Below are 72089 nucleotides of genomic sequence, written 5' to 3'. Positions count from 1 at the left end.
AGGGCATCACAGACCTGTTATTGCTCAATCTCGTGCGGCTCGAAGCCGCCGGTCCCTCTAAGAAGAATTTTAATACGCCGCCAGTGAGTTGTCCGACCGAAATCGGACACACCTAAATGACGACGCCTATTTAGCAGGCTAGAGTCTCGTTCGTTACCGGAATTAACCAGACAAATCGCTCCACCAACTAAGAACGGCCATGCACCACCACCCACCGAATCAAGAAAGAGCTGTTAATCTGTCAATCCTTCCGGTGTCCGGGCCTGGTGAGATTTCCCGTGTTGAGTCAAATTAAGCCGCAGGCTCCACTCCTGGTGGTGCCCTTCCGTCAATTCCTTTAAGTTTCAGCTTTGCAACCATACTCCCCCCGGAGTCCAAAATCTTTGGTTTCCCGGAAGCTGCCCGCCGAGCCATTGTAGTAACGTCGGCGGATCGCTAGATGACATATTTACGGTTAGAACTAGGGCGGTATCTAATCGCCTTCGAACCTCTAACTTTCGTTCTTGATTGATGAAAACACCTTTGGCAAATGCTTTCGCTGATGTTCGTCTTGCGACGATCCAAGAATTTCACCTCTAACGTCGCAATACGAATGCCCCCAGTTATCCCTATTAATCATTACCTCGGAGTTCTGAAAACCAACAAAATAGAACCGAGATCATATTCTATTATTCCATGCACGAAATATTCAAGCGGCATTTTGAGCCCGCTTTGAGCACTCTAATTTGTTCAAAGTAAAATTGTCGGCCCACCTCGACACTCACCGAAGAGCACCGCGATAGGATTTTGATATTGAACCGGCGTTTTACCGCCGGCTCACCGACGATATGCTCCGCAGACGTGCCGGTATCACCGCGGATGCGGTGCACCGGCAGCGCGGCGCACAAATGCAACTACGAGCTTTTTAACCGCAACAATTTTAGTATACGCTATTGGAGCTGGAATTACCGCGGCTGCTGGCACCAGACTTGCCCTCCAATTGTTCCTCGTTAAAGTATTTAAAGTGTACTCATTCCGATTACGAGGCCTCGAAAGAGTCCCGTATCGTTATTTTTCGTCACTACCTCCCCGTGCCGGGAGTGGGTAATTTGCGCGCCTGCTGCCTTCCTTGGATGTGGTAGCCGTTTCTCAGGCTCCCTCTCCGGAATCGAACCCTGATTCCCCGTTACCCGTGACAACCATGGTAGTCGCAGAAACTACCATCGAAAGTTGATAAGGCAGACATTTGAAAGATGCGTCGCCGGTACTGGACCATGCGATCGGCAAAAGTTATCCAGATTCATCAAAATTAACGACTTCGGACGAGACGCCCTCCGTCGATTGGTTTTGATCTAATAAAAGCACTCATCCCATCACTGGTCAGAGTTCTGATTGCATGTATTAGCTCTAGAATTACCACAGTTATCCAAGTAACTGAGTAAGATCTAAGGAACCAAAACTGATATATTGAGCCATTCGCGGTATCGCCTTAATACGGCTTGCACTGAGACATGCATGGCTTAATCTTTGAGACAAGCATATAACTACTGGCAGGATCAACCAGGGAGCTAACAGACGATTGTCGAATGAAAATCAATTCATCGAACGTATCGCACGTAACTCTCGACGAAGCGCCTCGCGACGTAGCGAAGCGCCTCGCGAGACGTCACACCGTAGAGACGATCGCGTTAGACGCGTATCTCGCAAACGGTTGACTGGCATAAAATGAAAGCGTGTCCAAACGTTATACAAGTTTCCGTCTCGCCGACGCGTGATACGTTCGGCGGGACGACGACATGTGAAACGAGGACGACGACGACGACGCAGCGGTCGCTCGGTTCGAATGTTCGCTACGAGATCTTATTCTCTGCTCAGTTAAATGAGAGATACACGATCGCACACTGAGTGTACGTAATATATTCTGACGACGAAATTGATTCGTCAAAACAAGCGGACCGTCGCCCGGTGTCAGAGTGATCGTACCAGATCGTCTTTTTGTGTAAATTTTTCATCGGTGACGAAAATCTTTAAGAGTTCCATGAACGATCGATTAAGTCGAACGATTGACGACATTAAAACGGCCAAAACACTGAATCTCTCAAAACGACCAATCGTATTCGTACGCGGATTTCGGATTTGACTCCGGAATGAGCGACGTCTACGTGGTACGTAGAGATCTTACGTGTGTCCGTCGATCGGCACAGTTTTCGAAGCACGTATAAAGTTCATTATACGTGTACGTGGCGTTGACGAATCGAGTCGTCGGACGCGCCTCAAAGGAAGTTCTCTACCGTTTCTAGTTTCGGTAGAGTTTCGAGAGACGCGCCACCCGACCGGACCGTCACCACACGGACATGCGCCGCGACGAAATTGACGTTCAGTTCGATCCTCCGTCGCTCGAATGAGTTTGTTTGTTTGTATCTATGTATCTCTATGCATCTATGCATCTATGCATCTATGCATCTATGCATCTATGCACTTATCTATGTATCATCTATGTATCGTCTACGTACGTATGTGTGTATGTATGTATGTATGTATGTATGTATGTATGTATGTATGTATGTATGTATGTATGTATGTATGTATGTATGTATGTATGTATGTACGTATGTATATTTACCTTCTTTTAATATCGTAATGTTTTTTAACTACATGCCGATTCCTTATCAACTGTTTGCACACTTCCCTACCGCTTCACTATTTTTTCTACGCCTAGTTGCCAGCCATTAGTATGCCCGATAGTCGTCTGGAAGAAATCGCTCGCTCTTAGCGATAAGACCGCCGAGACCTTTGTACATCTTTATTTCCATGCATCGCTAACGCCCCAAGAGCACGCCGACACTCTCGACATCTTGCCGAAGCAATTTGCCGCCCTCTCCCCTATGTACACCGCATGCTGCGCGAAGGACAGACTCGTGTCAATCACCACCCCCAGTACCGTGGTCGACGCGACGCTCCTGATCGAGTTACTCCCGAATCTGATGGTGGGCGGACGCTGGAGTTTACCCCTGATAGTCATCGTGGATGACTTGGCAGGAGAAAACTCCAGTCGGTTTCTCGCGCCCCACTCACCGACGAGCTTCAGTGCCGCCTGGGACTTTTCCTCCAGGCCCGCCCGGGCACCGGACTCGACCAGGATCGTCACATCGTCGGCATATGCCACAATACTAACCCCCCCGGGGAGCGGCAGCTTGAGCAAATCGTCCATGAGCACGTTCCAGAGCGTGGGTCCCAACACTGATCCCTGCGGACAGCCCATAGTGGCCGCCTTCCACACTACCGAGCGGCCCACGAACATACCTACTCTTCGATCGACGAAGTAGTCCGTCAACATCCTGTAGATATTAGGCGGACAACCCCCACGCTTCGACTTCAGCAATATCATGGGCCACCAGGCATTATCAAAAGCCTCAGAGATATCAAGAAATATCGCCTGCACATACTTCGACGAGCTCTCACGAGCCACGCCAAGGATGCTCCTCAGCGCGGAGACCGTCGACCGCCCTCGCGTGAATCCGTGCTGGCAGTCCGATAGACCTTTTGTCATTTGCGGTGCGCATCTTATCATTAAGCGTTCTAAAATCTTACCAAAAATCGGCAGCAGCGTGACGGGCCGGTACGCTTTCGGGTCGGCAAGAGGCTTGCCGTTACCCTTTGGTAAGACAACCAACTTGCCATCCTTCCACGTGCCCGGAAAAGAGCCCTCTTGGACACATCGCCTAAACACCTCTGCTGTTTCGACCGGCGCGGCTGCCCAAACGTGTTTAATAATACGAGCCGTAATCCCATCGATACCCGGGGCGGTGTCGGGAAGCTCCCTGACTACTCTTCCCACAATCTCGACGGTCGGAGGAGGGGCATCTCCACCTGAAGGCTTCAGAGCCGCCATGACGCGTACCTGACGGTGGTACGTAGAATCCCGCCCCGTGTCGTCGTCTGGGCACAATGCCTTTAAGAGATTCGTCATGGCCTCCCTGACGCTCCCAGCATAACCTTCGGCATATTTTGTGCCATTTACTACGTTATGGGGAGGACGGATCCTCCCACTCGCGGCTCGGTAGGCTTGTCCCCATGGGTCCAAGTTTCCGGAATTTGCGATTTTCTTAAAATGCACGAGTTGCGCCTCCTCCATAGCTACCCTATAGCTACGCCTACTCGTATGGAATCTTTGCCTGGCAGGCTCCTCGTCGGGACTCTCGCGTTTGCGAGCAGACTGCCAGGCCCTACGCAGGCGGTAAGTCTCGCGACGCATCCGGTCGAGGTCCGGAGTCCACCACTCGAACCCCCGCTCGCGGTTACCCTCCCGTTTCAGCCCCAGTGTCTGCAACGCAGTGTTCTTTACCAATTTGGTGAACTGAGCAGCGATTCGCGTTGCAGGCCGGTTCCACTTAATCCCCGTTCCTACTCTGAGGCGGATCTGATCCTCGAAGTGTGCCCAGTCCACCCCGCGATCCCGAAACCTCATTGGTTCATCCGGCGACCCTGCGCCCGAGTCGACCCCATTGTCAGTCTTCTTGGCCACCACGAATGTGATCAGGCGATGATCGCTGTCAATACGGTTCACGTGCACTCTCCACCCCGTTACCGGGGTGCCTTTCGTCAGAGTGAGGTCGATGTTGGATGAGCCCGTTGGCCCAGCGAACGTTGCCGGCTGGTTCTCAACGTTCGCCAAACGGAGTCCATGTGCCAGGATAAACGCTTCCATCGATTCTCGACGGTGCGTGACGTCTGGTCCGCGTCCGGTGTACTGCCTTCTCTCGCAGTACCACATCGGAGAGTGCGCGTTTGAGTCTACCCCTATTATGACACGTTTCCCTCTCAGGCTGACTAGTACCATCTCCAGGTGTCGTAGATGTACGTCTATGTCGTCCGAGTACTGGAAGTAACAAGATATTAAATACACGCCATCTGCATCCAGTTGTAGGTGGCACACCATACAGTGCATGTTGGATAGTTGCCTCAGTACCGCGCATGCGACATCCTTCCTCCGCAGGTATACCCCCGCCTTTGCGTTATTATCGCACTGTATGATGTGGGGGCTAGGATAATGTTCCTGGACCAGAACGACGTCCAGCCCCATTTCCTCGGCGACTAGGGGTAGCTCAGTGGTGGCCGTCCTAGCTCCCGCCAAGTTGACCTGTCCGACGGTGATGTGTGGTTGTGCCATTAATAGGCCGTGCGTTCCGCCAGTCTTACTTCGGCATGTCGGCGAGCAGGGCAGTCCGTACTGGCCGTCTTGTGCTCGCTTGCCTCTTTGCTGCGGCCGAATTTGTGGCACGTGGCACACCTCGTAGTTGCTGATTTGCAGTCATCCGCCTTGTGTCCCGTTTCCCCGCACTTACCACACGTCGGGGCTTCCGCCTTACAAGAGCCCTCGCCATGGCCATAAAGCTGGCACCGCCGGCAGCAGATCGCTGTTGTGAAATCGTCCACGGTTACGACCTCCCACCCTATGTAAACTCTGCCTTTGTCAAGAAGAGCCTTTCGCAGCTTAGGGTCGCACGCCATAACCACTGTGGTTCTTTCGCCTCCGTATCTATTTTTGTAGAAAGCCAGCTTGCAGCTGCCGCGCATCTTTTCTAGAGTCCATTCGTCATTTCCTTTGAAATTTTGCTCGTGGAGAGCCTTCAGTATGGCCGCAAAATCATCGGCCTTACCTCCACGTTTCGAAGAGCCACCAGTGGCTGGCGCTTCCTCGGCTCCGTTGCCCTTAACGTCGGTGGGATTGCCGATTTTAGCCTCTCTAGGTCCTCCCGGGTTCTCGTCTGAATGAGGACCCCGGCTCCAGCAAGCCTTCTAACTTTGTCCACTTTGATGTTGAGAGCGGCGGGAGCTACGGAGGTCTTCAATATGGTCTTCGTTTGCTCAGCTGTTTTCGTTACGTCTTTATCGGTGGGGTACACCGCGACCACCGGTCCCGATTGCTGCTTCAGCTTCTCGGCATAGGATGACTGCCTCCCAGCTGATGCGGCACTGGCGGCTGCAGCATGACCAGCCTTCGATTCGGCGCTTGCTGATCTGGCCTTCTCCTCCTGCAGGCATGACTCCAGATCGACTGCTCGAGCTTTCGCGATGTCAATAGCCTTTTCTCCCTCCGATATGGCTATGGCCATATGCGCAACGACTTCCATAATTTTTGCTAGATTCTGTGTCACGCTAGCGCTGTCTGCTTTGTTAAGCCTTGCGATCGGAGACTTGATAATGTCCCCGATATGCTTCGCAGCACTGCTAGCTAGCGCCAGCAGTTCACGCGGCGTGATGTGGGCCAAGCTGCTGTCGGGGGCGTCACGCCTTCCGTCCTCGTCGTCTGTAGAACACGGTGTGCGGAAATCCGCAGTCCCCGGCGTCCCCGGGTCCACAGCGCTGACGTCCACTTCACCGGGAAGAGTGAGAGTCGTTTTAATTGCCGAACACTGCTTCCCCTGTCGTCTTCGCAGCTTCTTCTGCGCCCCCATCTCTTCCGGAGACAATAGCCTTTTGGACGGGCCTGGCAGGGTGGTCGCGGGAGTACCCTTCGGCGGCGACAGCGCCTGCATAACTTCGTCGTAAACCCTTCTCGCGGTCGCGCTGGCTATTGCCTGAGTCACCTCTGAGTCTTCCTCCGCACTCGTGTGATATGTTTTCGGAGTCGGCGGCGTTCGCAGCAACGAGACACGCGGGCGAAAAGGTGGCGGCGTTCTACTGGGAGCCCCCCCCCCCTCGTCGGAGTCTGTCATGTTCCAGACACTCACCTACTGCTATGCTAAAATAAACTATACTAAAACTACAATACTACCAACTAAAATGTAACTAATAAATATATGGCTACACCCAGATAGATATCTATATGGCTATGGCCAGATGTAGCCAGTTAACTTAAAAAAATACTAATGTAATATAAAGCAATTTAAAATAACATAAATAATACAGATTAATATACTAGTAAGGCAAATAATATAAATTGGACGTGACAGATGACAAGAGTCAAATGTCAGTCTACCCCCTTGTGGTTGCACGCAATTGCCGGAGAAAATAAATCCACGGAGATCCCGGAAATCCGTTGATATTTCCAGCAATTTTCACTGTATCCACGCGTCCTTAATACCACACTCACCAATTCCAGAGTATTTCGGGAATACTCTGGAAAATGTCACTAACTAAGCTAAACTAACCTATGTGTCCACGCACTGTAATATACTGTCAAGTTTATGGGTCCTTTATCCCTTTATTTCCCGGCGATCCCTGGGCGGATTTGAGCGTTTTCAACGACAATCGACGCTCCAGGATCTATCGCACACGGCAATCACAATATTTTCGTAACACACACGAGAAAAACCACAAAACGGATTTTTAACACGGAGCACTACAAAAAACGATGTTGCACGGTTGACGGCTGTCACCGAAGTAGTAGATAGGGACAAGTCCCACCTCCAACCCATGGCCCTATCAACCGGTCGTGGTTATACGGGCCCAAACATGGGAGTGCGCACCCTACTGTCTCGGGTTCTCTCCCTTCAGGTGCGCACGCTTCCATTCCCGACAAGTTATTTTACTCTCGACTTCTTGTCCCTTAGTCCTTCTCCCCTTTCTGGGGCGGACGACACAGATACGCCTTCGGTGTTCGCCGACAGTGCGCACTGCTATCTGCGATGGGCTTCGTTACCTATCGTGGTTTCCGCTGACGTTGCCTCCGTTCTTCTCGAGGTCGTTCCTGATTTTATGCCATCGCCGCGCGAAATCCCGCAGCCTACCAAAGTTCGCCGCCGAAGCCACGAGATCGCGGTAGTAAACCGGACCCACCTCTTGCACCACGATGCCGTCCAGCAGATGGGCACGCTCTTCCCTATACAGAGGACATTCCCAGAGTGCGTGGTGTACGTCTTCCTCTGCGGCTTCGCCGCAGTAGCATGACCCCACAGCGGACAACTTCATTCTGTGAAGCCTCCCCCTAAAACACCCATGGCCCGTCAAGATTTGGGACGTTTCATAGTCAGGCTCGATCCAAGTCGCCTTGAAACGAGCCTTCACATCCGGGAAAAACCGATACAACTCCCTCCCGTGGGTCGACGTGTCCCAACGCTCCTGCCATGCGGCAAGAGCGGACTCAGCCTCTGTGAGTTTGGCACGCCGTAGCTCCTCCTTGGTAGCCGCGGACTCGCGTAGAGCGCCTAGTCTGCCCGCCCGGATCACCTCGAGGTCGGCCGGCAGCACACCGGCCAGAACCGCCAGTCCGTCAGTGCTCGTCGAGCGATACGCCTTGGTTAGAAGAACCAAGGCGGGTCTCTGGGTGCGCAAAAGCGCGCTCCGCACAACGTGAAGGGACGCACGCTCATACCAACATGCTGCAGCATACGTTACGGTCGACACGAAAGTACCCTTGTACAGTACCTTAAGGGCACTGTACCGAACCCCCCAGGAGCATGCCGACACTCTCGACATCTTGCCGAAGCAATTTGCCGCCCTCTCCCCTATGTCCACCGCATGCTGCGCGAAGGACAGACTTGCGTCCACCACCACCCCCAGTACCTTGGTCGACGTGACGCTCCTGATCGAGTTACTCCCGAATCTGATGGTGGGCGGACGCTGGAGCTTACCCCTGATGGTCATCGTGGATGACTTGGCAGGGGAAAACTCCAGTCGATTTCTCGCGCCCTACTCACCGACGAGCTTTAGTGCCGCACTGGATTTTTCCTCCAGGCCCGCCCGGGCACCGGACTCGACCAGGATCGTCACATCGTCGGCATATGCCACGATACTGACCCCCCCAGGGAATGGCAGCTTAAGCAAATCGTCCATCAACACATTCCAAAGCGTAGGTCCCAGCACCGATCCCTGCGGACAGCCCATAGTGGCCTCCTTCCACACTACCGAGCGGCCCACGAACATACCTACTCTTCGATCGACGAAGTAGTCCGCCAGCATCCTGTAGATGTTAGGCGGGCAACCCCCCCGCTTCGATTTCAGCAGTATCATGGGCCACCAGGCATTATCAAAGGCCCCAGAAATATCCAAAAATATCGCCTGTACATATTTCGACGAGCTCCCACGAGCCACGCCAAGGATGCTCCTCAGCGCGGAGACCGTCGACCGCCCTCGCGTGAATCCGTGCTGGCAGTCCGACAGACCTTTCGTCATTTGCGGTGCGCATCTTATCATTATTCGTTCCAAAATCTTACCAAAGATCGGCAACAGCGTGACGGGCCGGTACGCTTTTGGGTCGGCAAGAGGCTTGCCATTACCTTTCGGTAAGACAACCAACCTGCCGTCCTTCCACGTACCCGGAAAAGAGCCCTCCTGGACACATCGCCTAAACACTTCTGCCGTTTCACCCGGCGCGGCTGCCCAAACGTGCTTTATTATGCGAGCGGTAATCCCGTCGATACCCGGTGCGGTGTTGGGAAGCTCCCTGACTACTGACCCCACCATCTCGACAGTCGGAGGAGGGGCATCTTCACCTGTAGGCGTCAGAGCCGCCATGACGCGCACCTGACGGTGATACGGAGTATCACGCCCCGCGTCGTCGTCCGGGCACAGCGCCCTCAGTAAATTCGTCATGGCTTCCCCGACGCCCCCAGCATAACCTTCGGCAAACTTCGTGCCATTTACTACGTTATGGGGAGGACGAATCCTCCCACTCGCGGCTCGGTAAGCTTGTCCCCATGGGTCCAAGTTTCCGGAATTGGCGATATTCTTAAAATGCAAAAGTTGCGCCTCCTCCATTGCCACCCTATACCTACGCCTACATGAGTGGAATCTCTGCCTGGCAGCCTCCTCATCGGGGCTCTCGCGTTTACGAGCAGCCTGCCAGACCCTACGCAGGCGGTAAGACTCCCGACGCAGCCGATCGAGGTCCGGAGTCCACCACTCATAGCCCCGCTCAAAAGTACCCTCCCTTTTTAGACCTAGAGTCTGCAGCGGAGTGCTCTTCACCAATCTGGTGAATTGAGCAGCGATTCTCGTTGCAGACCGATTCCACTTCATAGACGTACCCACTCTGAGCCGGATCTGGTCCTCAAAATGAGCCCAATCCACCCCACGATCCCGAAACCTCATTGGTTTACCCGGCGACTCAGCGCCCTAGTCGACCCCGTTGTCAGTCTTCTTCTTGGCCACCACAAATGTTATCAGTCGATGGTCGCTGTCTATCTTATTCTCGTGCACTCTCCACCCCGTTACCGGGGTGCCTTTCATCAGAGTAAGGTCGATGTTGGATGAGCCCGCTGGCCCAGCGAACGTTGCCGGCTGGTTCTCCACGTTCGCCAAACGGAGTCCATGTGCCAGGATAAACGCCTCCATCGATTCCCGACGGTGCGTGACGTCTGGTCCGCGTCCTGTGTACTGCCTCCTCTCGCAGTACCACATCGGAGAGTGCGCGTTTGAGTCTACCCCTATAATTATGCGTTGGCCTCTCAGGCTCGCTAGCACCGTTTCTAGATGTCGCAAGTGCAGGTCAATGTCTTCTGCGTATTGAAAGTACGCCGATATGATGTACACTCCGTCCGTATCTATTTGGAGGTGACACACCATGCAGTGGCTGTTCGATAGATGCCTGAGTGCTGCGCATGCTATGTCCCTCCTGCGCAGGTATACCCCAGCCTTGGCGTGAGTTTCTTGCTGTATGATGTGGGGGCTAGGATAATGTTCCTGGACCAGAACGACGTCCAGCCCCATTTCCTCGGCGACTAGGGGTAGCTCAGTGGTGGCCGTCCTAGCTCCCGCCAAGTTGACCTGTCCGACGGTGATGTGTGGTGGTGCCATTAATAGGCCGTGCGTTCCGCCAGTCTTACTTCGGCATGTCGGCGAGCAGGGCAGTCCGCACTGGCCGTCTTGTGCTCGCTTGCTTCCTTGCTGCGGCCGAATTTGTGGCACGTGGCACATCTCGTAGTTGCTGATTTGCAATCATCCGCCTTGTGTCCCGTTTCTCCGCACTTACCACACGTCGGGGCTTCCGCCTTACAAGAGCCCTCGCCATGGCCATAGAGCTGGCACCGCCGGCAGCAGATCGCTGTTGTGAAGTCGTCCACGGTTACGACCTCCCACCCTATGTAAACTCTGCCTTTGTCGAGAAGAGCCTTTCGCAGCTTGGGGTCGCACGCCATAACCACTGTGGTCCTTTCACCTCCAAATCTGCTTTTACGGAAGGCCAGCTTGCAGCTTTCTTCCAACTTTTGCAAGGGCCAATTTGGATCATCCTTGAAGTTCTGCTCTTTTAGTGCCTTTAGGATAGCTGCGAAGTCCTCAGCTCTCCCTTCTACGTTCTTTAGGGCCACCAATGGCTGGCGTTTCCTTGGCTCTGATGCCTTCAATGTAGGTGGGATGGCCGACTTTAATCTCTCCAAATCCTCTCTCGTCTTAGTCTGGACTAGTATTCCAGCTCCAGCTAGCCTTCTAACTTTGTCGACCTTTATATTGAGAGCGGCGGGAGCCACGGAGGACTTTAGTGCACTCTTAGTGTCTTCAGCTGTCTTCAGCTCAGCTCCTTTGTCTGTCGGATACAGTGCGACCACAGGTCCCGATTGCGCCTTAAATTTTTCTGCATAAGACACCTTCCCAGCTGTTATCTGCCCTGATGCCGCAATGGCTGTGACCGCTCGCTCGGCCTTGACTTCCGCGTTTGCCGACCTTGCCTTCTCCTCTTCCAAACAAGATTGCAGGACGGCTGCTCGGGTCTTCGTCACGTCTACCTGTTTCTCCGATTCTGCCAGCGCTATTGCCAGATGCGACACAACTTCCATTATGGTGGCGAGGTCCTGGGTTACGCTGGCACTGTCTGCTTTATTTAACTTGGCAATCGGAGACTTTATGACGTCTCCGATGTGCCTTGCAGCACTGCTGGCTAGCGACAGCAGTGCCCGCGGGGAGCTGTGTGCCAGGTCACCGGCTGGAGCATCGCGCCTGCTGTCTTCTTCGTCGGTCGAGCAAGGGGTGCGGAAGTCCGCAGTCATCGGCGTCCCCGGTTCCGCAGCGCTGAAGTCCGCGTTTGCGTCGCCGGGAAGAGCAAGGGTCGTCCTCGCCGCTGAACACTGTCTCGCCTGCCGTCTGCGCTGCTTTTTCTGAGCCCCCATCTCTTCAGGCGACAGAAGATGCTTCGACCTTGTCGGCTGGATGGTCGCGGAGGTATCCCTGGGCGGCGACAGCACCTGCATGACGTCGTCGTAGACCTTCCGCGCTGTCGCGCTGGCGATTGCCTGATTTAAATTTACGTCGTCTTCCCCACTCGTATGATACACACGAGGGGTCGGCGGCGTACGCAGCAGGGACCTACGCGGTTGGAAGGCCTGCGCCGTTCCACCAGGGGGAGGACCCCCCTCGTCGGAGTCCGTCATCTGCGCTTAAAGTGTCACTAATCTGAAAGTACTACTCTAATACTACTCTATACTACACTAATCTAAATATTAAAATTACTAATAACTATCAGTAAACTAACGACAACTATAATTAATTTAAAAATAACTAAACAAACTAAGAGAAATTAAAATAAGCCAAAAAAGAAAAAGAAAAATTAAAATAAAATAAAACAAACTATAAAAGATAAAAGTAAAATAAAAATAAAAATGAGCCAATTCGCACGAGTCCAGCACGACAATGACAACTGTCAATGTCGGATGTCAAATGACAAATGTCAGTAGCCGTCAGATGTCAAATGTCATATGACAGATGGCAGCTGACAGCAGTAGTTGGCACAATTTCTAAAAATACCCCCCTGTGGTAGCCAGCACGTGCGACGAAAACTAAATCCACGTGGATCGCGGGAATCCGAAGATTTTCCACCGATTTTCCACTGAATTCACGCGTCCCTATGTGCCATCCACACTATTTTAAGAGTATTTCGTGAATACTCCCAAAAAATGTCCACTACACTAAACTAATCTACACTAAATATATTGTCAACACTTGTGGGTCCTTATCCCTTTATTTCCCGGCGATCCCTGGGCGGATTTGATCGTTTCCAACGACAATCGACGCTCCAGGATCTATCGCACACGGTAATAACAGTATTTTCGCAGCACACACGAGAAAAACCACAAAACGGATTTTTAATCACGGAGCACTACAGAAACGATTTTGCACGTTTGACGGCTGTCACCGAAGTAGATAGGGACAGCGGGAATCTCGTTAATCCATTCATGCGCGTCACTAATTAGATGACGAGGCATTTGGCTATTCCGCCGCCTGCCTTCGCCTCCCAATTTCGTGTTGAGCGTCTCATAAAGAGATATTTCGGCCACGGGAGTGACCAGCTGTTCCCCACTCCCGTATCTAGAGACAAAGCCCAGGTGGCATTGCACAGGTTGGATGTTAGTTGCGGTACGCAGGTGGTTTGGCGGGGAATCTGTGTAGCAACGACCTGTTGACTGTCGTTCGAGTCCGGTACCACATAGGTCCTGTGTAAACCTATCACGTTACCACAGGACCCCGGTCGCTCAGTCCGACGCTTCCGCCGCGACGGCGGTCATCTGATTGAACCTGGTCCAGTTCATGTGCGAGCCTCTCAATACCATGCCAGGTATAATCTCGAATACTGCCCTATTGAGCCCGAGGAGCTTCTGCATCTCGTTAAGGGACGCTCCACTCCACACACCTCGCCAAGAAATCGTGCAAGAAGTAGATCGGACGCTCTTCGTACAAGGCAGCTCTAGTTTTTCAGCGACCAACTGGACTAGCTCTTCGTGCTTCCCATATTTGCGGCGCTTTTCACGGTGAGCATCGTCCAGCGGCCTCTGACCGGAGACAACCTGCGCGTCGACAATCACTCCCACACCATCTCTTGACGCGATAATGTCGGGCTTCCGACACCCTATAGAGGTCGTGAAGCGAGGTTCCAGTAACACCTTCCACCCTTTCCCGGTCATCGCCTCGGCGATAAACCTTGTGACGCAGTCGTGACGCTTGACGCGGCCGCCGTGCGTTCTGTGACACTGTTGGATGACGTGAGCCGTTGTCTCCCTGACCATGCAACCGGCACGGCAGCTCAACTCCGACTCGCGACCATCCCTACGACCCCTCGAGGCCCTGACTCGGGAGGGAAGGGCGTTTATATGACAGTGCACGAACTGCACGTAGTCCCGGCCGCTGTACTCCATGCATCGCTCCCTGATCCACTTAGTGGAGGCCGGATTCCGAGACGACTCACGAAGTTCGTGGCCGTCCGTCGACGCGTGAAGCATCTCACGCCAATACTGCGACACAGATGTTAAATTGGACACCGGGTGGTCCCTGGTGAACTTTCGGACTTGCTTCCGGGCCCAGCTCAGCTTTTCCCGAATTCTTTCGGACTTCGCGGCGGCCTTCGCAGCAGCCCATCGTGACGAGGCAAGGCCCCCGTATCTCCGTAAAATGAGTTCCGGGGTGACCGCCTGCAGCGACGGGATCGCTAGGCCACCGTCCTTAGCTTCCGCATGGAAGTACCCCTTCGGCACGTCAATCGGCAGCCTCAGCCACTTCCTCACAGCGCCCCGGACTTCGATGTCGAGCATTCTGAGTCCAATTGATGATCCAATGATTAAGAGAGTCATAGTTACTCCCGCCGTTTACCCGCGCTTGCTTGAATTTCTTCACGTTGACATTCAGAGCACTGGGCAGAAACCACATTGCGTCAACACCCGCGAGGGCCATCGCAATGCTTTGTTTTAATTAGACAGTCGGATTCCCCTTGTCCGTGCCAGTTCTGAGCTGACCGTTGAACGGCGGTCGTACAGAACCGCGCCGATCGCGCACGAGACGAAACCGACGCGGCCTTACGGCTAGGAAGATCCGCGGAAGGCCGGAACGCGGGTCCGGATTCCGCCCGAACGCCCCCCGAGAGAGACGAACGAGCATCGACCAGGCCCGGCACCGGCCGCATCCGCTTCCCGTCCAAACCCGACACGCCCCGGTCCTCAGAGCCAATCCTTATTCCGAAGTTACGGATCCAATTTGCCGACTTCCCTTACCTACATTATTCTATCGACTAGAGGCTCTTCACCTTGGAGACCTGCTGCGGATATGGGTACGAACCGGCGCGACATCTCCACGTACATCCCTCACCTGAATTTTCAAGGTCCGCAGAGAGTATCCGGACACCGCCGCAAATGCGGTGCTCTTCGCGTTCCGAACCATATCTCCCTTCTATAGGATTCCATGGAACTCGAACGCTCAGGCAGAAAAGAAAACTCTTCCCGGACCCCTCGGCGGCGTAATAGTATATATACAGTAGTACTCTTTGAGTTCGCCGTTATAATTTCGGAATATACTCGTATTATAATGTTCGAATTAAGGGTACGTAAACGCTTGAAGTAGGTACTCCGATGTTCATACCTACTTTTATTTATTTTTGTCCGATCGCACAGCGTTGCCACGCGCTGTTGCCGCTCTTATCTAATATCTATCCCCCACGCAGCTCATTGTCAATGTGGTGCGTGATTTTCAGCGCGTCGAGTGAAGTTTTTTGCACGAAACGGCAACGTCGTGGAGGTATCGATAAAAAAATATCGTTAATTCGTGACGTCAGAGGTACCGTTATCAGTGTTAGTTTAAAAAAAAATGGGCAATTATAAAGCGGTAATTGGAAAGCTATTTACACAAATACGGTATTAATGTTTATCATTTTAAATACGTTAGTTTGCTTGAACATTTCATGAAGATTATTTTATTTCCTTTACACAATGCAAATTAAATGAATACCATAGGAGATAATATAACAAAATCAAAATAATGCGCAACATAATTGTGTTTGCTCGCAAACGAAAAAAAAACCGACTTCAACTACATCGACGAGTAATACAACGTAGATCGACGAAAAAATAGTCAAGTAACAACGCGTTATCAAAGATTACTCAAAAAGTAGTAATCAGATCTCAATAAAATTTATATGTGACCACATGACAAACATCAGCTTTCGATTAAATTAAAAATTATTAAAATCGGTACACCCAGTAAAAAGTTATTGCGGATTTTCAAGAAGTTTCCTCGATTTCTCTGGGATCCCATCATCAGATCCTGGTTTCCTTATTATGGTATTAAACTAGGAAAATCTTCTTTACAACAAAAAAAAGAATTATTAAAATCGGTACATCCAGTATACAGTTATGCGGTATAATACAACGTAGGTCGACGAAAAAAGCGTCAAGTAAAAACGCATTATTAGATATAACTCGAAAAGTAGTTGTTAGATCTCAAATAAATTTAAATGGGACCAATTGGCACACACCACCTTATGATTAACAGAAAATTTGTCGAAATCGCTCCACCCAGGTTCTGATGTAACATACTTAAAAAAACAGTCGAATTGAGAACCTCCTCCTTTTTTGGAAGTCGGTTAATAAACTATAACTAAAAAAGAATTAGCTGACTTGAACATAATACTAAAAACAAAACAATAATAAATATAAAAACATTAAATTCATTTCTCATAACATATTATATACAAAGTAACTTTTGCGAATTCGCTCCACGAACAAGAAAAAAGGTCTAGTGTGTCAGCCACCAAGTTCAGCGTTCTGGCTGAACGAGCAAGGAGGCCGTTGCGCACTAGCTCGGTTCTGCCGTGAGGTACTGCAAATAAGCTCGGTCGCTGTCTTCGTTGTAGATACCTATCGGGTACGCTCAAACCTATCCACTGCAGTACCCCTAAATTATTGACAACACCGCGGAATAATTTTAAAATATAAGTTGCCAGAGCCAGTTCTTTCCTAGTCTCCAACTTGTTGTATCCAACCATGCCCAATACAAACAATGTTGGATACATCAAGGGATACAAGGGATACACGCCATAAAGCCTATGGTAAAGAAACCTGGTGAATTTATTTTGAATACGTTACAGCATGAGACTGTATGTGACTTCATGTGGAGACCATACTACCGCATTATACTCAGGCTGACTTCTTATTAGGGCATCATACAGTAGAGATTGCTTATTTTAATATATGTACCGTGTATAAATCAATATGCATTTAGTAAAAAGCTGTTACTTTAATATTACAAACAGACACTCCAATTTTCTTTATTTATGTAGATAACTTTTGTACCCTATTGGTCTGCACCCACTGATTTTGTCCAATATCGGAATAGCATATTTTTTGCATAGGTGCTTGTGTTACCGATTTCTTCTTCTCTTGGATGTCATGCAAAACTTCCCTTAAATCTTCCTCTGTGTATGTTCTTTTTTCCTTCTTCTTTCTTATCTGCAAAGAGTTCATCTTAAACAGAAAAAAAAATAAGAAAGAAATTACTTATTTCATTCAAAGTAGAATAGGTAATAAACTTGTAGTTATTAGTTTTATGTATTAAACTTATAGAATTAATTTAAAAAATGGACGCGATTTAGTTTTATTATTAATCCCTTTAGGTAAAGTTTGCGTCCATTGCGGACGCAAAGTGGAAGTTCTATAAATTCGGTGTAGTAGTTCGCGTCCACCTTATTTTAACTGTTAACTAGGTGGGTAGGTAACTAGATTGTACAATCGCGGAGTGTAATTTATGGGGCTGGGGGGAAAGAGGGGGTTGGAGGGGAGGGGAGGAGGGTGGGTTTTCACCCCTCCGGCAAACTATTTTTGTGTAAACCCCGTTGTTACAGAGATATCGTGGTTAAAGTTTTAAGGTTAAATTTTTAAATCGGTCAGTAATTTATGGGGTTAAGGGGTTAAAATTCGAAAAATACCCAAAACCGAATCGGAGCACCCCACTGTCCACGTGGTCTTGGTCTGTCCTACCCCTAGAGTGTTTTTTTGTGCCGCGGAGGCGCGGAGGGAGGGCAGCCCTCGCCCGCCGTGCGAAAGCGACTGAGGCTGGTCGCCTTCGGCTGCGGAACGGAGCATGAGTGAGCGTGCTTTCGCACGCAAGGGCGGAAGGGCTGCACTTCCCGCAGCGCCGGAGCCAAGCGTTCCTCTAACTTTCGAAATTCTTCTTCTAACCTCAAACTCTTTTACCCAGGATTGCTTGGACGCACGCAACTTTTGTCTATGCGTGCGTGCCTCTTATACATTGAGGTATTGCCGGTAATTACTTTTGGACTTATTGGTGTCTTAGTATACTTAATTTCGAGACTTTTCAAAGTGAGATCCGTAAAATGGACGCGAATTACTGAGTTCCTATGGCTACCTTCCAGCTCCATCATCAGACCCTGGATACTATCTAGCACCAAAGTACTCGTCAAGGCGAGTCAAACGAGCTCATACTCGATGAGGTTATGACGTTTAATTACTGAGTTCCTATGATTATCTTCCAGCTCCATCATCAGACCCTGGTTACCATTGAGAGACAAAGTACTCGTCGAGACTGTTCAAACGAGTCCAAACTCGATGAGGTTGTGCCGTTTCATTGCGAAGTACCTATAGCCACCTTCCAACTCCATCATCAGATCAGCACCATGACATCATAATATTGCATTGTCGCGTGATTTACACATGTATGCAAAATTTCAGCTCAATCGGTATACCGGGAAATGGATCAAATTTAATTTGCAAAATCGCCGCACGTGTAACTAAATAAAAGATTGTAATAAATAATAATATTTTTAAAACTTGGTTGTTATGGGGCGTTCAGTGATAACGATCAATTGTGCAATTTTGTAAATTAATGTTGAAATAAGACAAGTTCTGACATCTATATTGCTTTTTTGGTACTATTTTTATATACAAATTTGAATGTCCTTCATAGATACATTAGATACATGAGAACTTTGAGACATGACCTCATTTTCTACAAATGTCCTCGAACTATATCTTCGACATAAATCGTGTCTCAATACTATACTCTGGACACATATATATATATATATATATATATACTAATACCGCATGTACCAATACCGATTTACCGCCCCAGTCAAACTCCCCGCCTGGCAGTGTCCTCGAACCGGATCACGCGGGAGTTGTTAGGCGACGAGCGTCGCCGCTACGTCGCCACTCTGCACACTTGGAACGAAACACCGCTTCCGCCCAACCGAGTAAGTAATGAAACAATGAAAGTAGTGGTTTTTCAGCGACGACCGCGAGCGATCTCCCACTTATGCTACACCTCTCATGTCTCCTTATAATGCCAGACTAGAGTCAAGCTCAACAGGGTCTTCTTTCCCCGCTGATTCTCCCAAGCCCGTTCCCTTGGCTGTTGTTTCGCTAGATAGTAGATAGGGACAAGTCCCACCTCCAACCCATGGCCCTATCAACCGGTCGTGGTTATACGGGCCCAAACATGGGAGTGCGCACCCTACTGTCTCGGGTTCTCTCCCTTCAGGTGCGCACGCTTCCATTCCCGACAAGTTATTTTATTCTCGACTTCTTGTCCCTTAGTCCTTCTCCCCTTTCTGGGGCGGACGACACAGGTACGCCTTCGGTGTCCGCCGACAGTGCGCACTGCTATCTGCGATGGGCTTCCTGTCATGGTTTCCGCTGACGCTGCCTCCGTTCTTCTCGAGGTCGTTCCTGATCTTATGCCATCGCCGCGCGAAATCCCGCAGCCTACCAAAGTTCACCGCCGAAGCCACGAGATCGCGGTAGTAGACCGGACCCACCTCGTGGACTTCGATACTGTCCAGCAGCTCCCTACGCTCATCCCCGTACAGACGACATTCCCAGAGTGCGTGGTGTACGTCTTCCTCTGCGGCATCGCCGCAGTAGCATGACCCCACAGCGGACAATTTCATTCTATGAAGCCTCCCCCTAAAACACCCATGGCCTGTCAAGATTTGGGACGTTTCATAGTCAGGCTCGATCCAAGTCGCCTTGAAACGAGATAATGATAATGTCTCCGATATGCTTCGCAGCGTTGCTAGCTAGCGCCAGTAATTCACGCGGCGTGCTGTGGGCCATGCTGCTGTCAGGGGCGTCACGCCTTCCATCCTCATCGTCGGTAGAGCACGGTGTGCGGAAATCCGCAGTCCCCAGCGTCGCCGGGTCCACAGCGCTGACGTCCACTTCACCGGGAAGAGCAAGATTTGTTTTGATCGCCTAGCACTGCCTCCCCTGTCGTCTGCGCAGCCTCTTCTGCACCCCCATCTCTTCCGGAAATAATAACCTTTTGGATGGGCCTCCTGGCTGGGTGGTCGCGGGAGTACCCTTCGGCGGCGACAGCGCCTGCATCACCTCGTCGTACACTCTTCTCGCGGTCGCACTAGCTATTGCCTGAGTCACCTCCGACTCTTCCTCCCCACTCGTGTAATATCTCGGAGTCGGCGGCGTTCGCAGCAATGAGCTAAGCGGGCGAAAAGGTGGCGGCGTTCTGCTGGGAGGGGGGGACCCCCCTCGTCGGAGTCCGTCATGTTCCGGGCATTCACCTACTGCTATGCTACAAAAAAACTATGCTAAACTACAATAACTACTAAAACTAAAATGAAGCTAATAAATATATGCCAGATGTGGGCAATTAAATTAAAGATACTAATATATTATGAAGCAATTTACAATAACATTAATTAACACTAGAATAACAAAAATAAAACAGATTAATATACTAGTATATTAAGGCAAGTAAAATAAATAGGACGTGACAGATGACAAGAGTCAAATGTCAGTCTACCCCCTTGTGGTTGCACGCACGTGCCGGAGAAAATAAATCCACGGAGATCGCGGAAATCCGTTGATATTTCCAGCAGTTTTCACAATATCCACGCGTCCCTAATACCGCACACACTGATTCAAGAGTATTTCGGGAATACTCTTGAAAATGTCACTAACTAAGCTAAACTATACTAAACTAACCTATGTGTCCACGCACTGTATACTGACAAGTTTATGGGTCCTTTACCCCTTTATTTCCCGGCGATCCCTATCGCACACGGCAAGCACAGTATTTTAATAAAACACTCGAGAAAAACCACAACACGGATTTTTAAACACGGAGCGATACAAAAAACAATGTTGCACGGATGACGGCTGTCACCGAAGTAGTAGATAGGGACAAACCCACCTACCTTCCCATGCTCCTACCCACCTCTCAGTATACGGAGCGAAACGCGGGAGATGTACGGGGTACGTCTGCGTTAGCGCTCTCTTCCCCCGTACAGTTCTTGACTCCCTACAAATCAGCAGCACCCTCTTACGAAGGTACTATGATACGTCCCTGGCGTCACTCTCCCCTTTCTGGGGCTGACGACAACACGACACGTTAGTGACGGCACAACAGTCCAAGTGTGTCAAAATTGCAGCTACTGCGTCATCTCAGTCCTTCGTTTGTGCCAACTGTGCGCGAACATCCGAAGATGGCTGAAGTTGTTTTCCGTGGCAGTTAGGTCCTCGTGGGAGACTGGGCCTATCCTCGTCCGCTCGATTCCGTCTAGCATCGCATTCCGCTCTTCCTTATACAAGTCGCACTCCTACAGAATGTGGTCACGGGTCTCGCTTTCGTGCTCGCAGTAACAGTACGGCGTGTCACACAATGCCATACCGTGTAAGCGAGCCTTGAATCATCCGTGGCCGGTGAGGATCTGCGAGATCACGTAGTCTGGTTCGACCCAGCGACGCGCCAGCCGCGAAGCGATGTCCGGGAAGAAGCTGTACAACTCCCTCCCGTTCTCGCTCGCAGCCCAGCGCGCCTGCCAAACGGAGACGACATCGCTGAGAATCGCATTCTTCTTCGTCTTGCGCTCGCTGCCCGTGAGCCCCTCGCACTCCTCCTGCACGCGCCCCGCTCAAACGACCTCCAGGTCGGCCGGCAGAACACCCGCGAGCACTGGAAGTGCTGCGGTGCTGCACGACCTGTAGGCCTTCGTCAAAAGCACCAAAGCTAGTCTCTGGCTCCGCAAAACCGCGCTCTGCACAACGTATAAATGAGAGCGCCGGTACCATATGGTTGCAGCGTATGTCAGGATAGCGACATAGGTCCCGTGATACAGAAATCTAAGCGCCCGGTACTTCACGCCCCAAGATGAGGCAGAGACACGTGAGACCTTCCCGAAAGAGCTGGCGGCCTTCTCGCCCATCAAAGACGCATGCGACGCATAGGACCTCGCATCGTCAATAAACGCGCCGAGTACTTTAGCTGTGGTGACGCTCGCGACAGTGGCGCCGTCGAGCTTTACGGTCGGTGCGCGTTTGAATCTACCCTTAATCGTCATGGTCTGGGACTTGGCCGACGAGAACGACAGCCGATTACGAGTCCCCCATTCCGAGATCGATTGCAAAACGGTGGAGCATTTTTGCTCGATGGAAGCGCGGGATGACGCCTCGATCGCAAGTGTCACGTCGTCTGCGTACGCCACGATGGTGACACCATCCGGCTTCGGCAGCCTCAGGAGATCGTCCAGGAGGAGGTTCCATAACGTGGGGCCCAAAACCGATCCTTGAGGACATCCCATGGTGGAAGTTTTCCACAAGGTCCGAGAGCCGACCGACATGCCTATACGTCGGCCGCTGAAGTAGCTCACCAGAATCCGATAGATATTCGGCGAGACCCCAGCGGCCTTCGCTTTCAGCAAGATCATCGGCCACCAGGCGTTGTCGAACGCACCAGAGATGTCCAGAAAGACCAGTTGGACGTACTTGTGCGCAGAGTTATCGACGCGCTCAAACACTGTTCGAAGGGCGGTCACGGTGGAGCGCCCCTTAACGAAACCATGTTGGTCGTCAGAAATGCCGCGGTACAGGCAGGGAGCGCACGCGATGATAATTCGCTCGAGAATTTTGCCCAGGATAGGCAGCAATGTGATGGGCCTGTAAGCCTTCGGATCTGTCAGCGGCTTGTCGTTTCCCTTCGGCAGGACTATCAATGCACCTATCTTCCAGATATCCGGAAAGACCCTCTCAGAGATGCAGGCCGAGTACATCAGCAACATCTCGCCGGAGGAAGCCTTCCAGGCGTTCTTGATGATCCTACGGGTGATTCCATCCAATCCGGGACTTGTATTAGGTAGGTTCGTGGTGATGAGTTCCACAGTGGCTCGACCAGGCGCATCCGAATCCCTACCGGACGGTGGGAAAGCGGCGGCCACACGCACCTTTCGGTGGTACTCGTCGTCGGTGGCTGTAGCGTCGTCGGGGCATAGGGAGTAGAGAAGTTCATGCATGGCGGTTCCAGTGTCGTTGGCGTATCCCTCAACGAGCTTCCCTCCGTGAAGCACGTTCCTGGGGAGGGGGGCGTCCTACCGGTCGCTGCGCGGTACGCGAGCCCCCAGGGGTCGTTGTTTCCCGTTTCGGCAACTTGTCTAAAGTGCGTGATTTCCGCTTCCTTCATGGCCCGCTTGTATTCACGTCGGGTCTCCTGTAACGCTTCCCTCAGCACGTCGTCACCTTTAGAATTATTCCGTCGAGAATTCTGCCAGGATCTACGCGTTCTGTTCACCGCGCGGCGAAGTCGATCCAGTTCAGGCGTCCACCATTCGTAGCCCCCGTACTCCCTATCCCTGCGATATCCTAGACATCCAGTGGCTGTTCGTGTGAGTATTTCGCTGTATTTATTGGCGAGGTCATTCGCTGCCAGTCTTGAGTCCAGCTTACCCATTCGGGCGCTCAGCGTGGATCGAAAGTAGGCCCAGTTTACCCCTCGTTCGCGGAAGGCGATCCGAACGTTTGGTTCCCGATCCGACTGTCTCGCTGTCCCGCTGCCGCACATCTGGTAGGTTATCAGCTGATGATCGCTTACACTGGCACCCTCGTGCACCCGCCACTCCTTGATCGCGACTCCCCTAATCCAGAGTGTCAAGTCCACATTGGAAGATCCGTTGGGTCCACAGAACGTAGGTGGCTCGCCCTGCACGTTGTGAACGAGCAGGCCTCTGCTGAGTATGAAGCTCTCCATCTGGGTCTTCCTATGTTCGGTATCTAGTCCTCTTCCCAAGTATTGACGTCGCTCACAGAACCAGAGTGGCGAGTGCGCGTTGCTATCCATACCGATCAGTACCGGGCTTTCTGCTAGGCGGTCCATTACGTAACTCAGGTGTTCAAGATGACGGACGATGTCGTGGCCGTACTGGAAGTACGCTGAGATAATGTAGATGCCGAGTCCATGGTAATCAGCGTGCGCAACGGTGCAGTGTTCTGTGCTCAGGTTGTGCAGCAGCGTGAGAGCGATCCTGTCGTTGAACACCATGATCCCCGATTTCGGAGCAGATCCACACTGAAGCAGACCAGTCAAGCCGGAGTTAGCGAGTTCTTGTACGAGAACCAAGTCGAGGTCCTCCGATCCTTGGAGATTAAGCTGCCCTATTGACAAACCTAAACTTGTCCTATCCATACTGGGTCATGTTGACCGACTGCTGTTCAGCGTATATACGCGCCGGGCATGTCGAGGCATTCGTGGCGTGGCTGCTGGCCTCTTTGCGCTTGAAGCGCTTACAGGTCGCGCAGCACTCTGAAGCGGACTGACACTCGGTCTTCTTGTGGCCAGTATCGCCGCACCTGCCGCATACCATCTCCGGGGCACGGCAGAACTTTTCTGGGTGCCCGTATTGATGGCACCGGTTGCAACAGGTGACTCGCAAGTAGCCGATTACCTTGTCCCGCAGGGGTGGAGAGCACTCCAGGACAACTGTAGTGCGCTCCCCCCGACGGCCCTTTTTAAAGGCTACTCGGCAGTTCGCCTTCACCTTATCCATGAGCCATTCTGGGTCATCCGCTAGATTGGTGGTCTGTAACTCCTCAAGCAGACCGTCCGTCGAGGGATCGACCCTCAGGTTGCGTATAGCGACCAGAGGGCGACGACCGCGCGGCTCAGTCACCCGGAGGGTGGGAGGAGCCGCCGCCTTCAGCTTCTCGGCCGCTGCAGGCGTAGCAGCTCTGACCACAGTGCCGGAATTCCCGATGCGTCGAACGCTCTGTACGGGAATCCCCATGCGGTCAGGCTGTATTGCTTTCTGCAGCTCGGCCTTGGTGCCTTCGGAAGTTTTAATTTCATCCGTGTTTGGATAAAACAGGACAGCCTGTCCTTGGGTTGCCGGGATATGCACCGGAGGCTGTCCCTGCGGACGCTTCAGCAAAGATGCGTAGGTGACCGCAGGTTTAGGCGTTCCGGTGGGAGGAGAGGGGAGGGTGTGGGAACTGGCAGCGTTTTGTAATTCCAGCCGCGCACACTTCAGCTTCGTGGCGGTGACCTGATGCTCGGTCTCCACGAGCCGAATCTCGATGGCCGCTACCGCCGCGAGCACGTTCTGCCCAGCTTGGCCGATGGCGTCCCTATCGCTGGCATTGAGCTTATACTTGTTATGCGATGCCATACTGTTGGCAATCTCAAGTATCCGCCGCAGCTCGGTGTGCACCTCGTCCAACAGCTGGACCTTGGACAGGCTCGCTAACCCCGACCCAGGTTCGGTGGGTAATGCGGCAGCGGGAGCGGGAGCGGGAGCGGGAGCAGGGGCAGCAGGAATCGTGACTGGGGAGGGGGGAGCAGTGGAGGCAGGAGGGTGGCATGACGCAGGCGTCAACGTGGATGTGCTGGCAGGGGGGATCGGGGAAGTGGCGGGTCCGGGAGATGCTGTTGCGGCCGGGGAAGGGGCGGACAAGATACCCGCCACGGGCGGGACACCCACTTGGTGTGACGGGCCGGCACGGCGTTCGTCACACCGTCGCGTGGGCTCCTGCTCCTCCTCGGGCGAGGTAATCTGCCTCTTGCTGGCCCTCCCCCGGTATAAGCCGAACGTCGTGTCCACTATGGACGCAATCGGAGAACTGAACTCCTGAGGAGGAGTTCTCGCTAACGAGGCCCGGGGCATGACCCCGCTTCCCGGCCGATGGCCATCAACTCCTCTAACTCCTGAGACTTTCGTCTCACGTCCGCCTCAAACATTTCGCGGAGACGCTCGGTCTCCTCGTCGTCCGCCATGCCTGGACCGGCCTAGCGCGTACGTACGCTAACTATGGGCACTTCGTTTAATATAAGCTTACAAAGAAAATACTAATAAAACACAAAAATAAAAGGGAAAAATAATGGTCCCCACACTAGGATAAATGTTTAATAATAATGTTTCCATACCAAAACCGCGGCAATATCTAGTCTACATGTTCTGTGCATTGTTTGTCTTCCTTTCACTATGTTTTAAACAGTCGACGCCATATTAATGTCTTTATAATATCAATTTAGTTATTGATATTAATGACTAGTTACTGTTTGAAACAAACACTTTAAGCATTGTGTAATTAACAAAAGTGGTCACTTGTACCAGTGTTTCAACTGTGTATTTCGTACAATCGCTTTCTACTTCTATAACTTCTGTACATGATCCGTTTAATTTCAAGATAAAAAATAGTATAAACTCGTTTACTCGTGTTCTGTTACAATTTGTTACTATATTAATTGTATGCGTGACTGCCAGCTGAGACTGCTAGCGCAACAGTCAGTTGCAGTGACCTGCCACACACCAAAGGTTTCGGCGAAATAACAATCGCGTTTGTGAAACCATGAGCTACAGATTCTTCTAATTTCTCTTGATTTTATTTTTCGGAAGCCTCACTACGACGCGGTTGATGAGCCGACTACGTGCGAATCGTCGTTCCTCGCGAAGGATCCAGTATCTCTGTAACATTTCAAACATTTTCTCGTTTATAGGGTTACATATTCAACGAATATTGCTGGGTATGCGAACGGACGGATAGTCGTACGAAGATCCCTAGTTAAATGTACCGTTGCTACTCTTCGGGTGAGAGACGTCTAAAGTAATTATGTTCCGGATACCCGTATCCGTATCCGCGGATATCCGCGGGAAAAATGAGGTCCGTATCCGTATCCGCCACTTTTTTCGCGGATCTTATACGGATCTTTTATTAAATTTCAAATTCAATTGACAGTATAAAATGCTGCATAATAACTTAGATCATATGATTAAGTAGTATAATTAAAAAATATTTGGCACATTTTGTTGCAAACATATATTCTTGTAAGTTATCATACTAATAGTAACTCAAGTGTACTAAATCAGCTATCATATGATATCACTATTATACATAAAAAGCTATGACATTACTTTTATAAATATAAGAAAATGAAAAACAAATAACTTTTTAACCGATTTCCAAAAAAGAAGGAGGTTCTCAATTCGATGGTATTTTTTTTAATGTATGTTACATCAGAACTTTTGACCGTGTGGACCGATTTCGACAAATTTTTATTTAATCGAAAGGTGGTGTGTGTTAATTGGTCCCATTTAAATTTATTTGAGATCTAACAACTACTTTTCGAGCTATATCTAATAATGCGTTTTACTTGACGCTTTTTTCGTCGACCTACGTTGTATTATACCGCATAACTTTCTACTGGATGTGCCGATTCTGATAATTCTTTTTTTGTTGAAAATGAGATATCCCTAGTTTGGTACCATGATAAGGAAACCAGGATCTAATCATGGGATCCCAAAGAAATCGAGGGAAACTCTCGAAAATCCGCAATAACTTTTTACTGGGTGTATCGATTTTGATAATTTTTAATTTAGTCGAAAGCTGATGTTTATCATGTGGTCACGTATAAATTTTATGGAGATCTGATAACTACTTTTTGAGTAATCTTTGATAACGCGTAGTTACTTGACTATTTTTTCGTCGATCTACGTTATATTACTCGTCGATGTAATTGAAGTCGGTTTTTTTTTGTATACGCAGATTATATATGTACAATGTATAGAGTATGTGTTAGTATATATAATGTGTATGTATAATATATATTTTACAACTATCTGGTTTTGAATGATTAATAAATAAAAGTAAGATATATATGAATATAGTAACTAATTTACCTGTGTACTGCTAGCTATTTCTGAGCAAATAAAAACGAATTAACTATCTCGCTTACACCCGTATGTTTTTTTGTAATCGTTTTTGTGACCATACCGTCGATGAAAGTATTATTTAATTAATAAAGGAGAAGCTATTTTTATTGTTTAACAAAAATTGTTTAAGCTAAGTATAAATGTGTTTTTGTAACTATAAATGTTATAGCAATATATGTTTGATATAAAATGTGTGAGACTGTTACTTGCGGACAAGCCCAAGGGCTTTTGCAAGTAAATGTAATGTAATGCATACTTTTCTTAATGTTACAAATAAAAAAAGCCTTTTGTTAAACTTTATCTAATTTAACTTTAATAACCAATTTCTGTAAAGTTGCATATAGTCGATCATTTTTCGAAAAATAAGGTCATAAAGAAGTTTCACTTCTTATGTGTGTACACTAGTACACGCACACATTTTTTATTATTATTATTTCACTGAATGTCACTCCGCCCGCCCAATACATAATAGATACATATATTATAATAACTACTTATATAGATAATATAGTAAATTTACTTATACTTACATATATAAATATAAGCTGGTGGAGGAATACGCCCCAGCAGGGAGATCAAACGGCCGGGGGTTAGGGCTGTAGGCTGAGAAACCGGCGGACAATCCTAGCCGACTCAAGTAACACCGCCTTCTGCATCCTGGCTGCGAGCGAACCGTCCCGGATCCCCAGTTGCCTCAGATGGTGAGCGAGGCTAACCGGGATCAAACCGTTGGCAGATATTACGATAGGGATTATTTCAGCGGACCCCACACCCCACATGTCGACAATCTCGTGTGCCAGATCCAGATATTTACGTTTTTTCTCAGTCTCGGCTTTCACGAGGTTCTCGTCATGCGGGACGGTGATGTCCACTAAAAATACCCTCGACCGTGCCCTGTCCATCAGCACGATATCAGGCTTGTTCGCCAGTATCGTCCTGTCTGTGGCGATAGGCAGGTCCCAGTAGAGCCGGACTCCGTCGCGTTCGAGTACTGGCACCGGTGAGTATTGGTAATACGGCATCCTCTGTTCCAGGAGACCGTACATAAGAGCAAGCTCTTGGTGGAGAATCTTGGCCACTTGGTTGTGTCTGTGCAAGTACTCAGTATTAGCAAGCACGGAACAACCCGAAAGCACATGCCTGAGTGACTCACCGGGATGACGACAGGCTCGACAGAAGTCGGGAGTGCCATCCTTCAGGACGTGCTTTCGATAGTTGTTCGTCTTGACCACCTGATCTTGTATTGCACAGACAAAACCTTCGGTTTCCCCAAAGAGGTCGCCGAATCGCAGCCACTGCACGGAGGCCTTACTGTCCACGTGTGGTGCGTGAAGCGCCTTGTAGAACCGTCCATGCAGTTCCTTCTCCATCCATACGGTCTCCCGGTCAGAGGTGCTCAGTACGACCGGTTTCTGCCAGTTCTCTTTGGCCAAGGCTAGGGGGGTTAGTCCTTTGTCACACATTGAAACGTCACCATGCAAAGCGCTGTCCCGTCTCGTTTCAAAGTAGGCCCTGAGGCTGCACACCTCGCGGTTATGCATAGTCTTAGCGCTTAACATGCCTCGACCACCACACTTCCGCGGGATGTACAGTCTCATGACCGACGACTTAGGGTGGTGCATGCGATGGTGCGTCATAGTTGTGCGGACTCTTCTGTCCAGGGCGTCAAGTTCGGTCTGAGTCCATCTGAGTATGCCAAAGGTGTACAAGAGAGTGGGCATGACCCAAGCGTTATAGGCTCGGACCTTGTTGGCTCCAGACAAGTAGCTCCGAAGAACTTTTGTCAGCCGTCCAAAAAAGATTTCACAAACTGCCTGTTTCATGTCCACTTCCTTCACCCCTATACATTGTGACATACCCAGATACCGGTAAGATTCAGCTTCGGAAAGGGTCTTGTATGATGTTAATTCGAGACTAAGCTGCGACGATTGAGTCACCTGACCCCTGTCCACATGCACGACCGCACACTTATCTACTCCAAGCTGCATCCTGATGGAACTGCTGAACTCCGTAGTGATTTTCAGCAGTTCCTGCAGGCGTGCAGCGTTAGGTGCCAGCAATTTGAGGTCGTCCATGTAGAGAAGGTGGGAGACTTTAGTACCTCCTCTCCGAAACTGAAAGCCTGTCCCCGAACGCTCCAGCAGGGTGCTTAGAGGGTTCAAGGACAAGCAGAACCATAGTGGACTCAGGCAATCACCCTGGAAAATACCCCTCCGTATCCTGATTGGGTCATCCGCACCCGTCAGTCGCTCGCCCTGGAGACATAGGATCGTGCTCCATTGCCCCATACATACTCCGAGGAAGTCTCGAACTGCCTGGTCAACCTTGTACAGCTCGAGGACCCTCAGGAGCCATGAATGAGGTACCGAGTCGAAAGCCTTTTTGTAGTCGATCCAGGCGGCCGAAAAGTTCCGACGGTTGCGTCTGACAAGCTGGCCCGCCACAGAGTCGGTGAGAAGGAGCTCCTTTGTACCGCGACCGCCTCCACGACATCCGTTCTGAGCTGCAGACAAGATATTAAACTCACCAATATGTCGTGAGATCTTACAGCTCAGAACGGACGTCAGTGTCTTGTAGATGGAGGTCAGACACGTTATGGGGCGGTAGTTGGTGGGATCTGCGGTGTTGGTGGACTTAGGAGCTAAGTGAGTGATCCCGGTAGTGAAAAGGTTCGGGAGTGTCTTCCGATCTATTGCCTCATGGTATTGTCGAGCCAAGGTCGCATGGCAGACCGAGAGCCCTTTCAGCCAGTAGTGATGCAGACCGTCGGCCCCCGGACTTTTCCAGTTCGGAGCCCGCCGGACCGCACCACTGACGTCCTCCGTAGAGATGGCGATTGGGTTCATCGGTTCGATTTTAGCACATGCGTCCTGAACCGCCGCAATCCAAGGGCCCTCCTCGTGCTCCACCTCCCCTGACCATATGTTGTGCCAGAAGGCGACGAGGTCAACCGTACTCGGTTTTAGGGAAGCAGAGCTCGATATCGGGTTCTCCAGCTTTCTATAGAACCTTTTCTGATCACTCACGAAGAGGCGATTTTGTCGAAAGCGCTCAACTTTCTCAGAGTACCTGCGAATGCGCTTTCCCCATGCCGCGATTCTCTGCTTCAGGCCGTCGATGCGCTCCGTTAGTTTATCGGCTATGTCAGGCTGATCGAGGCTGATGCCTAGCCCGTTGAAGGCCATTCTAACAGAGCGCACAATCCTTGGCCTTGTGTTGCCCGACCTGAAAGCTAGCAGCCTACCAATGAGGGCCCTGGCCAGGTTGATACGGCGTTCTATTCTCCTCTTCCAGGCTGGTACGTCGCTATTCTTATGAGTAGCGCGTCCAGACTCCTGGGTCTTGGCTCCGACAAGGCGGTGCACCGCTAGAGCGGCGCCGAAGAGAATAGAACCCGTATCCTCCAAGCTGAGGCTGCCTTCCAAATAGGGCGGCAACAGTCTGTTGGCTGCCTCAATGGCATTCCGCGTCGCGGCATTGAGGGGGAGACGAGAGAGTCGCGGTCTCATTTCCAGAGGAGCGCCTCGAGTCTCGGAAATCGCCTCTTGCAAGATCCCTCTCATCTGTTCTACTTTTTGGGCGACTGCTCCCTCAGTGATCACCTCCACAGGCGCTTCGCTACGAACGCCTTCTTGTTGCGTTGACACTTCGTTGCGCACCGTGGACACGGGTTATTATTATTATTATTATTAGTATTAGTATTATATTTTCATATAGTAAGTAAAAATCATAGGTATCAGTAAAAAGGTATAAAAAATAAGCTATTATACAAATAACAGTCAAGTAATTACGCGTTATCAAACATTACTTAAAAATTGTGTTTAATCGCAAACGAAAAAACTGACTTCAATTACATCGACAAATAATACAACGTAAGTAGACGAAAAAAATCAACATACACACTAGTTGTCACTAAGATTTTCGAGGATTTTCCTAGATTTCGGCTAGGCTTTAGATTAAGAGCTGTCATTTTGAAGTTATAAATAGGTGTCGCAATGAGACACAAATTTAATAAGGGACGTGGTATAGCCTTACATAAATGATTCTGCCACTGAAAGGATTGTTGGTCTACTCCCCTGGCAACCGTGGAACAAGGGCGAGGGTCTTTGCGTGGCAAGCGGGTGGAGTCAGCAGTTGTGTTGTCCTCGAATTAAATATAAGCGACGTCGATACTCCTGGCTTGTATTATTAATGCAGAGCAATAGGTCCCTGCAATTTTTAAGTTTCCCGCCTTAGTCCACTATCCATTATCATCGTCCGGAGGCCCTTCCACGATACCCCAAGAGGAGCGTCCGCCACCTACCGTGGTAGCGGAATTGTCGTGGAAGGGCGACAGAACTTAAATTACAGTTTAAGAAAGAAATAAAAACAATTATAACAAACTTATTAAATCTAATTACAAAACAAATATTTTTTTATACGACGGTATGAAAGCTTTGAAGGTAGGCAAATAAAAATATATATATTAACTGCTTAAATTATAAACCATTAAGTCAAATAATCTAAAGGATAATTATTATTTAAAGCTCACACAAGCTGAACAGAATGTTTATAATATATATAATAATGTAGTAATAAAAAGGTTTTAAAGCGAACAGTTGTGATATTTAAACTTACCCTAAGACGAGGATTTCTGCAGTGTATTTCCAATTGATTATTATACTGATTATATTATTATTGAATTAGGAATCATTATTAATTATTAATTATGGAATTATTATTTAATTTTATTAACGTGTTTACAAAAGAAATAGGTAAATCAATATTCTCGTAATTCAAAATTCATTACGTATTAGCAACAGCCTCGCATTCTAACGCCGAATGAGAATGACCAATCCTATGGCGCCTCGGCAACGCTCAAGAGAACCCGTTATCTACACTAATATTATAAAGCTGAAGAGTTTGTTTGTTTGTTTGTTTGAACGCGCTAATCTCAGAATCTACTGGTCCGATTTGAAAAATTCTTTCAGTGTTAGATAGCCCATTTATCTATTTATATATAGAAAGGTTATAGGCTATATATCATTACGCTAAAACTAAATGAAGCGGAGCAACAATGAAGACTGTTTCAAAATCGGGGTTCTTTTTTCCTTTTGAGAGCTTCCGCTGCGTGCGCTGTGAAAACAGTTAAAGTTTCGCAAAAATCATGTACAACAGAATTGATCCTCTTTAAAAGTTCTGAAAAAAAGTCCCCGACATATATCTATCTTTTAAGGTTGGCTCACTGTAACCTTTTTTAACCGACTTCCAAAAAAGGAGGAGGTTCTCAATTCGACTGTATTTTTTTTTTATGTATGTTACATCAGAACTTTTGACCGGGTAGACCGATTTCGACAAATTTTGTTTTATTCGAAAGGTGGTGTGTGCCAATTGGTACCATTTAAATTTATTTGAGATCTAACAACTACTTTTCGAGTTATATCTAATAATGCGTTTTTACTTGACGCTTTTTTCGTTGACCTACGTTGTATTATACCGCATAACTTTCTACTGGATATACCGATTTTGATAATTCTTTTTTTGTTGGAAAGGGGATATCCCTAATTGGGTACCATGATAAGGAAACCAGGATCTGATGATGGGATCCCAGAGAAATAAGAGAAACTTTTTACTGGGTATACCGATTTTGATAATTTTTAATTTCATCGAAAGCTGATGTTTATCATGTGGTCACATATAAATTTGATCGAGATCTGATAACTACTTTTTGAGTAATCTTTGATAATGCTTGACTATTTTTTCGTCGATCTACGTTGTATTACTTGTTGATGTAATTGAAGTCGGTTTTTTTTTTCGTTTGCGAGCAAACACAATTATTATGCTAACCAAGTTTGTTCTAAACTAATGCATTATTTGCGAAGATGTTTTTATAAACATGATATTAATCCTTATCTTAATAAATACGTTATTCATCATAAGTATTTAATTTAAAACAAAATAGCCTTTCACATAATTCGATTTCAATGAGTATCTCAGGAGATATAGCAGTTTTAAAATAACATCGCAGCAAAATAATGATTAAGTATTGCGCGAGCCTCTGTTCCACGCGGACGAAGTCGCGTGCAGGATCAAATTATATATATCGAAAACAAGTCGAACGTTCGCTTTAACTTTTCTTTCTAAATTAGTTTATTAAATATTTAAATGATTTGTTTTTTTTTAAATACGCTTTAAAATAATCTCAATACACAAATTATATTTATTACTATATATATTTTTATGTATGGATGAAAATCAATAATCTGATTTTTTTATTGTAAATAAACACGAAGTCATCATAGGTTAAGGTTATAAGTTTTTTTTTTTGTAACGAAATTATGTCGATAAGCGGTCAAATTTTGAGCTTAGATAATTCGACGGTTCTTAATCTAAAGCCTTACCTAAATTTCTCTGGGATTTCATCACCAGATCCTGGTTTCCATAGCATGGTACCACACTCGAGATATCTCCTTTCCAAAAAAAATTAAATTGTTAAAATCAGTTCGTAAATGACGAAGTAATCCCCGAATATACATACGTAAGAAAAAATTTATATATACGGTCGAATTGAGCAACCTCCTCCTTTTACAATTCGGTTAAAAAGTAGTAATCAGATCTCAATCAAATTTAAATAAGACTACGTGACAAGCATTAGCTTTTGCGTAAATAAAGAATTACCAAAATCGATAAACCCAGTGTAAAGTTATGCGGCTTAATACAACGTAGGTCGACGAAAAATAACTCTAAAATTACTTGTCACATCTCGATTAAATTTAAATGGGACCACATGACACGCCACCTTTTAATTAAAATAATTAATTTTTAATTTAAATTAAAATAAATAATTAAAATAAAGTTATTGAAATCGATCCACCCAGCCAAAAGATCTGAGGTAACATAGGTACTTAAAATATAGTCGAATTAAGAATCTTTTCTATTTTTGGAAGGCGGTTAAAAAGATAGTTTATCTATTTTCGTAACCTTTTTTATTAATATTCAGCGCTATTAATCGTAACGTGATGCAATACTTATAAAAGAATTTTTCAATTCGAACACGCAATTTCTGAGATTGACGCTTTTAAGCCAACAAACAAACTCTTCAGCTTTTTAATATCTGTAAAATTATACTATACCTGTATTCCGATGTAACTGAACTTGTGTTTAGCAGATAATAAGTTCCTTAAATTGCATCGATGTCTGAACTCGCCATGAGGATTTTTGTGCCATATGTACCCTCATGTATAAAATAATTATTTATCTTCACGAGTGTAATGACAGACCTGTAATAAATGCGTATTAAAATACGTTGCACAGTTTCATATAATATTATGTAAACTAATTAACATATTAAATTATTTGAAATATAAAGAGTAAAAAAAACTTACGAAATATTTGTAATTGGTAGGTATTCTTAAATGACCGTCGTTACACTTTGATGAAAAATTTAATTTTTAACGACGCAATGAGTAAAATACATTTTAAGAGATTTAATTACGCATTAGCTATTTTAAGAATGAATAAAATGCCCATTTAATTAGTTATTGAACCTTAACTATTGAAACGATGATCAGAGAACTTTTTATTCTAAGCTGTTGAAAGGTTTGATTTTGACGTAGACGCTGTGCTGCCAGTTCTAAAAAAATTTTACTCCAAATTCTTTTCTTATTGAAAAGAATGACAAAAATGTTTTATAAAGAATGCATATATCTTTAGGGTTTACTACTTAACAGTCGATTTTCATATAAGGCCCCCGGTATGAAAAAAATATGAGGAGTAAAATCAACTGCACGAATGACCTCGTTACGTTATAGATGGCATTATTTGATTCCTTTATTTACCGTTTGATATGGTATTAATCTTTTTCTTAGACTAGTAAACCTTTTTTTGTCTATTTATACAGTAGATCTGAGGGAGTAAACTTCAGTGCTGCGTCGGACCTGACACATACACTTTTTTTTCGTCAGCCTACGTTGTATAAAGTATACCTTATAAGTTTTTACTGATTGCACCGATTTTGATCTTTGTTGTATAAATCAAAAGCTAAATAGCTGCCATTTGGTTCCATTTAAATATGATCCAGATATAAAGAGTACTTTTTGAGTAACTTTGATGACGCGTATTTACATGACGGTGCGAGAACGTGCCCGCGGTCATATCCATAGATATAGTAAAAAAAAGTAGATAATGCGCGGCCTTTGTTGTTAGTGAAGCCACAAAACTCGGACCCTTCAAGTAAATACACGCGCTCACGCACACATATGCATCAAACTACGCTCATTTTCGTTAGTATGTCACGAGGCTTCATACAGTAACTTTGCTTATAAAATGCCGTCTTGTGTGATTAAATGGTGCAAAAACAATACCAAAGTAAACAAAAAATCTGAAGGAATATCGTTTCACACGTAAGTACATATAAAACTTTAAATTTATTGTTATTCCAAAATAATATTGAGGTTATTCGGAACTTATAATTTCAATGTCACGAAATGACGTTCCACGGGAGTGTTGCCAGTAGTTCTTTTTTTTCAATACCCCAAAATGTGGGTAAGTAAATTGTACGCAATCAGAAAAATAATGAAGTAAAAAGTAGACAGTTATTGTTTTTTTTTTCTCGTGTTATTTTATGTTACATAAATTGAAAATAAAAAAATCAAAATATATTTATGAATTATTAACGCGTTTGTTTTATGTTTTAACTTTTTACAATTTTTGAGTAAACTAGGTACCCATATTTTACTATCAAATTTCATGGTTTTAGGTTTCCAACGAATATTTTAATAAGAGGTGAATGGGTAGCGGCTGTAAGACTGAGAAAATGACCACGATTATGCTGGCCATGCGCATAAAGTCAATTTAATACGATTAGTGATTGAAAAATATTTGAACATAAGACTACATCATATTAGTAAAATGCAAACAATGACGATGACTCTGAGTTCTAAGCGACAAAAATTTAAAAAACTTATACAACATAAAGGATTCTAGGTTTAAGAAAAATAGTTAAAAAAACCGACTGCAAACTGAAAAGAGATAAACAGAGGGGATAGGAAGTGTCCATTCATACGATTATCTTACGAATATATTTTTTTATTATTCTATCGATTTTTTGTTTTATTTTTAGTAAATTTATTTAAAACTATAAACAGGTTTTTATTTTCACATACCCATTTTACCTATATTAAATTAATTGTTTAATAAAAATTTTAGGGACTTTTTTTAAAAGGTGTCAACACTTCACTCACTCACACATCTTTAAAAAAGTGGCTTCAGTTTTCTGTTCTAGGTGCGTTATCTACCTTTTTTTACTTGATCTATGGTCATATCAAATACTTTGTCACGACGCAGATGCCATCTATCAAAAATAATAAGTACTTTTTGAGTGATTTTTGATGACGACTATTTATGAGAAGTTGCATATTTTGTCAATTGTTCAACGCCATCTATCAGATATACATTAAAACTACTCCGGTGTATAGCGATCAAATAATGTATCGATCAATTAATGCCACATCTACTATAACGGAGGGAGCTGTATTATCCACAATACTACTGCTGCAGTTTATACTTTATAAATAATTTTGATGATTCTTGCTTAAATTGAAACCTTAACTTGATACTTGTCTTGTGGTCGAATTTAAATTTGATTAAAATCTGATGACTACTTTTCAATTTTAAGTAATCTTTGATAACTCGACAATTTCTTCGTCTAACCTACGTTGTGTTACTTGTCGATGTAATTGAAGTCGGTTGTTTTTGTCGTTTGCGAGCAAACACAATTATGTTATCATAGAATTTTTATTTGCCATAATTATTTAAATCATTTCAAATTTACCTAGATAAAAAAAAGATAATTATAGTGAAGCAATTTTGATAAAACATACGGGAATGTTTGCTCAGAAAAGCCTTTTTAAACCGACTTCCAATAATTTTTAACAAAAAAAAAACCGACTTCAAAAAGGAAACTAAAAAGTGAAAAATAAATTTACTTAGTACAAAGTAATTCGTATTTTGATTTAGTTAATCAGAAATGATTAAATAAATATTTTATAATTTTGAAGTCGGTGCCAAGTAAAACAATAACTACTCTAGTATCTACTCATAATTTGTATTCAGTTTTCTTTCATAATTTGTTTCATTGACTATTAGGTTGAATACTGTTATTATTCTGTTGTTGTTTTGACATATCTAATAATATTTTTTGTACTTGTTTGTTGTGTATGTTGTTGTTTGTATTTGTTTTTGTAGCCAGGTTGTTGTAGTATTTACCATTATCAAACCTGGTCCTGCGACACAGACGATCACACAGCAGGTAATTGCTATAAATCGTTAAAGAGTCGACTAACTTTTGTCTCCATCATCAGACAATAATGGCACTTATAACTCATACAGTTGAAAAGTTCTCATCAATAAAAACGAATTAAGTTCAAACAGTAGGTAATTGCTATAAATTGTTAAAGAGTTCCCTCGACTATCTTTCTTCTCTACCATCAGATCGACTCCAGACCTTTATTAAATAGTAGTGCTTTATAGTACTTAATGAAAACATGATGAAATTTACTAGTCACCCTTACGATTTTTGAAAGTTTCCCTCGATTTTTCTGGGATCCCATCATCAGATCCTGGTTTCCTTATCATGGTACCAAACTATGAATATCTCCTTTCCAATAAAAAAAGAATTATCAAAATCGGTTCATAAACGAAGAAGTTATCTCCGAACATACATAAAAAAAAAAAAATATATATATATATATATATATATATATATATATATATATATATATATATATATATATACGGTCGAATTGAGTAACCTCCTCCTTTTTTTGAAGTCGGTTAAAAAAGAGGAGGTTCTCAATTCGAAAATATTCTGTTTTTATATATGTTACTTCAGCACTTTTGACTGGAAGGACCGATTTCGATAAAAACTACTACTTTACTAAATCAATTTGGAGACAAATATTTTCTAAATCTATATGACTTCGTTCTCATGGAACTCTTGCGTTGTCAAGTGTTTCTGAGTAAGCAAAACGTTGTACAACGCGGTCTCATCTCGTTGGTCCGAGAAGTTATTAATTAATGCATTTCTTACACCCTGCAGGGTTTCAGGTATGCTGTTTGAATTGATTGTGCGAGCAGCATGTCCGGTAATTTTATTAAGGATATAAGGCTAAATTACTAAGCTCAAAACCTGGCAAAAGTCCTACTGACTGCGCCAATTACGATGGGTGCAGCCGGAGGAGGATATTTAAAATTAATTTATTAAACGGATTTCAGAAAGAAAGAAACTATAACTAAATTGCAGTAATGACAATTGATCGTGATTTTCATCGGATATCTCGGCTAGTGCCAAAATAAACTATAAAATCTACCCATAACTTATAAAATTGTATAAAATTTTTAAAAGTTTACCACACCTCGTCTTGACAATCTTAATATTGACTTTAATCGCCAATATCCATTGAACTACATTACAAACAGTATGTTAAGTAGAACAAGGTTTTATAAGACTGGACATTAATCTCACTAACCACATAAGAAGATCTCTTTATGAAAACAAACAGTACGATGTTACGGCTTTTGATAAAACGGTAATGAATATCAACATTAGTCATTGATAACGATAAGAAGAATTGATAATTTCGTACGATTTCCACCATTTTAATAAATGAAGTTAGATTACGTGCATCTGAAACAGTTTTATTTTAATATTTTTTTATAAAATTTTACTCTAAGTACTTTTTAAAATGCGTGAAATAGTTCATGTTCAGGCAGGACAGTGTGGAAACCAGATTGGATCAAGGGTAGGCCTTGTATTATTGTACTAGCTCCTCATGTGTACCCTAAAATATTTGGATAAAATCTATACCTATTTAGAAGCAGGTGCTTGTCATGTGGTCAAAGTGACTAGCGCCTGTGTGACGCACAATGTGACAAGTATTTCTTAAGTTATCTATACAAATAAATAAAATTGGAGCGTCTGTTTGTAATTATTAAAATATCCGCTTTTTACGAAATGCATATGGATGTATACACGGTACATGTACCAAAATAGCATTTTTTTTACAATTTTTGTCTGTCTGTATGTCTGTCTGTTTGTTCTGGCTAATCTTTGAAACGGCAGGACCGATTTTGGCGGAAATTTCTCAGGCAAGATAACTGTAATAAGGAGTAAGTTAGGCTACTTTTATTCTAGAAATTTATCTATTTTATAACTTTGCGAACTGAACAATAACTTTTTGTTAAATTCCACGTGGATAAAGTCGCAGACACAGCTAGTATTTAATAATCCGTATTTACTTAACTATTTTTTATAGTATAACTTGTTGATGACGGTTTTTCTTTCGTTTGCGAATAAATTGCATGAAACAACAATACCAAAGTGTTAATTGATGTTTTCAGAATACCCTATTTAGTTCAAACAACTAAAAACTTTGGTATAAGCTGCTATCAGAAAAAGATAGGATTCATAAAAAGTTTTATAAATACTAAAACCCTCAGGACCTCTTACAATTCCAAATGATTAAAAGCTGTTGTCCTATATTTTTAACCGCCTTCCAAAAAAGGAGGAGGTTCTCAATTCGACTGTATTTTTTTCATGTATGTTACTTAAGAACTTTTGACTGGGTGGAGCGATTTCGACAAATTTTGTTTTGATTGAAAGGTGGTGTGTGTCATTTGGTCCCATTTAAATTTATTTGAGATCTAATAACTACTTTTTGAGTTATATCTAATAATGCATTTTTACTTGACGTTTTTTTCGTCGACCTACGTTGTATTATACCGCATAACTTTCTACTGGAAATGCCGATTTGGATAATTCTTTTTTTGTTAGAAAGGGTTCCTTAGTTTAGGGGTCCTTAGTTTGGTATCATGATAAGGAAACTAGGATCTGATGATGGGATCCCAGAGAAATCAAGGGAAACTCTCGAAAATCCGCAATAACTTTTTAGTGGGTGTACCGATTTTGATAATTTTTAATTTAATCGAAAGCTGACGTTTATCATGTGGTCACATATAAATTTTTTCGAGATCTGATAACTAATTTTTGAGTAATTTTTGATAACGCGTAGTTACTTGACTATTTTTTCGTCGATCTACATTGTATTACTCGTCGATGTAATTGAAGTAGATTTTTTTTTCGTTTGCGAGCAAACACAATTATACATAAAGGCGCTCCTGATAATTTCTATTTGCCATAAGGTGTGTTTCAGGATTTGTGTTTCCTCTAACTATAACTTACAATCGTTCGCTTGAGGTAGGTTCGACTAGAGTACGGACATACAATTCCGAAAAAATTGTTGAGCTGAAAAGCACGTTTTCTCTTTAAAAAGTATTCACTTTAATATTTAAATACTATCATACCATTTAAAATATTTTTTTTAATTTATTGTAACATCCGCATTGGAGCAGCATGGTGGATTAAGCTCTGATCCTTCTCCTACATGGGGAAAGAGGCCTATGCCCAGTAGTCGGATATTACAGGCTGAAGCGATTGTAACATACTTATTAGTACGGATTATAATATTGTAGCGCTGAAAAGCACGTTTTATCTTAAAAAAGAACTCATTTATTATTTAATTAATATCATTCAATTTCAAATATATATATATTTTAATTTATTGTAACGTACTATAAGTACGGATTATATTGTCGCGCTGAAAAGCACATGTTTAGGGTTTCGTACCTAAAAGGTAAAAATGGAACCCTATCACTAAGATTTCGCTGTCTGTCCGTTCTTCCGTCCGTTCGTCAGTCTGTCTGTCACCAGGCTGTATCTCAACCGCGATAGCTAGATAGTTGAAATTTTAACAAATTATGCATTTCTATTGCCGCTATAACAACAAATACTAGAAACAAAATAACATAATGTTTAAGGGGGGCTCTTTTTGTCTATTTTTGCTCGATATCAATAGATAATAATATATCCCACCAAAAACATTTTCATGTAAAATGTTGCCAAGACGAGATCATATGGCTCGCACTGTCAAAAAGTTATCAGATCTCATGTAGAGCCAAGCTTCTAACTCTACACGCCCTAACTCTACAAGCCCTAACTTCACAAACTCTACAACTTAGTCAAAATATGTGGCTTGGCCGTTTCGTTACTACCGGCTGCCGATGTTGTAGATGACAACTTTCTTGTCTCATTTATATAAATATATTTTCTCTTTTTATTTTTATTTGTATTATATGTATATCAATTATTCTTCTTCTTTTTATTTTTTCTTTAATAGAACTATTGTATGACAGAAAAGTAAAAAACAGTGAAAAATTTTTTCACCTTACGCCCACGTGACGGTAGCGAAACGGCCAAGCCACATATTTTGACTAAGTTGTAGAGTTTGTGAAGTTAGGGCTTGTAGAGTTAGGGCGTGTAGAGTTAGAAGCTTGGCTCTACATGAGATCTGATAACTTTTTGACAGTGCGAGCCATATGATCTCGTCTTGGCAACATTTTACATGAAAATGTTTTTGGTGGGATTTCACTTCTTTTTGTAAGCTGCTTATGACAATATTATCGTTGCATTTTACCTCCGAGACATTTTATACCATAAATATTATCCAATCTTCACCATATTCGGTTTAAGCACGCTTTTTTTGATTTTATGTTGAACTGATATGCAAACGGTGATCTCCGCCAAAACTTAAATACCAAAATTACAAAATGTAAATTTTCGACATAAACTAATAACCGATTTTTATTTTTTATGTATTTTATTATTATTAATAATAACAAGGAGTCCCTATATCAATTTTCAGACCTCTAGCATCAAAATTTGCGGAAGTCTCATACAAACTTCCCTCCCCTAGTTTAAGGGGTTGGGGGGTAAAAGTTTCAAGTCTTAGAATTTTATTGTTGTTTGTGTACTAATACTAGCTTACATACCAAATTTCAGCTTTCTAGGACTTCAGGAAGACTCTAGGAATTTTGATGATCATCAGTGAGTGACGAAATCGGGGTTTTTTAGATATCAATAAAATCTAAAGTATAAGAGCTATGCAATTGAAACTTTATATGTTTAATAAGTCTACTATCGACACCATATCCCCAGAATTTTGTTTATCTGGTATAATCCAAACCCAAGTTATGAGGGTTCAAAAAAACGACGAAGCACTTCGAGAAAAGATAGGTAGTGCTTTTCGTTTTTTTTTTTTTTTTTTTTTTTTTGGTTCGTCTTGGCGGGGGCACTACCGTGCCCCCAGATAATAAATGATAATATATGAAGACGGGCAGCAGCGTCTTCGGTGCGACAAAGCTAGCCCTGCGGTCACTAACCCGCCTGCCCAGCGTGGTGACTATGGGCAAAACACATGAGTTCACGTTATTTTTGGCGTAAACTTGTGGAGGCCTATGTCCAGCAGTGGACTGTATGGGCTGTAATGATTATGATGATCAATAAATGATAACAGGCACTTGAAATATTCACAAAATATTTAATTGTATATTTATTTTAATAACAAATAATAAAATTAATATAAAAAAATATTTAGACAAGAAATTGTGTCTAAATATTTTACCTAGTCAATGGTACTTCGTACGCGATTCCGACTCGCACTTGGCCGGTTATTATGTTATTTTCCTCGCTAGAGAGCTCCGATAAACGTGAGCGATCACTCCTAATCTATAATAAAGTTCTATAGGGCGAAGCGCGTTTTTTTTCCGGAGTGTCTAGTGCTGTTGGCTTTAGCTCTTGACAGCATCACCTGATGGGTTGGCCGGATACTGAGACCCAACAGTGAAGGAAAAAGTGGAGCACTTTAAGAGGGTTCGGGATATTCGTTCGTTCTAAGGGTGTCTCCTAGCGAGATCGCACCTCGGCTTAGGACAAAGTCGGTGTGGTGGGTGAAGCGCGGCCTTCTATGCGTTATTGTTTTTAATATTATTTTTTAGGCATGCGCCACAACCGCTATGTCCCTGCATTTTAAATCTGTAATATCTTCGAAAATATTCATTTAAACTACATGCTGTAAAGATCCATATTAATCTATATTAAATTGACAATGTATTTAAGGTACTCAAATGGATAAGGATTAATGCTGTATTGCTTAAAATTACTTCATTAATAAGCCATTATTTGTCGTAATAATTGTGTTTGCTCGCAAAGATTACTCAAAAAGTAGTTATCAGATCTCAATAAAATTTAAATTAAATCACATGATAAACATCAGCTTTCAATTAAATTAAAAATTGTCAAAATCGGTACACCCACATGTAATTGAAGTCGGTTTTTTTTTCGTTTGCCTGCAAACACAATTATATTATAGAAAATGTCGTTTAATCCAAGTTTATACACAATGAAAAAATGGCTACAATATCGTAAGAATACCCAGGTAAATTTCGCAATTGTCAATAAAGTTGTAATAGCTCAGGTGGGAAATCGGCCGGTCGACCGAAGAGACCACGGTTCAAATCCTCAAATTTCCAGATAGATTATATTTTTTATTTAAATAGCTAGTTCTTATTTTTTATTATTATGTCAGTAAAATCGAAAAATATTATTCATATTTTAATATGATTTACAAAAAACACGATTTACTAAAAAATACCGAGCTAAGCTCGGTCATCCAGGTACTACTATGTAATGATAAATACAAATATTACACCCAGACTCGGGCGGGAATCGAACCCGCAACCTGCAAAGCAGAAAGCAGGGCCACTAACTACAAACTGCGCCAACGAGTTACTCATTGTCTAGTTATTTTGCATGGCGCTAACAACCATTTTTTAACCGACTTCCAAAAAAGGAGGAGGTTCTCAATTCGACTGTATTTTTTTTTTTTTTTTTTTTTTTTTTATGTATGTTACATCAGAACTTTTGACCGGGTAGACCGATTTCGACAAATTTTGTTTTAATCGAAAGGTGGTGTGTGCCGATTGGTCCCATTTAAATTTATTTGAGATCTAACAACTACTTTTTGAATTATCACTACATAGTATATAATTGTGTTTGCTCGCAAACGAAAAAAAAACCGACTTCAATTACATCGACGAGTAATACAACGTAGATCGACGACAAAATAGTCAAGTAACTACGCGTTATCAAAGATTACTCAAAAATTAGTTATCAGATCTCAATAAAATTTATATGTGACCACATGACAAACATCAGCTTTCGATTAAATTAAAAATTATTAAAATCGGTACACCCAGTAAAAAGTTATAGCGGATTTTCAAGAGTTTCCCTCGATTTCTCTGGGATCCCATCATCAGATCCTAGTTTCGTTATTATGGTACCAAACTATGGATATCCTCTTTCCAACAAAAAAAGAATTATCAAAATCGGTACATCCAGTAGAAAGTTATGCGGTATAATACAACGTAGGTCGACGAAAAAAGCGTCAAGTAAAAACGCATTATTAGATATAACTCGAAAAGTAGTTGTTAGATCTCAAATAAATTTAAATGGGACCAATTGGCACACAAAACCTTTCGATTAAAACAAAATTTGTCGAAATCGGTCCACACGGGCAAAAGTTCTGATGTAACATACATAAAAAAAAAAAAAAAAAAAAAAAAAAATACAGTCGAATTGAGAACCTCCTCCTTTTTTGGAAGTCGGTTAAAAACAAAGTCGCTTTCTCTGTCCCTGCACATGTATGTACGCTTAAATCTTTAAAACTACGCAACGGATTTTGATGCGGTTCTTTTTAATAGATAGATTGATTCAAGAGGAACGTTTATATGTATAATAACATCCATTAAATAGTGGAGAAATACTGTTATTTTTGAGTTTTCTAATGTTATGTCGTAAATAATTATTTTTTTTTCGCTTAAATTGCAAACGCAGGCTGAACCCTACGAGATTTATCAAAATAATGTACTAAGTATTGTACACATTGAAAAGGTCTACAGAAAACTCCGCGATGGTATATACCTATCTCTTATGGATATCCCACAATAACATTTTTTTGTCATTTACTTTTTACGACAAATAATGGCTAATTTTCGAAGCAATTTTAACCAATACAGCATTAATCCTTATCGAATTAAATACCTTAAATATATTTTTTATTTAATATAGATCTATATGGCCCTTTACAGCAAATGATTTAAATGAATATTTTCGAAGATATTACAGATTTAAAAATCGCGGTACGTAGCGTTTGCGGCGGTTCCGGCCGGCTTTTACTCTAAGTTAACGCGTGCGGGTCACGGGCAGTAATGAATAAATCAAAACTATTGGATCGATTTTAATCATTTTTTCAGTGAATGACATAGGCTATAATTATATTTTATACCCGTGCGAAGCCGGAGCGGGTCGCTAGTATCTAATAATGCGTTTTTACTTGACGCTTTTTTCGTCGACCTACGTTGTATTATACCACATAACTTTCTACTGAGTGTACCGATTTTGATAATTCTTTTTTTGTTGGAAAGGGGATATCCCTAGTTTGGTACCATGATAAGGAAACCAGGATCTGATGATGGGATCCCAGAGAAATCGAGGGAAACTCTTGAAAATCCGCAATAACTTTTTACTGGGTAAACTGATTTTGATCTTCACTACATAGTATAAAACAAAGTCGCTTTCTCTGTCCCTGCACATGTATGTACGCTTAAATCTTTAAAACTACGCAACGGATTTTGATGCGGTTTTTTTTAATAGATAGATTGATTTAAGAGGAAGGTTTCTATGTGTAATAACATCCATTAAATAGTGGAGAAATACTGTTATTTTTGAGTTTTCTAATGTTATGTCGTAAATAATTATTATTTTTTTTCGCTTAAATTGCAAACGCAGGCTGAACCCTACGAGATTTATCAAAATAATGTACTAAGTATTGTACACATTAAAAAGGTCTACAGAAAACTCCGCTATGGTGTATGTCTATCTCTTATGGATATCCCACAATAACATTTTTTTGTCATTTACTTTTTACGACAAATAATGGCTAATTTTCAAAACGATTTTAACCAATACAGCATTAATCCTTATCTAATTAAATACCTTAAGTACATTGTTGATTTAATATAGATCTATATGTCCCTTTACAGCATATGATTTAAATGGATATTTTCGAAGATATTACAGATTTAAAACTTGAGGTACGTAGCGTTTGCGGCGGTTCTGGCCGGCTTTTACTCTAAAGTTAACGCGAGCGGGCCATGGGGTGGCCAATGAATAAATCAAAATTACTGGATCGATTTTAATCATTTTTTCAGTGAATGATATAGGCTATAATTATATTTTATACCCGTGCGAAGCCGGAGCGGGTCGCTAGTTTTTGTATAAATCAAAAGCTAATACTTGTCATGTCGTCCGTTTTAAATATGATTGAGATATAATGAGCAATTTTTGAGTAATCTTTGATGACACGTATTTACATGACGATGTTAAGACGGCTGTGGTCATGTTCAATACTTTGCCACAACGCCATCTATCAAAATTTAATGAAATTACTTCGTTCACTATCGATCAAATTACAATATTCCACTAGACTAGAGAGTAGCAGTTTATTCGTTATAAATATATTTGAGCTTTTAATTTTTGAGTTATCGCTAATACTGGGTATTTACTTGGCTATTTTACGTCGACCAACGTTATATTAACCTCATTACTATATACTGATTCTTTTTTTAATCGATAGGTGGTGCTTGTCATGTGGTCCCATTTAAATATAATTGAGATTTGACTCGAACTTTTTGAGCTATATCTGATATGGCGTATTTACTTGACTGTTTTTGGAGTTTTCTCCTTAAGAATCGATTTTCATTTAAGGCCCCGGAATGAAAAAATTGAACAGTAAAATCTACTGAACGAATGACCTTGTTAGAGATGGCGTTCAGACGTTTTCTAATAACGCAATTAGGTTCCGATAGATGGCGTTATTGGATTCATTTATTTACAATTTGATATAGTAATAATATATTTCTTAGACTAGTAAGCCTTTTTATGCCTATTTAGACAGTTGACCTGAAGGGGTAAACTCCAGTCGTGCATCGGAGCTGTGTGAAAACATGAACATTACATATTTTTAATAAAAAAGACATAAACCGTAATTCAATATAAATCCGCTTCAACTAAAAAACCCGCCGTAATAAGCGATGTCAGCGCTTCGCGCGAATCGACGACGGGCCTTTTATGAAATTTCTGCCTACAATCGCTAACAAAATGTTAGAAATAACAGTAGAACATTATATAATTCTACAATTTTATAATGTCGCGTTATATGGAATACGAACAAAGTATTACTATTTTTTCGTCGATCTACGTTGTATTACTCTTCGATGTAATTGAAGTCGGTTTTTTTTTCGTTTGCGAGCAAACACAATTATACGAGACCTTGATCATCGTCAATAGAACAAAACGCGTAGGCCTACCTTCCTACGACTTCTTAGAAGTTTCACTTCTGCCATGTGTGTATTACACACACACACTTTTTATTTATACAGAAAAATTATAAGATATACATATTTTTTAATATAAATATATTGCATGCAATTTAGTTTTTAATATGGTTCTATGTAAATATATGCCACGGAATAGCGTAACGCACTGTCTGGACAGGGGTAAATAAAAAAGTATTCTACTTACGTAAAGGTTAGATATTGTAAATAATTGTGTTTGCTCGCAAACGAAAAAAAACCGACTTCAATTACATCGTATATATATATATCATCGTATAATACAACGTAGATCGACGAAAAAATAGTCAAGTAACAACGCATTATCAAAGATTACTCAAAAAGTAGTTATCAGATCTCGATGAAATTTAAAAGTGACCACAAGATAAACATCGGCTTTCGATTAAATTAAAAATCATTAAAATCGGTACACCTAATAAAAAGTTATTGCGGATTTTCAAGAAGTTCCCTCGATTTCTCTGGGATCCCATTATCAGATCCTGGTTTCCTTATCATGGCACTAAACTAGGGATATCTTCTTTCCAACAAAAAAAGAATTATCAAAATCGGTACACCCAGTAAAAAGTTATTGCGGATTTTCAAGAGTTTCCCTCGATTTCTCTAGGATCCCATCATCAAATCCTGGTTTCCTTATTATGGTACTAAACTTGAGATATCTCCTTTCCAACAAAAAAAGAATTATCAAAATCGGTACATCCAGTAGAAAGTTATGCGGTATAATACAACGTAGGTCGACGAAAAAAGCGTAAAGTAAAAACGCATTATTAGATATAGCTCGAAAAGTAGTTGTTAGATCTCAAATAAATTTAAATGGGACCAATTGGCACATACTACCTTTCGATTAAAAGAAAATTTGTCGAAATCGCTCCACCCAGTCAAAAGTTCTGATGTAACATACATAAAAAAAAAAAAAAAAAATACAGTCGAATTGAGAACCTCCTCCTTTTTTGGAAGTCGGTTAAAAAAACAGACGTGTGGCACTCGACTGCCGCGGTAAAGCTATTGCATAGCATTTTGTATCAACTTATGCAATTATAATTATTTATTTATTTTATTTATGCAGTATTTCTTTTTCTTTGATATTAATTCAAGTTACACTTTTTGAGCGTGGTGACCGATAAGAAAACAATTTTTTTTCTTTTATTAAATAAATAAAAAGTTAATATTGTTTAAAATATTTTTATTATTTTACAATACATGTGGGTTTTATTATCTTACAGTAGCTGTTGGTTATTCAGGAATATTTATCATTGAAACTATAGGTTTATGATAACTGAAATAAGAAACATAAGTCTAATCGCACGCACACAACGCCGTGTCGAAGACTGCCGAACTGAAACGACGTTAGACGATGCACGGCCTTCAAGCCACACCTCCGTGCCCGTCGGAGTGGGGAGCGTGAGGTTTTTTCGTTACGGAATTTCTGGATTCGGTCCCCGCGCTCAAGGCCCGCGATAGAAGCTATGCAATAGCTTAAAAAAATTTGTACTACTTATAAGTGGTCAATATGTTCCTTGAACACACACGGTGCAAACGTGATTATTTTCCTTTAAACCGACCCAGCTGTAGGTATATGTTTCATACAAATTATTAACCCCAATTAAACCCCCTTTGCTGTGTGTGTACTTGTACTGTGTGACTAGGATACTAAAGAATATAGCTACCCCCTCTCTTCCCGTGGGTGTCGTAAGAGGCGACTAAGGGATAACACAGTTCCGCTACCACCTTGGAACTTAAAAAGCTGACCGGTGGTGGGATAACCATCCAACTGCTGTCTTTGAAATACACAGACCGAAGACAGGCAGCAGCGTCTTCCATGCGACAAAGCCAGCCCTGCGGTCACCAACCCTCCTGCCCAGCGTGGTGACTATGGGCAAAACACATGAGTTCACGTTATTTTTGGCGTAGGTAAGCTTGTGGAGGCCTATTTCCAGCTGTGGACTGTATAGGCTGTAATGATGATGAAACCCCCTTTGCGGTGGAATATTGCAAAACCCGTCCTTAATGGACGTCTACTAACTATAATCTACCTCCCTGCCAAATTTCATCAATGTCCATCTAGCGGCTTTTGAGTTCTCGTGATGTGTGAGTCAGTGGCCTTTCTCTTTTATATTTATAGATTCGTGGATTTGGTTGTTACCTATCTTCTTTTATCTTTACTATGAATTTTCAATCCACCCACCCAGAACCAAAAACAAACCTACAAAGCCCGCCATTTGCACAATTCAATAACATATCAATATCAATACATATTATAAAACAAAGTCGCTTTCCGCTAACCGTCCCTATGTAAGCTTTGTGATTAGAAGCGATTGCAAGTGTTTATCGGACCTCTCTAGCGAGGAAAATAAAAATTATCACTTAATAAGAACGTGCTTTTCAGCGCGACAACGTAATAAGTATAAGTAGTACGTTACGACAAATTAAAATAATATCTATTCGAAATTGTATGATAGTATTTAAATACTAAAGTGAATCCTTTTTTAAGACAAATGTGCTTTTCAAGGCAATATTTATTTCAAAATTGTATGTTCGTACTTCAGTCGGTATTACTATAAAGGTTAATTTTTAAACCGCACTCATATTAAGTACATTTGGTTTGATAGGATTAGATTAAAAACATAATTTACCGTTTGTATATTTCTTCTATTATGGTCTTGGTTTGAATTTAGGGTTAGTGCAATTTAGTATTAGGGCAAGTATTTTTAAGTATCGAAAATCGTAGTTTAAAGTGAAGTATTTAAGTTCAAAAAAGAACTTAATAGAAAAGGTATATACATATCTTTTGTTGTTGATAGTTGTTGATTATGTTTTGTTTTTAATCAAACGAATAGTAAGTAAAATATTTTTTACTGCAGCACACACTAATAATATGGCAATTTGTTCATAATCATGCTTATTTTAAGGTTTGAATTCAAACAAAAATTGAATAAATTTTATAATCTATTAATAAGTCGCAGGATCAAACTTTCAACGATATAGGTATTCAGCGCGTCGCTAGTTGTACAATAAAGCAGTAATAAATAAATATATATATATATATATATATATATATATATATATATATATATATATATATATATAATTTTATGTTAATATAGTAGTCTAAAGTGATATAAAACACATTTTTGTTTCAGTTCTGGGAAATAATATCAGACGAGCACGGTATTGACGAGACTGGTGTCTATAAAGGAGTGAGCCCGCTTCAAGAAGAGAGATTAAATGTTTATTACAATGAAGCCTCCAGTGGTATGTAAATGTTGAGTGCCACTCGAAACTTTTCGTTTTATCCAAGGTCGTTACCAAATTTTAGCAAGGTTATTATTCATTAGTGAGTTTAGCTCAAGCATACGTTTCCAGCACTGCACTCAACTGACAGTGAAGTAATGACGATTATTGAGGTAGGGAAGAGCAGACATATTTTATAAAAACTGCGGAAGCCCGACTAGAGAAGTAGCAATCTCAACCTTAGAAAATATCGCAGCTTAATAACACTGCTCTCAAGTAATGCGATGTGCCTGTGGTGAGAGAGGCAACCAGATCTCCTGGGAAGGATTCATCATTATCATCACAGCAGCCTTTCGTAGTCCACTACTGGACATGGGCCTTTACAAGTTCGAGCTCACACAGTGAACTCATGTGTTTTGCCCATAGTCACCACGCTGGGCAGGAGGGTTGGTGACCGCAGGGCTGGCTTTGTCGCATGGAAGACGCTGCTGCCCGTCTTCGGCCTGTGTATTTCAAAGCCAGCAGTTGGATGGTTATCCCACCATCGGTCGGCTTTTTAAGTTCCAAGGTACTAGTGGAACTGTGTTATCCCTTAGTCGCTTCTTATGACACCCACGGGAAGAGAGGGGGTGGCTATATTCTTTGACGCCGTAACCACACAGCATTCGATAGCATGGAAGGATTGGGGGTATAATATTCATCACGTTTTCAATGGTGCTGCATACGTCCATAGCTCTTGGTATTTGCTTACCGTCAGGCGGACCGTAAGCTTGTTTGTCACCATAGCTGTAGTATCTGGATGACCGAGCTTTGCTCGCTAATTTTTAAAGCTATACTTCTTTTGGCGCATCAACAGATCCAGATCAAATTTAAATAGGAACACACAGTCACGTGGACAATACAGTCAAATTGAGAACCTCCTCCTTTTTGAAATCGGTTAATAAAATATTATACTAAATGCCGCCTACTGTATTAGTTCATGTTTCATGTCCATTTTTAACCGACTTCCAAAAAAGGAGGAGGTTCTTAATTCGATTGTATTTTTTTATGTATGTGACTTCAGGACTTTTAACTGGGTGGATCGTTTTTGACAAAAAAAAATTAAGTTATGCGGTAAAAAGTTATGCGGTATCATACAACGTAGGTCGACGAAAAAAGCGTCAAGTAAAAACGCATTATTAGATATAACTCGAAAAGTAGTTGTTAGATATCAAATAAATTTAAATGGGACCAAAAGACACACACCACCTTTCGAATAAAAAAATTTGGTTGAAATCGTTCCACCCAGTTAAAAGTTCTGAAGTAACATACAATAAAAAAATACAGTCGAACTGAGAACCTCCTATTTTTTGAAAGTCGGTTAAAAAAAAGAAAGCAAGTGGCAATCTGCATAGCGATGCATTGATGGGAGCATTGAAATGGATGACGCTCGGCATTTGTTGGAGAATCAACGCCGCGCCGGTTTTCAGCGTCACCCGTAAGGAGATAGTCGGAAAGCAGTTCTTATATAAAATATATTAATAAAACTATAGTAATAATAAAATTTGAAAATTGGTACGCATATAATAAAACACTAAAATTATATACATATGATGAAGAAAAATAGTTAATATGTTTTTACTTTTAAAAAAGATGGATAAATTTTTGTTATATAATGAAACATAATATAACTCCTTAACAATGAAACTGGAAGTGTGTTGCGCATATTTCTGTTAGCTTGTGTATATATATTTTAATACTACCCTACTTATTGTTAATTTCTTGTCTCCACTATGAATTGTTTATATATTGTATTGCGATGTACCCTACATATAAATTTTTGTTTAATTTTAGTGTTTGTAATTTCTCATGTAAATAAATTGTATTCTTTTCAGAAATAAATGGTCTTTGACCTTATATAAAAAAATACATAAAAATAAATATGAATATTTGTACATATTATAAGACTAGAAACACAAAATTTATTTCAATTCAATTTAAATTCAATTGATTCTGATAACATACTCATAGATGCGCTGCGTGACGAGTGAGCAATTGCTTGTTGCTTATATATATACACACACATACAAACATTACAAGCTGAAGCGTATTTTTTTTAAGTCATGCCTGTCTATCTGCATTTTATCGTTAGACGCTATAAAACAAATATACTTACTATTTATAAAATTTGTTATTAGTTTTTACACTTTGATTACTTATTTAATAAAATTAAATAATTTTTGATATTGTCCTATTTATCAACAGGTAAATACGTCCCGAGGGCAGTCCTCGTGGACTTGGAGCCAGGAACTATGGACTCCATCAGGGGTGGTCCTTATGGACAACTTTTCAGACCTGATAATTTTGTGTTCGGACAAAGTGGAGCAGGTAAGTGTAGTAGTACACTACTTTAAATTAAAAATTAAATGAGACTACATGACAAACATTAACTTTTGATTACAGTAAGAATCATCAAAATCGGTAAACCTAGTTAAGGTATGCGGTATAATTCAACGTAGGTCAACGAAAAAATTAGTCAAGTAAATATGCATGATTGGATATATCGGAGAAGATTCTCTAGCGTAGGCTTCTTAATAAAGGGACGTCATCAATGTGACGTCACTATCTTCAATATAATCATGTTCGTGCTATAAGTCGTGATAATTCGTTTCATAAGAAAACTATTTTCGATACAAAACATTAACTTTAATTTTACGACACTTTTAGCAATAATTTAAAGATTACACTTAATAATATAACGGACGGAATAACGGATAATTACGGACGCCGCGTTGGCGCAATGGTTACAGCCATGGACTGTGCCGGTTGCGCTGGCAGTTGCGAGTTCGATCCCCGCAGATGACAAACTTTTGTATTGGCCATACAAGTGTTTGCCGTGGTCTGGGTGTTTGTGTAGTCCTTGTGGGTCTCCCCACCGTACCTCGGAGAGCACGTTAAGCCGTCAGTCCCGGTTGTTATCATGTACACCTGATAGCGATCGTTACTCATAGTATGGAATATATCCGCCAACCCGCATTGGAGCAGCGTGGCGGATTAAGCTCTGATCCTTCTGCTACATGGGGAAAGAGGCCTATGCCCAGTAGTGGAATATTACAGGCTAAAGCGTACTTAATAATATTAATTCAATGAATACAAGTTTTAACATTAATACTTTAACAATAGTAATGTTAATAATCTGAAGACTCGAATAAGAATATGCGCGATAGTCGCACAGCATTTAAAGCTCCTGATTGTTGTTTTTGTCATCGAAGAGTGTCTCGCGCCGACAAACTCAAAAATATTGGTTGTCTGTAAAGTTGGTTTACGGACGATAGTTTAACGTGACAACGTCGTAGCAAAACATCTCGGACGCATAGGCCAATCGAGTGGAAGAGAGATAGATGCGGTGCAAGCATACAATGGGCGTAACGGGACAATGAGCGTTTTTATTCATATTTTTAAGATACTTACAAACATTAATAAAATTTACGCCTTGGTGTACAGTATACAATACCGTATGTAAGTGCATTCTAGTCGCTTTCTCAGCTCTCTACTTGGAACACAATTTTACAGAAAAATGCATAAAGCATATTTTACGACAAACGATTTTTATAACGACCTCTGTCGACCTCCGAAAAATAAGTCGCGAGTTTTTATTTCATTTTTTTATTTATGAAGAAAACACAGTTTGCAATTATACATATGAATCTTACAAATTAGAAATATATTCATTAGATAATAAATTATAATTGTGTTTGCTCGCAAACGAAAAAAAAACCGACTTCAATTACATCGACGAGTAATACAACGTAGATCGACGAAAAATATTCAAGTAACTACGCGTTATCAAAGATTACTCAAAAAGTAGTTATCAGATCTCGATAAAATTTATATGTGACCACATGATAAACATCAGCTTTCTATTAAATTAAAAATTATCAAAATCGGTACGCCCAGTAAAAAGTTATTGCGGATTATCAAGAGTTTCCTTCGATTTCTCTAGGATCCCATCATCAGATCCTGGTTTCCTTATCATGGTACTAAACTAGGGATATCTTCTTTCCAACAAAAAAAGAATTATCAAAATCGGTACACAAAAAAGTAGTTGGTAGATCTCAAATAAATTTAAATAGGACCAAATGACACCTTTCGATTAAAAATTTTTTTGTCAAAATCGGTCCACACGGTCAAAAGTTCTGATGTAACATACATAAAAAAAAAATACAGTCGAATTGAGAACCTCCTCCTTTTTTGGGAGTCGGTTAAAAATGGTAGGAAAGTTAAAACTGTACATTGAATATTTTTTTAAAAGAATACTTGGGGTGTGATCTACCATCGATACCGAAGCCAAAAATATAGTTTTTAGAATTTTTGTCTGTCTGTATGTGTCTGTGTGTGTAATTGTTGTCTGTATGTATGTCCAAGATAAACTCAAAAATTACTGCATGGATTTACTTCAAAGGGGTTGTTTCATTTTGGGCCAGGTCTTTGTACAGTATTCGAAAAAATAGTATAAAATCATAGAAATTAAAATAAAATATGCATTTAAGTAGTTTTACAGTGATTTAGAGGTAGTTTATAAAATTGATAATTGGGTACATACGTAGAATGGTAACTCTCGAAGTGCATCCACGCCATCTATCTATGTATTTTTGTTATCTATGTTAGATGAAATGTCACTATTTAAATAAATAAGACATTGAAATATCCGTCTCAGCCCCTTTTCACAACCCATTACTAGACACAGGTCTCCTCAGAATCGACTTGTTGTTGGATGCGTAGGTACCAATTGTTTTAGTTATTTATAATTATGTAAAATGTCATCATGACATTTGTGTACATGTCATTGTCAAAAAGGATGCCAAGTGGTTGCGATTTTAATTCTTAAAATAAAAACTACCTCGTAAAAAAGGCCTTTTAATGAGAAATAATGAAGAAATAATTACTATTTCATGAACCTGAACATTTTAAAATACTGTACAAATACCTAGCCCAGGCTCCATATAAATTTGAAACAACCCCTTTGGCACGAATATTATTAAGAAGTCGGGTCAACATATAGGCTACATCACCAACGCTATCACCAACGGGGAACGAGCAGTGAACCTTTATTTCTTCAACGCATTCTGTAACAACGTGTAATCTAACGACAAATATTTGAATGTTGTTGTTATTATGTTAATAACCATGCTATAAGCTAGCTTCACACTATAAATAAAGACATTCTGCAGTATTGCTTGCTGCTTTGTTGTCTGAGTAATAAACATTTTTATTTATTTTTAATTTTTTTATTTATTTATTTATTTATAATATATTTAATATCAGCATTGCACACGTGCGAAGCCGGGGCGGGTCGCTAGTATTAAATATTTTTGTAAGACCTATGAGAGTGGCATCGTCAGACTGACGAAACCCTCCATAAATAATAAAGATTTTAAAAAAAAGTAAATAGGAGGTAGATTTGTAACAAATAATTTATTTCGCGTTGTAAACATGTTTAATTAAGTACAAAGCACATCGCGCGATCGCATGAATAGCCTCGGTCTGTGTATCCGCATAACGAAAGTAAATTGTTGCCAACCAATAAAAACCGCATTGTACGTTATACAATGCTCGCTGTGAATAAGCCAGCAACATCAATTTACCAACAAACCATGACGTAAACACCTCGAATACATACTGCAAAAAAATATTACTAAAATAACATTTAAGGATATAATAACAATTAAAGTAGTCGAAATTTATCAATTTATGAGCCTTAATCGTTCTACCTATGTTTACGTAGTCCTTATTAATTTAATTTATGATGTAAATATAATATTATATTAAATTCGTTAATCGACAAGAAAAGTTTTCATATTTGAAAATTTGTCATCAAGCTTACATTTAGATAAACTGAGTAATGGGGAGAAAAAACAAAACAAAATAAATGCAATTCTTACAAAAATAAGACGATTAACCTGAATTTGTCTAGTTATAACTTATCTAAAAAAAAAATCGCAGATAAAATCTAAAATAACTGGACTATTCGTTACACAATATAACACCTGTTTCCGTGCATCACGAAAATGGGTGAAAAATGAGACGAAATGTTCATCATATATCGTTCAATTTTACGAAAAAGGAACGACGCCTCCATGTTTGGGTCGTATCTATCTGACGGTCGCGCTACATCCAGAGTTTATTCTTATTCGAGTCGTCAGTCTGTTGTCGTCTCATTACTATTGTTTGAGCATTAATGTTAGAGTTTTGTATTCATTGAAATATTGTTATGGATTATAACGTTAAAGCTATTGTTAAAAGTGTCTTAAAATTAAAGTTATTGTTTGTTTCGAAAATAGTATTATCATGAAACGAATTATCACGAAGTATATAGCATGAACATGATTATATTTAAAATAGTGACGTCACATTGTTGGCGTCACTTTATTAAGAATCCTACTCTAGAGTACCTTCTTCGTTATATATGTAGGAAGGAGGTCAGACTGGTTAATAACCGGTTATTTAGGTATGCAAATTTGTAATTTTGTATTCAATTTGAATCTCAAAAAAAAAATAACCACGAAAATAAAACCGCAAACACAATTTGGCTCAAATATAACAATGGTTACTTCCGTTTAAATGGCGCTGTATAATTTTTACTCAGGTAACAACTGGGCGAAGGGCCACTACACAGAGGGAGCTGAACTGGTCGACGCTGTCCTCGATGTGATCAGAAAAGAAGCTGAAGGATGCGATTGCTTACAGGGTATATTATTTCTTAGTAAAAGTACTGAAATGTTTACCTTAACTTTGTATTCAGACGGCAAAAGAAACAAATCAACAAATGGACCCACCCAAATAATTCTGCCCTGAAGTAATGTTGTTTCTCTGGCAAGCAAGGTATCCAGAGTGCTCAGGAAGAGTAGGCAGCGTGCCTCACTCTGGCGATGCTTCTGGTGTTGCAGACGTTCGCTGACTCTGGTAACTGCTTACCATCAGATGGACCGTACGCTTGTTTGCCAACCTAGTGGTATAAAAAGATAACTTTTGTTGCAAGTTTCTTTTACATGAAACTATTCTGTTTCAAAACAACTAGACTCTAATCTTACATAGATATCTATTATGTTTATAATTGTGTTTGCTCGGAAACGAACAAAACCGACTTCAATTATATCGACAAGTAATACAACGTAAGTAGACGAAAAAAATTAACAAACACGTTTCCCTTGATTTCTCTAGGATTCCGTCATTAGATCCTAGTTTCCTTATCATGGTACCACACACCGAGTATCTCCTTTCCAACAAAAAAAGAATTATCAAAATTGGTTCATAAACTACAAAGTCATCCCCAAATATACTACTACTTTTTTGAAGTAAGTTAAATAAATAGAGTGTGTGCTAAAGACCGCACAGCAGCAGTGAGAACTTTATTCGCAATCGCAATCAAGCAATAACGCAATAAGTTCCGAGTTCACCCGATCGAGCCTTTCACCTCAAAGCATGACGGATCAGCTTAATTTACTACCAACGAAAAACTATATGTCCGGTGCGCCAAAAGAAGTTTTCACTTCAATATCTATAAAAATAAATAAAACTGGACTGTTTGTAATATTAAAATAATTTTTACTTAATGCGTATAGATGTATACACGATACATATGCCAAAATTACATTTTTTAAACAATTGTTGTCTGTCCGTCCGTCTGTCTGTTTGTTCCGGCTAATCTCTAAAACAGCTGGGCCGATTTTGACGGGATGTAATAAGAAGTAACTTAGGCTCCTGTTATTTTAAAAATTAATTTATTTCATAACACTGCATTACGGAATCTTCGAAGATTCCGCAATGCTTAAACACAAAAGTCTTCGAGCAATGCATCCTGCCTGTGTTAACATACGGAGCCGAGACGTGGACACTGACGAAGGGACTGGTCCACAAGTTTAAAGTCGCGCAACGTGCAATGGAACGGCTGGAACTATGCTTTGGGTTTCTCTCAAAGATAGGATTAAAAATGAGACTATCCGCGAGAGAACGAAAGTATCCGATATAGCGCACAGAATTAGCAACTTGAAGTGGCAGTGGGCTGGTCATCTGTGTCGCAGGACCGATGTCTGTTATAGTAGACGGGTCCTGGAGTGGAGACCGTGGCTTGGCAAATGCAGTGTGGGACGTCCTTCGGCCCGTTGGACCGACGATCTATGTAAGATTGCCGGTGTAGGCTGGATGAGGATTGCGGAAAACCGGGATGTCTGGCGCGAAATTGGGGAGGCCTTGCAGTGGACTGCCATAGGCTGAAGTGATAACACTGCAAACTAAGCTAATACCTCTTCTTAACTCACCAGTTACTCTTTTTATACTCGATAGAAATTCTAACATTCAGTGTATGTACTTAAAGGTTTCCAGATGACGCACTCCCTAGGAGGAGGCACAGGCTCTGGTATGGGCACATTGCTTCTCAGCAAAATTCGCGAAGAGTACCCTGACCGCATCATGAACACCTTCAGCGTGGTGCCCTCCCCCAAGGTATGCTTTGGTTTTAGGATTCGTATGATACATACGTTATTAAATAAGGTACTTTTTAACCGACTTCCAAAAAAGGAGGAGGTTCTCAATTCGACTATTTATTTATTTTTTATGTATGTTACTTCAGAACTTTTGATTGGTGGACCGATTTCGATTAATTTTTTTTTAATCGAAAAGTAGTACGTGTCATGTGATGCTCCCATTTAAATTGAATTAAGACTTGACAGGTACTTTTCAAATTTTATCGAATGATGCGTATTTACTTGACTATTTTTTCGTGTATGTATGTCGTTGTTGGTCGACGTAATTGAAATCCGTTTTGTTCCGTTTGCAACACAATTATTAAAATAGCGATAAGCGTTCAAAATAATAAAATAATATAAAGCGTTCAAAATTAACCGACTTCAAAAGAAGGAGGATGTTTCTCATTTCGACCGTATATATATATTATGTATGTTTGGGGATAACTCCGTCGTTTATGAACCGATTTTGATGGTTTTTAATTTAATCGAAAGCCAATGTTTATCATGTGGTCACATTTAAATTTCATCGAGATCTGATTACAACTTTTGGAGTAATCTTTGATAATGCGTATTTACTTGACTATTTTTTCGTCTACCTACGTTGTATTACATGTCGATATAATTGAAGTCGGTTTTTCTTCGTTTGCCTGCAAACACGATTATTTATCTTTTGTTATCTGCCGGAATACGATAGCTACACCAATTAACCTTAATCATTAAAATATGTGTATATCAGATAGTATTTATAGTAAGAAATAAGTAATAACTTTTTTATTTTCTTTTTATTATTATTTTATTTTTAACCAACTTCCAAAAAAGGAGGAGGCTCTCAATTCGATTATATTTTTTTTACGTATGTTACTTGGGAACTTTTGACTGGGTGGAACGACTACGACAAAAAAAATTTCCTTCGAAAGGTGGTGCGTGTCATTTGGTCCCATTTAAATTTATTTGAGATCTAACCAGCTACTTTTTGAGTTATATCTAATAATGCGTTTTTACTTGACTATTTTTTCGTTGACCAACGTTGTATTATATCGCATTACTTTTTACTGGGTGTACTGATTTTGATGATTTTTAATTTAATCAAAATCTGATATTTATCATGTAGTCACATTTAAATTTCATCGAGATCTGATTACAACTTTTGGAATAATCTTTGATAACGCGTATTTACTTGACTATTTTTTCGTCTACCTACGTTGTATTACTTGTCGATATAATTGAAGTCGATTTTTTTTTCATTTACAAGCAAATACAATTATTGCAGATTTTTTTACGGCGTACAATACTGTAGTACATTATTTTGATATATCTCGTAGGGTTCAGGCAGCGTTTGCAATGTAAGCGCAAAAAATGTGTTTATTTACGACATCACATTAGAAACCTCTTATATTATGCATATATTATACATATAAACCTTCCTCTTGAATCACTCTATCTATTAAAGAAATACATCAAAATTAGTTGCGCAGTTTTAAAGATCGAAGCATACAGACAGCGGGAAGCGACTTGATTGAAAGGGGACAATGATGATTGAAACGGGACAATAATGAACGTAACGCAATGATTTATCCTTTTTCGTGAATGCCGCCGGCGTTCATCGATTTATTAGACGTTGTCACGTCAAAAGTCCTTGTCAGATATCGATCAAATTTAAACGGGACACTATGACAAACACCAGATTTTGATTAGAAAAATAACAATTAAAATTAATTTGAAGAGGTAATTTTTTTTTAATTTTTTTTTTTTTTTTTTGTTTACTCCGTAACAATCGATTTCCATATAAGGCCCCCGGTATGAAAAAAATACGATTAGTAAAATGTACTGAATGAATGATCTCGATACGTTTCTCATAATGCCATCTATTGCGTAAAATCTAAAGGCGTAACAACGTTTTCTAATAACGCCATCTGTCGTAACGTATCATCGATAGATGGCCTTATTGCATTCGTTTATTTAACATTTGATATAGTATTAATCATTTTGTTAGACTAATATACCTTTTTTGTGCTTATTAGTCGATCTAAAAAAGTAACCCAGTTGTGCGTCGAAGCTGATACACACACTTTTTTGTGTTTAAAAACACAGACAAAATTATGATTAAATATATTCCAGGTGAGCGAAGTGGTCCTAGAACCGTACAACGCGACGCTGTCTGTTCACCAACTGGTCGAAAATACTGACATGTCATTCTGCATCGACAATGAAGCTCTCTACAACATTTGCTTTAGGACGCTACGACTGAACAGCCCCGGCTACAGGGACTTGAACCACTTGATATCCGTGCGTTTTCATTTTTATACTACTATGTTGGCAAATAAGCGTTCTTATTCTTCTGATGGTTAGCTGTTACCGTAGCTTAGCCCTGATCCTCTCAAGGAGCTCAGGCTACCTTATTTACCCCAGAAACACAACAGTACTCGACAGCAGTATTATTTATCTTCTGTAATGTTAAAGTACTTTCCCAGACCAAAGTTTGTGTTTTGATATTTTTATAACTGTTTTTTAGGTCACTGCTAAGAGCATTTAAAAAACTTGTGTTGTTTCATGAAACCACGATGCAATGCGACATGCGATATGCGATAGATGAACGATAAATTTTGAGGCAATAGAAAAAACGTGTCACTTCAAAAAAGTATATGTGCAATTCACACGCGGCAGAAGTGAAACTTCTGAAAAGAAAAAGATTTGTCCTTTCGACGATGATCACGGTCTCGTGTGAAATACGTCGCACGTGCAATCGCTTAAGCGATTTGAGAAGCAATGTACTCTATATCTTTCTCTCCTACATATATGTGTTTATTTCTTTATCATTGTTTCATTTTCGTTTTATCGAGTTTCAAAGCACAACGATTTCCCTTCAATATATATAACTAGCTGTTACCTGCGTGCGTTGCTACGATTTTTTTTTTTCGCCGTACATCCTCAGAAACCATCGTGGGCTATATAACCATAGAAAGTTAAAAAACCTGTCATTGTATAAAAAAAATATTTCGTTTTTCAAAAATTATTTTTCATTTTTTTTTTTTATGTTTTAAGCATAGTTTGTAGTTGGATTAAGTTAAGAGAATGTCATATTTTGCCTATTTACAATGTCGTTATGTGTTAAATAAGAGCGTGTCTCGCCATTGTAATTATTTTTGAAATAAAATAAATTTAAAAAAAATATATATAATATATTATACCCAGAATTGGTACGAAACACTTTTTCTGTTTGGAATTATATTTTGTCATTACATGAGCGACAAAAACCGCTAACGCGTCGTCTTTAGAACTTAACACCTCTTAATTTAAAGACTTGTTCCAGCTGACGATGTCGGGTGTGACCACCTGTCTACGTTTCCCTGGACAGCTGAACGCTGACCTAAGAAAACTTGCCGTCAACATGGTACCATTCCCGAGGCTTCACTTCTTTATGCCAGGTTTGTTTTGCTAGTTTTTGTTTCTTGACTATGGTGAAATCAAAGGTCAATTTAGCTCAAAAGATCAAAATTTCATACTACGGAATCATATTTAACGTACAATAAATAGGTAGAGTTAAATTCGATCACATAATTGTATTTGCTCACAAACAAAAAAAAACCGACTTCAATTACATCGACAAATAATGCAACGTAGGTATACGAAACAATAGTCAGAGAAAGGCCAAATTTTGATTTAAAAAAAATTATGTGGTGTCATGGGACACAAGGGGAACAGGTAGGAACGAAGTTCCTACCTGTTCGTTGATTGGTTTTTAATTAAGTACATATAAGTATTTAGGAAATTTAGTACTTTAGAAAATAACAAATACCGTAAAATAAAATAAATCAAACAAAATAATAATAATAATAATTCAAACTATTAAGTGACATAAAAAAACATATGTCTTTATTTACTTTTGTCGACAGTATAAAATTACATATATAATTTTAAAATACGTTAGTAAGTAATATTTTAGTTTTACAAGCGTCAATAATAACACAGTCGTGTGACTGATATTAGGTCACTTCCGTTATATATTTTTCTTACGGTTTTAGTATCATATTTTTTTCAGTTAGGTCGCCCAGCCAAATGTCAAGCCTGCCGTAAGGAACTTCGTTCCAACAAGAATTATCCCACCAAAAACATTTTCATGTAAAATGTTGCCAAGACGAGATCATATGGCTCGCACTGACAAAAAGTTATCAGATCTCATGTAGAGCCAAGCTTCTAACTCTACACGCCCTAACTCTACAAGCCCTAACTTCACAAACTCTACACCTTAGTCAAAATATGTGGCTTGGCCGTTTCGTTACTACCGGCTGCCGATGTTGTAGATGACGACTTTCTTGTCTCATTTATATAAATATATTTTCTCTTTTTATTTTTATTTGTATTATATGTTTATCAATTATTCTTCTTCTTTTTATTTTTTCTTTAATAGAACTATTGTATGACAGAAAAGTAATAAACAGTGAAAAATTTTTTCACCTTACGCCCACGTGACGGTAGCGAAACGGCCAAGCCACATATTTTGACTAAGGTGTAGAGTTTGTGAAGTTAGGGCTTGTACAGTTAGGGCGTGTAGAGTTAGAAGCTTGGCTCTACATGAGATCTGATAACTTTTTGACAGTGCGAGCCATATGATCTCGTCTTGGCAACATTTTACATGAAAATGTTTTTGGTGGGATTTCACTTCTTTTTGTAAGTTGCTTATGACAATATTATAGTTGCATTTTACCTCCGAGACATTTTATACCATAAATATTATCCAATCTTCACCATAATCGGTTTAAGCACGCTGTTTTTGATTTTATGTTGAACTGATATGCAAACGGTGATCTCCGCCAAAACTTAAATACCAAAATTACAAAATGTGAATTTTCGACATAAACTAATAACCGATTTTTATTTTTTATGTATTTTATTATTATTATTAATAACAAGGAGTCCCTCTATCAATTTTCAGACCTCTAGCATCAAAATTTGCGGAAGTCTCATACAAATTTCCATCCCCTAGTTTAAGGGATTGAGGGGTAAAAGTTCCAAATCTTAGAATTTTTTTGTTATTTGTGTACTAATACTAGCTTACATACCAAATTTCAGCTTTCTGAGACTTCAGGAAGACTCTAGGAATTTTGATGATCATCAGTGAGTGACGAAATCGGGGTTTTTTAGATATCAATAAAATCTAAAGTATAAGAGCTATGCAATTGAAACTTTATATGTTTAATAAGTCCACTATTGATACTATATCCCCAGAATTTTGTTTATCTGGTATAATCCAAACCCAAGTTATGAGGGTTCAAAAAAACGACGAAGCACTTCGAGAAAAGATAGGTAGTGCTTTTCGTTTTTTTTTTTTTTTTTTTTTGGTTCGTCTTGGCGGGGGCACTACCGTGCCCCCAGATCAAAATCAGTACATCCAGTGAAAAAATATGAGGCATAATAAACGTAGGTCGACGACAAAATTGTCAAGTAAATACGCGCGATTAGATATAAATCGAGAGGTACTTGCCAGATATCGATTAAATTTCAATGGAACCACATCACAACCACCACCTTTCGATTTAAAAAAAAATGAAAGTTATAGACTGCCGATAGATGTGACAACTTAGAACTTTTAGTATTAAAATTTGAAATTTCATAATGATTTACAATTAAACAATTCAAATAATAATCAAACAAAAACACTATTTCATCAATGTATATACAAATTGAACTTTTCACTGAGTATATTCAGTTGTACTTATAAGATGTCGCGCCTTAAAATAATAATTTTAGAGAGAGTTATCTTTAAAAGCGGCAAACTAAAAAAGAACTAAAAAATTTAAATTGAAGAATGTTTAAATAAAAATAACAGATTTAAATTAAATTAAAAGTTACAATATAGTTGCTTTAAATTAATAGTATGAACACACATAACTATCTTAAATCTTTAACAATAAGGAAAAAAATATATAATATAAGTCTAAAAGTGAACGTTGATTCGTAGTATTCCTGACGCATAGTCGGAGCCTATTAACAAGCCTACATGTTAATAAATACAAGTTTACAAAGCGTATATTTCAAGTTTTAACGTAAACCGTTACAGGTTTTGCACCGTTAACAGCAAGAAATTCCTTCAACTATCGCGCACAAACTGTTCCGGAGCTCATGACACAGGTACCTTAACTAATATCGGTAATCCTTAACCAACATACGCTAGCTGTGTATACACACACACACACACACACACACACACACACACACACACACACACACGCACACATTTTATTTATTTATTCATTTAATATTAAGTTATAAAATAGATAAATTTCTAGAATAAAAGTAGCCTAAGTTACTCCTTATTACATCAGCTATCTGCCTGTGAAATTTCCGTCAAAATCGGTCCTGCCGTTTCAAAGATTAGCCAGAACAAACAGAGAGACATACAGACTGACAAAAACTGGTAAAAATGCTGTTTTGGTATATCGACGATGGAAAGGCAAAATGTATTATCCGCCATCTAGTAAAATGTTCAGGAGAGACGATTAAAGTTTTAAAAACTTCATAACTTTTAAAGTATTGGAGATATCTCTACGAAATTAAGTGAAATAGTAATAAAATTTATTACAAATGTATACATTTAAATTATAAAAACGAAAAAAAAACCGACTTCAATTACATCGACAAGTAATACAACGCAGATCGACGAAAAAAATAGTCAAGCAACTACGCGTTATCAAAGATTACTCAAAAAGTAGTTATCAGATCTCGATAAAATTTATATGTGACCACATTATAAACATCAGCTTTCGATTAAATTAAAAATTATCAAAATCGGTAACCCCAGTAAAAAGTTATTGTGGATTCACGAGAGTTTCCCTCGATTTCGCTGGGATCCCATCATCAGATTTTGGTTTCCTTATCACGGTACCAAACTAGGGATATCCCCTTTCCAACAAAAAAAGAATTATCAAAATCGGTATATCCAGTAGAAAGTTATGCGGTATAATATAACGTAGGTCGACGAAAAAAGCGTCAAGTAAAAACGCATTATTGAATATAACTCGAAAAGTAGTTGTTAGATCTCAAATAAATTTAAATGGGACCAATTGGCACACACCACCTTTCGATTAAAACAAAATTTGTCGAAATCGGTCTACCCGGTCAAAAGTTCTGATGTAACATACATAAAAAAAAAAAAAAAAAAAAAAAAATACAGGCGAATTGAGAACCTCCTCCTTTTTTGGAAGTCGGTTAAAAAATAACGTATGTCCAATATTTGTATTATTTTATGGAGTTAATACAAAATACCATAAAATCTCAGATAGGTAAAATTAGTTTATATCCAAATATTAGATCCATAAAATGTGAAGCAAAGTGTTTTATATTCAGAATATACTTTAATATTTTCAAGTAAATTGTTTTATATCCAAATAAATGTGATATTGCTATCGCGTAAAATGACTTAAAACAAATCCAATCATGAAGAGAGAGAGGTAAACACTTTTATGTAACCTTTTCATATCTATGCGAACCTGGTAAAACAGTTGTACAGACATCAGTATATTCGAACAAAGAGGGTCAAGTAGCTTAACCATACACTTAAGTACCATTTAAGCCACAAACTAAACTTTAAAACAAAACAAAAAAAAATGAAAAATAAATGTTTAACTCCAATATATTTATCATGAAGTTACAATTAAAAAACTGAATTAAACTTTCATATTGACGTTTACAAACATACTATATATATAACATATAATTATATTATTAAACTTAAATTAATACTTGATAAAAAGAATTAAGCTACAATGTGTTCTTTGGACAGTTTTAATATTTTCAGTATTTTTAAAAGATTTACAAAAAATAACTCAAAATCTTAACACCTAACTATTAAAAAACTTTTCAGTCCACCGTAACGAGTGGTTTAATGAAACTTCTTAGGTAATACTCAGTTATCATCTATCTCAACATTAGGAATGTCTTCAAAATCTGAGTCTGGTAGAACATCTGCCTTACTGGCGGAGGTACGAAGATTCAAATACTCACTATGATATCTTTGAGGAATGACAAATGGTCAGTTTAAATGCAGATTTTATTTGTAAAAAAAAACCAAGTAAATTTGTTTTATTGTATTAAAATAGATTCTAGAAAGAACAGAAAAACGACTCAACGCATAATGTTACCTTATTTTGGATAGGTAAAATGTATTATCTTGGAAACAATGGCATTTTAGAGTAGAGTAAAATGTATTAATTTACAATGACTAACATTTAAAACCAGAGTAAAATGTTTTAATTCTACTGATCAAGAAAAGTCAAGTTGGGTATAATGTATCAATTACAAAAATGATAATATTATAATTTGGTAAATTGTTTTAACATTTAAATCTGGTTAAAGTCAAGCAAGGCAAAGTAGCATAAGATAAAATTTTTAGTCATGAGGTGTTTTAATGACAAAATCCACTATTTACTTTAGAGTTAAAACACGAGAAAATATGAAAAACTTCAAAATCACTGGTGTATTAACGACCATAAAAGTCGTCAGATCGAGCTGAAACCAGGACCATTCGAAAGAGTTCATTCTCCCGATTCCAACGGTATATATAACTCGATATCGCCAAAAATGGCGGTTAATACATTATGCCTTTCCACCATCGATATGTAGCGTGTATACATCCATATGCATTTAGTATTATAATTCGGTTATTTTAATATTACAAAGAGACACTCCAATTTCATTTATTTGTATAGATTATATATACATTTTACCTTATTATTTATTTATATATTTTAGCATATAGTTGTGTAAGTAATTGAATGTATGTTTTGTACTATCAAACTGTAATTAAGAAGTGCGATCAGCACCATCTATAAGCAGCGAAAACAATTATTTTCAGAAATTTCGTTTGCCTATTTGACCTAACATTAAATAATTGCTGTGCAAGCTGCAAAGCTGTGTGGTTACGGCATTAAAGAATAAAGCCACCCCCTCTCTCCCCTAGGGTGTCGTACGAGGCGAGTAAGGGATAACACAATTTCACTATTACCTAGGAAACTTAAAACGCCGACGAATGGTAGAATAACCATCCAACTGCTAGCTGTGAAATACACAGGCCGAAGACGGGCAGCAGCGTCTTCGGTGCGACAAAGCCAGCCCTGTGGTCACCAACCCGCCTGCCCAGCGTGGTGACTATGGGCAACACAACTGGCACAACAACACAAATGGGAAGATGGGACGTGACGGAGACGTGATGGGATTTAATGCCGTAGCCACAAATGATGATGATTTAATAATTGTGTTTGCTCGCGCAAACGAAAAAAAAACCAACTTCAATTGCATCTACAAGTAGTAAAACGTAAGTAGACGCAAAATAGTCATGTAAATCCGCCTTATCAAAGATTGCTAAAAAGTAATCATCGGATCTCGATCAAATTTAAATAGGACCACAATTTAATTGAAATCGGTTTTTTTTTGCAAACAAACACAATTATTTCTTTATTTCGCTAGATGTTCAACCCCGGCAACATGATGACAGCGTGCGACCCTCGACACGGCCGGTACTTGACCGTGGCCACCATGTTCAGAGGTCATATGTCGATGAAAGAAGTCGACGACCAGATACTGGCGATACAAAACAAGAACTCAAGGTGAGCTTAATATGGAACAAGATATCGTTTTTCCATTGTATAAAATACAGTCGAATTGAGAACCTCCTCTTTTTTTGAAAGTCGGTTGAAAATCAGTTGATTTGCAAATAGATCTTCTTTTTCGAAATCGGTTAAAGATGCCAATTTTTCAGAAATATAATTTTTAAGCGCAGCTAACTGCGTTAAAAATTGGTAATTTTTAATCTAAGTGTTACTTAGTTCTCGAGTGTAAAATCAACGAACAAGCTAGGTTGAATTTCTTAAATGCAACTCGATGCTCTACTGATGTTTCTCTTCTTTCTCCATCGAATTTTAAGTTCAGTGTTCACTGCCAAATATAGTGACAAATTTGTAGGTTTTATGATACACTCATTGAATCTTAGATATGACTATTATACAAATACTCATCAAGTTGCAATCCCAACTGTTAACGTAACGCCTAGAGTATAAGCATCATTGTTATTATTTTTAAGTCGACTATATCACTTTATGTATGGCTTATAAAATATGTGTTATCATCAACGATATTTAAAATAATTCTGGTTTCTTGGGTGCGGCGTTGACCGTTTGTGTATGCCTGTGTTTGTGAGTGTATGTTTATGTGTATCTGTTTGTGCATGAATGTTTGTTGACAAACACAATAAACAAAACGAATGTTTTCAGCTATTTTGTGGAATGGATCCCCAACAACCTGAAGGTCGCGGTGTGTGACGTCCCGCCGCGCGGACTTAAGATGTCTGCCACGTTTATCGGCAACTCGACGGCTATACAGGAAATATTCAAACGCATTTCGGAGCAATTTACTGCCATGTTCAAGAGACGGGTGAGACTGTGAAAAGGCTATTTTTTTTTCATTAACTTAACGCGGGTGAATCCGTAGTGCACAGCTAGTTATATGTATATACTAGCGACCCACCCTGGCTTCGCACGGTTGCAAAAAAACTATCAATGTTCCTCTACTATATTATGCACGTTTTACACATATAAACCTTCCTCTGAAATCACTCCATATACTAAAGAAAACCGCATCAAAATCCGTTGAGTAGTTTTAAAAATCTAAGCATACAGACAGCGGGAAGCGAATGTAAATGATATAGTCCAGTGAATAGGCTGTCAAACACAAAAATAATTTTTCATTTCAAACCAGTAGGTCCTGAGATTAGCGCGCTTAAACATCTCATATCTATCTAGCGACAGGTACACCGTAATAGGTATACACGGATTTTCCCGCGTGTATCCTGTCGCTTTATTTTATTCTTTCAACCGCATTTAAAACAAAGGATTGTTTTTAAAACATTTTTCACTTTAATTTATAAATACAAAGTTTCACACTTCTTCGATATTTTGACTCGTTAATATTTCTAAATCTGGTAAATTTTGCCATATCTCTAGGCATTCCTTCACTGGTACACGGGCGAAGGTATGGACGAAATGGAGTTCACTGAGGCAGCGAGCAACATGGCTGACTTAATTTCTGAATACCAGCAGTACCAGGTGACGGTGTTTTTTTTTTAATTATTAAGAAATATATTTAAAACCAAAATCAAATACGTAACGTAATAGGGTTCCGATAGATGGCGTTGCGAGAAACGTAACGAGGTCATTCGTTCAGTAGATTTTACTCCTCATATTTTTTTCATACCGGAGGCCTTTTATGAAAATCGATTCTTAAGGAGTACACTCCAAAAAATTCAGACGAATTAAGAACGTCCTCCTGGGGCACATCTTTGGGAGTCGGTTAATTATTACGTATTAATTGAATATACTAAAGACAGCAACACAAAGGCGAAGAGCAGATGACTGTATCTTTCTCGCTCGGTACACTTAGCGGTCTCGAGTTCACCCGATCGAGCCTCTAACTGCTCAGCAGCGAAGAGCAGCTGCCTGTATATTTCTCGCACGGGTGCACTCGGCGGTCATGAGTTCACCTGATCGATCCTTTCACATCAGAGCGTGACGAATCTGCCTAACTTACTACTTACGAAAAAATATGTGTGTTGTGTGCCAAAACAAGTTTTCACTTCAAAAATACAATCGAATTGAGACCCTCCCCCTTTTTTAATTGGTTAAAAGTATGCTTTACGCGTTATCGGCGCATTTGTAATGTTGCATCTTTCACATTTTTTGAATTGAAGACCATTACGTTTTAGTCATAAACCTTTTTACAGGATGCTCTCGTCGACGACGAGGAAGTCGGTTTCGATGAAGAAGAAGAGGAGGAAGACGCGCAGTACGACGAGAAGGAGACCGTCAGAGTCGCGCCGCTGCCGCTGTGATATAGTAAATAGATGATATTTTGAATAAAACATTGTTTCATTTCCCTTCAATCACTTTAGTAAATTTATTAAAAATTATGTGGTGTCATGGGACACCAGGTAGGAACGAAGTTTCTTCGGATAGTATAGAAGCAATACAATTTGAAAATAATTGTGTTTGCTCGCAAACGAAAAAAAACCGACTTCAATTACATCGACAAGTAATACAACGTAGATCGACGAAAAAATAGTCAAGCAACTACGCGTTATTAAAGATTACTCAAAAAGTAGTTATCAGATCTCGATAAAATTTATATGTGACCACATGATAAACATCAGCTTTCGATTAAATTAAAAATTATCAAAATCGGTACACCCAGTAAAAAGTTATTACGGATTTTCGAGAGTTTCCCTCGATTCCTCTGGGATCCCATCATCAGATCCTAGTTTCCTTATTACGGTACCAAACTAGGGATATCCCCTTTCCAACAAAAAAAGAATTATCAAAATCGGTATATCCAGTAGAAAG

The 72089-nt window shown here is 41.0% G+C and overlaps 1 protein-coding gene and 1 non-coding gene across 4 annotated transcripts in view; one reads left to right on the top strand and one right to left on the bottom strand.

The window, feature by feature from the left end:
• LOC123666353 overlaps positions 1 to 1546 on the bottom strand; it is a 1903-nt gene extending 357 nt beyond the window's left edge. The window contains exon 1 of the ribosomal RNA XR_006745245.1: positions 1 to 1546. This exon is cut by the window's left edge and continues 357 nt beyond it. This is a non-coding gene — a ribosomal RNA (small subunit ribosomal RNA).
• Positions 1547 to 39345: 37799 nt separating this feature from the next.
• Positions 39346 to 71611, top strand: LOC123665918 (tubulin beta chain-like). Of its 3 annotated transcripts, XM_045600145.1 has the most exons (13): positions 39349 to 39405; positions 51109 to 51220; positions 51826 to 51828; positions 53444 to 53566; positions 57825 to 57926; positions 59553 to 59680; positions 61822 to 61989; positions 63014 to 63128; positions 65762 to 65832; positions 69166 to 69305; positions 69969 to 70128; positions 70698 to 70799; positions 71474 to 71611. In XM_045600145.1, exons 1-13 carry the CDS (start codon positions 39349 to 39351, stop codon positions 71579 to 71581), a joined length of 1389 nt encoding a protein of 462 aa, XP_045456101.1. In that variant the 3' UTR covers positions 71582 to 71611. The 3 variants fall into 3 exon arrangements, with proteins under 3 accessions (XP_045456103.1, XP_045456101.1, XP_045456102.1); XM_045600147.1 differs by lacking the exon at positions 51826 to 51828 and having other exon boundaries at positions 39346 to 39405; XM_045600146.1 differs by lacking the exon at positions 51826 to 51828 and having other exon boundaries at positions 71495 to 71611.
• Positions 71612 to 72089: the final 478 nt, after the last annotated feature.

This window comes from Melitaea cinxia, chromosome 25 (genome assembly GCF_905220565.1).
Source record: "Melitaea cinxia chromosome 25, ilMelCinx1.1, whole genome shotgun sequence".
NCBI classification, from domain to species: domain Eukaryota; kingdom Metazoa; phylum Arthropoda; class Insecta; order Lepidoptera; family Nymphalidae; genus Melitaea; species Melitaea cinxia.
Note: the sequence above shows the minus strand (reverse complement) of the source record. Positions and strands in the feature narration are given on the sequence as shown.

Coding starts and splice junctions, on each gene's coding strand:
- LOC123665918 (XM_045600145.1), top strand. CDS start 39,349: ATGCGTGAAATAGTTCATGTTCAGGCAGGACAGTGTGGAAACCAGATT. Junction 65,833..69,165: donor TTCCGGAGCTCATGACACAG/GTACCTTAACTA, acceptor TTATTTCGCTAG/ATGTTCAACCCCGGCAACAT. Junction 70,800..71,473: donor CTGAATACCAGCAGTACCAG/GTGACGGTGTTT, acceptor ACCTTTTTACAG/GATGCTCTCGTCGACGACGA.